Source organism: Oryctolagus cuniculus, chromosome 1 (genome assembly GCF_964237555.1).
Source record: "Oryctolagus cuniculus chromosome 1, mOryCun1.1, whole genome shotgun sequence".
Classification (NCBI taxonomy): Eukaryota; Metazoa; Chordata; class Mammalia; order Lagomorpha; family Leporidae; genus Oryctolagus; species Oryctolagus cuniculus.
The window spans coordinates 116,232,784-116,293,731 of NC_091432.1; the positions used below are offsets into that span (position 1 = coordinate 116,232,784).

Sequence of the window (60,948 nt, forward strand, 5' to 3'; positions counted from 1 at the left end):
AATTCTCAAAATAATTTTATTATCTCTAATAGAAATCTCAATTAAAGCGAACTAGCAGTTTTAACTAAAGATGAAAAGTTGCCTATCAAAGAGTATACTTGAAGGCAGCTTCACAATTTTCTAGACCCAAGCTGAATGAAGCCTTTTCTCTAGGTGACAGCCATGGGCCTTGGCAAAGCTTTAGTTGCCTAAGTGTGCTCTGCTGATGCTTCTAATATCATTTGAGCAACAGGGTTGTACAGTGCCAGAGGGATCAAATGGCTCTTTGAAGCTGTAACACAACCTGATGTTAATTACAGCCCTTTTCAAACTCAGCTATTTCTCTACTAACTTTATAAATAGAAACTAATAAAATTCTCACATGTAGCATGATTTCTCCAGAAACCAAATAACCCTTTGATCTTTTTGCTTCCTGTTTTGATTTTTGAGCAGTTAGAAACAACTACTTATTTAGTAATTATTTGAAAAATATTGCTGTTGGCTTCAGTCTAAGAATTGTATAGCTTTGCTGCATTTTAATTTCACTCAGGTTAACAGGCCACTCATCATATAATTAACTAGCATTGGAATTAAATCTTCACTTGCTCTATAGATTGTGATATCAATGTTAGACTATCAATGTAATGAGATTAAAATACTTTTCAATGAACTCATTTTTAGAAAACTTTCAGAAAATAAAGACAAGCCACATATTGAGAGAAAACAATTGCAAAACAAGTGTCTGATAAGTGACTTTAATCTAAAACATACTTTAAAATCTTTACAACTCAGTAAGACAAGTTAATAGATATTTTTAAAAGTTGATCAAAAGATTTGAACATTTCAAATATACATTTCACTAGATGTTTCAAATTTGATGCTAGACAAACAGGAAGTAAATGCATGTCAAGATCAGTTATGTTATTAGTCATTAGAGAAATGCAAAGTAAATATAAAATTAGATGCTTCTGTTATATATTATGCACCAGAATGGCTAAAATTGATCCACTGACAACACAATGTTGGCAAAGATGTGAAATTACAGGATTCTCACACATCACTGGTAGCAATGAGAAAGCAACAATGATTTTGGAAACCTCCTGAATAATTTTTTGGCGTTAGACCTGTACATATCAAACAATCTAGTAACTGCACACCTATGAATGTATTCAAGAGAAATGAAAACATAAATAGTTCCACAAAAATGTGAATTCTAGGGGCCGGCGCTGTGGTGCAGTAATTTAATCCTCCGCCTGTGGCGCCAGCTTCCCATTTGGACACCAGTTCTAGTCCAGCTGTTCCTCGTCCAATCCAGCTCTCTGCTATGGCCTGGGAAAGCAGTGGAAGATGGCACAAGTGCTTAGGCCCCTGCAGCCACATGGGAGACTGGAAGGAAACTCCTGGCTCCTGGCTTTGGATTGGCACAGCTCCAGCTGTTGTGGCCATTTAGGGAGTGAACCAACAGAAGGAAGACCTTTCTATAACTCTACCTCTCAAATAAATAAATAGAATCTAAAAAAATATGAATTCCAGCATTTATAGGAACTTTATGCATAATAGTAAAAACTTGAAACAACTCAAACAAACTTGAAACAACTCAAATGTCAACTCAAATGAGATAAACTTTGATATATACTTACTATATATATGTAATATATAGCTTTACCTGCTATTTTACAGTGCTGGCCCCAAGTGGTGTTGTATTTTATCAAATACTTTCTCTGCATCTATTGAGATAATCATATGCTTTTTGTTCTGCAGTTTGTTAATGTTTTATATCACATTGACTGATTTAGGAACGTTGGACCATTCCTGCATACCTGGGATAACTCTGGTTCAGATGAATGGTCTTTCTGAATGTTGTTGGATTCAGTTGGCTAGTATTTTGTTGAGGATTTTTGCGTATAAGTTCATCAATGGAAATTGGTCTGTTGTTCTCTGTGTTGTTTCTTTTTCAGGTTTAGCAATTAAGATGATGCTGGCTTCATAAAGGGCTTTGGGAGGATTCCCTCCCTTTTTATTATTTGAATAGCTAGAAAAGAATTGGAGTTAGTCCTTTAAGTGTCTGGTAAAATTCAGCAGTGAAGCCATCTGGTCCTGAGCTTTTCTTTGTTGGAATGGTCTTTATTCCTGATTGAATTTCTGTCTTGGTTATTGGTCTGTTTAGGTTTTCTATGTGTTCATAGCTCACTTTAGGTAGTTTGTATGTGTTGAGGAATCCATCCATTTCTTCTAGGTTTTCTAGTTTGTTGGCATGCAGCTCTTTGTAGTAATTTTTGACAATTCTGTTTATATCTGTGGTGTCTACTGAAGGAAACGAATTTTTGTATAGGTTACCTGTAGCAGAGGGTAGATGTCACAGAACAGACTAATTTCCTTAGTTCTGTGGTTGGGCACAACTAAGACAGGAAGGTTCTCGCCTGGCTTCCCTGAGCCAGCAGGAACACAGCACTGCTCTTCATAATGATGGTGTAGCCCAGAAGCTTACAGATGGACACATAGTGCACAAAGGCTATGACTACCATGAGGGGAAACTCCATTTCCCCCCAAGAGAAGTGATGCAGTCAGCAAGTGATGTGATTGTCCACTCTTTAAGAGATAAGTTAGCAATGTAAAGGTAATGGGAGTTGTGAACAAAATGTTCTAGAATGAAAAACAATGGAAGAAGAAGTCCATTGGGATTTGGAGGCATTTTTTGTTCATATTAAGAGAATGAGAACAGTGCTTCTTGTCACAGTGAGTGTATATGTCAGCAGAATGACAAATGTGAAAACCTAAAGTTTCTGGACAATGAGGAAGGAGGCCAGGGTAAATTCAGGGACTGTGATCTGAGTTCTCATGGTTGTTTCTACTTGAGCAATAAGAAACTAGAACAGTGGATGATAGCTTTCACATTTCCTGTGCCCTTGCTAAATACAGACAGAACATTCCCATAGGGGGTGGGTCCTAGTCCTGCTGGTGACTCCACACAGCCTTGGACAAATCAAATCAACCTTCTTGGCCTCAGTGTTCACTTACATAATTAATGAGCTGGAAAAAGAAGCCTATGTGGCTCCTTTGAATTCTAACTTTTTATTTCCATTAAACTATTCATTCTTTCATTTTTCCTTCTTTAGATCCAAATCCATGTAAGCTAACTGAAATGTATAACTAACTGAAAATTCCTCAAATTTTACGGTTATTTGTATGGATAGCTTAGCTTATAACCTCATATCATTGTTTTTTTTCTTAAAGATTTATTTATTTGCTGTGATCTCAAAAACTACAAAAAATGGAAAGAAAGGAAGAAAGAAAAGGAGAGGGTGTGAAAATGGAAGGAAGGAAGGAAGGGAGGGAGGGAAGGAGGGAAGGGAATATTATTATAATCTTAGAATTGTACCTATGAACTATTGAATCTGTTAAAAACTAATTAAAAAGTTAAAAAATAAAAATATTAAATTGAAATGCAGAGTTAGTGAGAGAGAGAGAGAGAGATCCTCCATCTGCTGGTTCACTCCCCAGATTGCTACAACAGCCAGAGAGCAGCTGTGACTTGAACCATTTCTCATATGGAATGCTGTCATTGCATGGCATCTTCTTCTACTAAACCACAATGCTGGCACCACATATCATCCTTTTTTGAGGGATGATATACAACCAGACATAAATTATATTATCATACATGTACCATGGCTGACTAACAGATCATGACCTGAAGGATTCTATTGACCTACAACTGGATAGGCCATACTCTGCATCATGGGTTACCTGGGTTTACTTCCTAAACAACAAAGACATGGACATGAGTTGAGAGTAGTGGGGGCTGGGCAAGGTGTTAAAGTTTCAGTGGCCAGCGAGCAAAAAGCAGGGTGTCTGGGACCTGAAGCAGCCAAGGCAGAGAGCTGGCAAGGGAATGGTAGAATTGGAGAAGGTGGGAGCCACCAAAGCAGGTTTGAATTCTCCAGTAGGCTTCTGGGAGGAACAGGACTACCACGTGGTTATAATGTTTGGGAACCACTGCCATGGCCACACAATATGGTAACCTCAACAAAGATGGAAGATGAATCTTGAGGCATCCATTTTGTTCTAAGATCTGCGAGAGGGACTTGAGTGGCCCCGGATGAGGCAAGCATTCTGGCAAGTAGCAGGAGAAGAAAATGCCTTGTAGAGGAAAACATCTTGAAATCAGGACCTAAGAACTACCAGATACTAAGAAGAAGCAATGCACATTCAGATAAATATTTCCAAACACATTCACAAGTCCACCACTGTAAATGAGAGTCAGCAGAAAATATAAAATACTGGAACAGATTTGACACAAGGATAATAGACTTGGGGATTTCAGATATAGAACATAGTACACTCACATACAAAATAGTTAAAGAAATAAAGGATACTTTTTTTTTATTTGACAGGTAGAGTTATAGGTAGAATTATAGACAAAGAGAGAGACAGAGAGAAAGGTCTTCCTTCCATTGGTTCACTCCCCAAATGGGCGCCATGGCCAGCGCTGCACCGATCTGAAGCCAGGAGCCAGGTGCTTCTTCCTGGTCTCTCATGTGGGTGCAGGGGCCCAAATACTTGAGCCATCCTCCACTGCCCTCCCGGGCCACAACAGAGAGCTGGACTGGAAGAGAAGCAACCGGGACTAGAACCGGCGCCGGTTAGGTGGAAAGACCCCCTGACAGGAGAATGGAAGGGACCACACCCTCTGCTAACCAAGGGTCGAGGGTATGCTTGTGTCTTTCCAGAGAATGTGGGACAACCCATTTGGGTACTAGCCAGAAACATCAAGCCTGCAACTGACAGCCAACCAGAATCAGCCGAACAAGACTGAGAGTCTGCCTTGTTAGCGGATGCACCTGCCCTGTCATCCTACCCTGAAGAACTGCCCATAGCCACATCCATTACTGTTTTATAGCCTACTAGCTCTGGTCAGCCACTCAAACGGCCCATAGCCTGTGTGCAATCAAGCTATTCCTGATTAACATTGTTCCTCATTCCTACCCCCATCTGAGCAAGCACTCCTGTGGTCTCCTGTTTTGAGTGCTGGTTAGTCAATGACGGGTAAGATCCCCTGGGGGACAACCTAAGACAGGCACAGCCGCGTACGGAGACCACACGGAAACGGGGTCAACAATGGTATGGCCAAGAATCATGCCTCCCGTTGCTCAAAAATATATGAAAAGGGGGAAATGTGGTGGAATGAGAAGGCCATGCCAAGATGGCTGCTGGCAACAGAATCTGCCTGGCAACAGGCTGTGATTGGATGGTTTTGGAAACCACATGACAGTGGAGTCTGCCTGGCAACAGGCTGTGATTGGATGGCTTCAGAAACTGCCTGGCAACAGGGTGTGATTGGTTAGGGTATGGACCACCCCTTGACCGGATTGGCTGCCTTAGCTGTATAAGCTGCTGTACCAACTGAAATAAACGAGTCTGCAGGCTGCTCACCTGTGGCCTGCTTTCACCTGACTCCCGGGGTCTGTGTGGTGACTCCGTGCCTCTTGCCCCCACCATGCTTCTCCTCCCAGAAATTAATCCACAGCAACAGGCACCCATATGGGATGCCGGCGTCGCAGGCAGAGGATTAACCAAGTGAGCCACAGTGCTGGCCCCAGGATAAAAATTTTAATGTAAGAATGCCACACAATTATCAGTTGTTTTTGAAACTGACACTCAAATGGGATATAGGCATTGCAGGCAGCAGCTTAATCTGCTGCACCACAATACTAGCCCCTTACTTATTTATTGTAAAGGTAGAGTGACAAGGAAAGAGAAAGAGACAGAGACAAACTCAGAGACATCTTCCATCTGCTCTTTACTCCTCAGAGGCCCACAACAGTAGGGCTGGTCCAGGCCAAAGCCAGGAGCCTGAAACTTAGTCCACGTCTCCCGCATGAGTGGCAAGGACCCAAGTACTGGAACCATCACCTTAAAAAGACAATGCAAATAAAATATTTCTGAAATTCTGGAAGAATGATTTTTTATTAATATAAAAGAAGTTTAAATATAGAGGTAATATTGACTGGTTAAAATATTTTAAAGATAAGAATTCTTGCTATTCATAATGCACCTGATAGAAAACGAAAACATAAACCTCCAGCTAGGCAAGATATTCACAAGATCTTTGTGTAAGGTAGGGAGTAAATGTCAGTTATCAAAAGCATCCATAATGTTTCAGGGTGTATATTAACAGGAAGCTGGAATCAGAAGTGGAGCTAGGACTTGTATTCAGGCACTCTGATACAGGGATGTGGCGCGTGGGCTCTTCAGGTGGCATCTTAACAGCTGTGCTGCCCTCACATTATCCTTTGAAATCATTTCTCCCAAACTTTTTGAAGTACCCTCTTGTATAATTGATATGAATGGTGAATCCATGGAGAAAGAAGAAATATTCAAAAAATTAACATTGGAAAATGGATATATATGGAAATATTTATTACACTGGCAACAAATATTGTAGAAGAAACTATTTATTCAACATGTCAGGATAAAAAAGAAAGCCATCATCTGGATCTTTTCACAGGTCTCCAAACCATTCACAGTCATTAACACAAAGCCAAATGCGGGCGGAGGGTTGGAGACCACATGGCACACAGTCACAAAGCAGTTGTATAAAGATGGGCATGTACTGAAAGGTACCCACTGTCAAATCATAAAGCCCAGGTCACACGACGCGTCTGGACTTGCGATTTGCTTGGAATATCTTCCTTCGAGCTCATGGAGGAGTGCTTGCGGACAATGCTGCGAGGCATTATGGTGTTTTCTGGTAATGACATCACCTGGACAGAAGTCTTAGGTAGCTGTGTATTCTCACGTTCCTTGGCCGGAGTAGTGAGGTGCAGCCAGGTGCTGCAATTTATGGACTGCTTGCACTGTATGAGAGAGATGATTCCTAGGGAAATGAGAAACCAGGGAGTGGGATGAAGGAACAATGGAGAGTCCTAGGCGTGCTTCCCTCCATGTTGGCAGAAGGCCCTGACCCAAAGCCCAGTGAGTCCCAGCCAACTACCCTATTCCATCTGGGAGGGGAATGGTTTAGTGGAGGAGACTGGAATTATATGCACAGTAGCTTAAACACTTTTTTTGAGGGAAGAGATGTCTCTTTCCGGGTTAGGAAGTGCAATTGCAAATGAAAATTTAAAGACTTATTAAGAATGAAGGTTTCTGGTTTTGGTAGGTGCCCCTTTAGCATCAGCTGTTGCTTTTCCCTGTCCTCAAGCAGGCTTGGCACTTCACTCTGCTTCCGCAGTCCCTTGCCCCTCTCTATAATTGAGCATTCTGTCCCAGCCGTGCTCTTTGACTGCGACCGTGGTGGTCATCTCTGCCTAAAGGTGGAAAAGGTGTGAAAGACAGAAGACACTCTTCACACAGGCCCGATCTCCAGCTCTCTCCCTATAGGAACTGTCCTACAGAATGGATCAAGGTGAGCTTTAGCCTGTCAAAATGCAGGGGTAGAATTTTTTTTTTTTTCATTTCCCTGTCCCACCCTTTCACCTTCTTCTCTATCTTGGCTGCATTGGTTCTTATCACCCTTCATAGACCCTGCAGACACTCACCAGTGACAAAAAAGAAGAAAACGTTTAAGTAGGCAATGAAAGTGGCCAGGGAGATCTTGTATCTAGTGAAGTACACGGATTCACCTTGACTTAGCTTTTGGTGATATAGTAGGAGTGCACAGACCAGAAGGATACCTAATGTCCAGACAGGAGGAAAAAAAGAGTCCTTTTTCAGGAACTTTCTTTTGCTCAGTTCATTCCCCCAAGATACACGTGACCTCCCAGGTTTCACTCTGATTGGCTGTGTCTTTGACCTGGCTTTAGTGATAGACCTAATTCAGAAGCTGTATGTAGGTCTGACCGAGAGAACTGGGAAGGTCAGTTAGCTAGAGGCTGCAGCGTGGACCCATAAACCCGACACACCTCCCACCTGTGTTAGAGGAGCTCGGAAGTTACCTGAGAGGAGACCTTCGGTGGCAGTGAGGAGGTGTATATATATATGTTCTGAGGAATCACATAGGTGAATTCCAGACCCAGGATCAAGTTAAGGGAGAAGGAAATGCCGAGGACTGCAACCATCATCATCCGGATTCTTTCCAGCTCACCTGTTGGGAAGCAGAGCTGTAGTGAGGCAAGGGGCTGGGAAATCACTAGGTGGAAATGGGAACAGAGTGAAGATTTGACTAAGTAACAAATAAAGCAAGAGGGGCAGCATAAAGGGGCAGGGCCCTTCAGCTGAATGAGAGGAACCCAGAAACTGCTTCCTGTCTTGGTATCTCTGTAAGCCTCTTTCTCTCCTATTATTTTCTCAGAACTCATTTCTTGTTAAATACTCCAATTCACCCTGCCTTCTTTCAGAGGCAACGCGACCTATTTTTCCTCCTTGCCAGTTCCCTTCCTTTCATACTCCTCACACTCAAGTTGTGCTTTACGCTGCCCTCACACCCACTCCTACTGCCAACGTTTCTCAGTTGCCTAGCAGATAAATAGGTAAGCTTCTGAACTTTTCTCTCAAACATGCAAATGGTGGATTGTGGAGTTCGCCTTGCCTGTGTTGTTTCTGGAAATGGACACACTGCCGCTTGAGAAAGTTGTGCCATAGAAGAATGGAAAAGCTGGTGAGGTGCAGGAAACTAAAGCAATGATGAACCCTTCCTCACCACTCATTTCTTCCCAGAGAATAGTTCTGACCTTCTGGCCAAGTAGTAATGCAGCATGTCATCCATGGACTGTGGTTCACCTTGATCTTTTGTCTTTTGGGGATCAGCTCCACCCATTCATCCACGATGATTCCTATTGTCAACAAGACTGTGGCCCAGGAGGAGGAGAGCATGTTGATGGCCTGCATATTTCTGCTTGATATATACACCATTGTGAGTGGGATTTCTAGCTGAGACTGCGCGGTTATTTCATAGACTTCTCTGATTTGATTAGTCACAGGAGGAAGGGCAAAATCTGGGGTTTTGGTGACTGCTGAGGCATTGGCAATGGCAGAAGCTGAAGTATCTTGTGGAACAGAGAAGATAACTTCCACCCTGCAGCACTGCAGTGAGACCAGCCTGCTCTCAAGGCTGCTAACTGTCATGGAATTATTTATGTTTGACCCTTGACCCTTGACCCTTGGGCCTAGAGTACTGGAACAACCAGGTATACCTTCCATCTAACCAGTTACTTCCAGTAACTGTGAGGCTCATTTTGAAAAGGGATTGACCAGTGTTTTCGAATGCTGCAGAGAAATCAAATTAGGTGCAAAATGAACATAGGTTGCTGAGTTTGGCAATCTGGTAGAATGATGGGAGAAGTGGATGTAGAAGTAGAGGCAGTTTCTTTTGAAACAGGTACTTTTATTCAAATAACAACAAAAAAAAGGTGGAATGGTAGCTTCAAGGGAAATTGTGTAATTGGAAAAAGCTGAGAATAGTATAATGAATATTCATGAATCTTTCATCTCGCTTCAGTGACTGTACCCTGAATTATTCTGAAACAAATACCAGACATAATTTCATATTTTAATATCCTTAAAGATAAAGATTGATTTTTTTGCGGGAGTAGGGGGACAATATATCATTTGCTTTCTCTCTCTTTTTCTTCTTATTCTAGTTATTAGAGGGTTAGTAGTTTTATCAGTCTTTTCAAAAATCTCTTTACTTACATGTTTACCATTTGGAAATAAGATTTTTAATACAATATTTTGCTATTTTATAGACTTTAAAAAAAGGTTTGTTTATTTATTTGAAAGGCAGAGTGACATAGAGAGAGGGAGCAGCAGAGGCAGTTTATCCATCTGTTGATTCGCTACCCACATGGACATAATTGGTAGGGCTGGGCCAGGCTCAATCAAGAAGCCAGGAACTCCATTTGGATCCCCTCCATAGGTAGTAGAGGCCCAAATATCTGGTGATTTTCCACTGCTTTCCTAGGTGCATTAGCAGGGAACTGGATCCAAAGTGGAGCAGCTGGGCTGTAAGTGTTAAAAGCCAGGGCTTAACCCACTGAACCACAATGCCAGCCCCTACTTCAAGCTTTTGTATTGATTATTTTTTTTCTCTTCTAGAATTTTTTTTTTTTTTTTTGCTTTTATCTTCTGAACTGTTTAAAATAATTTTATTCTTTAACATATCAGATGAACTGGTCAAATTTTCATCATTGTCACAAAATATTGGAGGCAGTTAATGTCACAAGAGAAAAGGTTTATTTAGCTCATGGTTTGGAGGTTCAATGTACAGATGAGTTGAGTCCCATTGGCCTGGTCTCTAGTGAGAGTGTGGTGGCAGTACATTACAATAGAAGTGCACGTGTGTGGAAGAGTTGGTATCACCAGAGATTCAGAGTGAGAGAGAGAGAGGGGCCTACAGTCCCCTCCCAGGGCATCCTGCTTATCACCAAAGGACCTCCTACTATGTCCTCTCTCTCAGAAGTTCCACCACTTCTCAGGAACACCATCCTGGGACCAAACCTTTCATCATCAGCCTCTGGGAAGCACTCAAACCCATATCCAGACCACAGCACCAGCACTTAGACTAGATTTATCTATTGTTCTTTAGGCAGGAAGTTTGCTTGTGTCTCATATGCATCCCCCCTTTTGTTTCATATTAGATCATTTAAAATTTTAGCTTTTATTTCACCATGGATTCTTCATTACCAGCAGCTATGGGTTTCAGCTTGCTATTTTTTCTAATTCTTTTCCTTTGTTAAAATGGATTGTAATAAGAATGTACCCTGAAACAATGTACTGTTTGAATGTTAAAGCTTCCTTGGTAGCCAAACACATGACAAATTTTGAGTATTTCATGGATTAAAAAAAGTAAAATGTTTATGCAAATAATGGTCTTTATAATGCAACATTTTACAAAGCACTTTGTTTATTGATTTTCTCCATTTATGTCATTGCTTATGTTTAAATCTGCTGGAAAACGACTGTGAAGTAATGTTTCGATCTCTCTTTATGGGTGTCATTTGAATAGATCTTCACATCCACTGTGTTTTTGTATTCTCTATTATTTGTGTATAAAAGTCTATTGAATTGAGATGTTCATTTTTATACCATTCTCCTATTGTGTGCCCTTATTATTGTTCTTTTATTGTATTATCTTATCGATTATCTTTGGGTTTCAAGTTTTATTTTCATAAGTTCTCAGAAATGACACCATTTACCTCATTCTTTATAATTCTTAGATCTCTGATTGTTTTCACTTGTTTCTTTTTTTGTTAGACATTTGCATTACAAGGCCAAATGAGTGGCAAGACTAGTTTTTTTTCCCCTTTTCCTCACTTAATTAGAACAATATTCCCCCCCCCCCCCCTTTTTTTTTGACAGGCAGAGTGGACAGTGAGAGAGACAGAGAGAAAGGTCCTCCTTTTCCGTTGGTTCACTCTCCAATGACTGCTGCAGCCGGCGCACCGCGCTGATCTGAAGGCAGGAGCCAGGTGCTTCTCCTGGTCTCCCATGGGGGTGCAGGGCCCAAGCACTTGGGCCATCCTCCACTGCTTTCCTGGGCTACAGCAGAGGGCTGGACTGGAAGAGGAGCAACCGGGACAGAATCCGGTGCCCCGACCGGGACTAGAACCCGGGGTGCTGGTGCCGCAGGCGGAGGATTAGCCTATTGAGCCGCGGCGCTGGCTCCCATTATTTTTTTAAAGGTTTTTTTTTTTTTTTTTTATTTTTAATTTGAGAGGTGGAGTTATAGACAGTGAGAGGGAGAGACAGAGAGAAAGGTCTTCCGTTGTTTCACTCCCCAGATGGCCGCAATGGCCAGAGCTGCGCTGATCGAAGCCAGGAGCCAGGAGATGCAAGGAGCTTCTTCTGGGTTTCTGGTTTGGGTACAGGGGCCCAAGCACTTAGGCCGTCTTCTACTGCTTTCCCAGGTCATAGCAGAGATCTGGATTGGAAGAGGGGCAGTCGGGACTTAAACCCAGCACCCATATGGGATGCTGGCGCTGCAGGTGGAGGATTAACTTACTGAGCCGGAATGCCAGCACCTCCCCCATTATTTAATACATACTTTATCTTGTTAAGGAAGTCGCCATTGATTCCTATCTCATTGATTAAAAAAAATTAAATAGATGTTGAAAATTTTTAAATAACTTTTTGGTATCTATGGAGAAAAACATGTAATTTCAACTTAGGTCCACCAGTATCATGAACTATGTCAATGGATTCACTGTTACTGTGTAATTTTTCCATTCCTTCAATTGTTTGGTAATGATAAAACATTATTCTTTAATGTTCAATTGGATTTTGTTTTGGTAGGTTTAAGTGAAGTAATTTTGGGGGAGGGGCAGTTAAAATTAGTTTTTAAGTCAATGTTATTTTATCTCAGCAAAGGGATATAGGAATTTGCTTTCATTTCCTCTGTGCAGGTGTATCTGTGTAGCATTGTGATCAGGTCTTAAGGTTGCAATAGAACTTTGCAAATCACCTGTACCTATTGCTTTTATGTGTAGTATCTTACTACCAGTTTTCCCTATTTCTTTTATGGTAATTTATCTGCTTAAACTCTCCATATTGATAGAGACTATTACTGATTAAGAAGTATTTTCCTGGAAATTTATCCATTAATAATACACCATCAGCCTGTTAAATGTAGTGCAAAGTACTTTGTTGTGATTTCAAAAATTTCCACTGCTTTAATATTTATTTTCCCTTAGCTGTATTTTTAAGTGTCTTTTGTATTTTGTCCTTTTTTCTTGATTAGGTGAATTAGTGATATGTCTTTTTGTTGAGTTTTTTCAAAGATAATTTTTTAAAGTTATTCATTATTTTGCCCACTTTCTAATTCTTGCTTTTTGCTTTTTCAATTTACATTACGGTTACGGTTAATACTTTGAATTATATATTTAAATAAATTCATTTAATTCTGTTATTTATTAATATGAATATTTATGATTTTTCTGTAAACATGTCTTTAGGTATACAGTTGATGGATTCTGGTACATATTTATAAAGATTTATATTTTATAGATGTTTTGCAATTTTATTTCCCTTTAGGTTTTATTTTGAGCAAGTATATACTTTAATATATATATATATGTATTTAATGATTGATTTATTTGAAAGAGCATGAGAAGTGGTGGAGGAAGGGAGAGAATTTTTCCTCCTATTGGCTCACTCCACAAATGGCCATAACAGGTCTGGGCTAGGCTGAAGCCCGCAATCTGGAATTCCATCATGGTTTCCTACATGGGTGGCAAGGGTCCATGTTCTTGGGCCATCTACTGCCTTGGAAGTAGAGTTGGTGGGACTCTGATATGGGATGCAAGCTTTGCAAGCAATGGCTTAACCCATTGTGCCACAACACTGGCCCCTAAAGTAGATATTTTTAATTTGCACTAGGAAGGAATTTTTTGCTATTAATTTCTACTGTTATTGTTTTGTATTTTAAGAATGTTATTTGCATTGTAGATACTTTTAAAAAATTCTGAGAACTTCTTTTATACTAGGAGTGACAGTTATGTTTTAGGAGCATTCTACACACTTAAAAAGAAGGTGTTCTCTGATACTGAGATTTAAATTTGATGTACATTCATAATATCTTTTTTTCATCCAATTTAGTTAGGTCTTTTATATCATAATTTTACTTCTTAATTATTATTTTTACTGCATATATTTCCAGAGTATAAAGTGATAATTTAAAAATATATTCAATGTGTAAAGATCATATCAGATGGGTTAACATTTCTGTCTCTTTAAATATTAAAAAGAATTTAAAAAATTAGGAATAGTTTTACAGATTTTTGAGATATACTGTGACATTGCCAAACATACAATGTGGGGTGATCAAGTCAGGATAAATTATTTTAGGTCCACTTTGTTTTGAGCTCAGAAAGTTGCATTAATGATATCTTTTAATATTATGGCTATGATCTTTACACAATAGTCTCTGCTATACAAAAATTACTGCCATGTTGTTAGTTGTTAAATAGTATTTGTAAACGTTTCATATGTTTATTGTGAATTAAAGCTTTCATCATTATTTGTTATTGTCTCTTTAGTAATTCTTGGGACTGATTCTATTTGATTTGGCATTAACATTGTGACTGTTGATTTCTTTTTCTTGCATTTTCTTGAACATCTAGTTTATTCTTATTTTTAGCTTTTCTACGTGAGCATATTTTCTTGTGTGCAGTGTAAAATTGAATTTTGCTTCATGTGTGGATGAAAAGAATGTGTATTCTGTAGCTGTTGGAAAAAATGTTTTGTAAGATCCTTTATAATTCTCAAACATTTTTAAAGATATGCAACTTAGGCCCATATGCATTCAATGTTCAGAGTCAGTTCATTAGGCCATTTTGTATATTCATTTTATGAGGTGTATATATTTGATTAATGCATATAGTATTAGTTATGTGATATTTGTGCTTTTTTATAAAATGTTTTTGGTGTTTAGGGAGATATAGCTTTAATCTCGGCTTTCCATTATCCTACTTTTATTTAGCTTTTTAAATTTCTGTTTATTTATTTTTAATTATTAACTACAATAAAAGAGAATTTTAATATTCATCCAAACTATTTTCATCAGATTTAATGTCTATTTAATTGCTAATTGCTTATCTTTGTACCCTTAACTACACTTAATAGTTATTTTTTTGGTATTTTACTGGAAAGCTTTAAGTGATTTCCTTTGATCTTACAAAGTAATAAGTGAGATTCAATTTTACTTACTCTTTTCCCATATTAAAGATTCTGTTGTGTTCAGTTTGTGTGAATATGAATTTCATTTCTGCCTTTCCACTGACCTTTTGTTTCAGTTGTAGAGCCACCCAAGAATGTCTTCAGTCCTTACAACTTATTTTCTTACTGAAGTTTCCAATACATTGAGTTGTGATTCATAGCATGACATTTATCCTCCAATAGATATTTTAGAAAAGGGAAACGGGTACAGTTTTGTGAGAGCTTATATGCTTAATACTGTTTTTCAATCATAAATAATTGCTTAGCTATATATAAAATTCATGGCTCATACTTTCTTTTCCTGAGTATCTTTTATGTGTTTCTCTAGTTTTTTACTTATTTAAATGTCTTTTTCATGAATTTTGTTGCCTATATATAAATTTTTTCACTTGTTGAACTCTATTTAGTGGGACATTAAGTCTTTGACCATAATGTGTATTAAAATATGTTATCTCAAAAATGACATCTTGGTTTTTTATTCATTCAGCTAACCTAAATCTTTCAGCTGGAGAATTTAATCCAGTTACATTTGAGGTTAGTATTGATAAGAACTAACATCTATCATATTGTTAATCAGTTACTGATTATATTTGTTCTGTTAGTGAATTTGGTAGTGTCATGTGTTTTCATGGTGTTTACTTCTAAAGCAGGACTCCCTTCAGAATTTCTGGTAAGGCTGATCTGGTGTGGTGAATTCTCTCTTTTTGCTCATCTGGGAAATGCTTTATTTCTCCTTCACTTCTAAGGATAGCTTCACTGAATATAATATTCTTGGTTGGAAGTGCTTTTCTTTTAAGATCTTGAATACATCATCCTGCTCTTTCTAGCCTGTAGGGTTTCTGCTGACAAGTCTGTTGTTAGTCTAATTGGGTTTCCTTTTTAGGTAACTTGATGCTTTTCTCTCACTGTCTTTAGGATGCGATCCTTGTCCTTAACTTCTGACAATTTTAGTATAATATGCCATGGAGAAAATTGATTTTGGTTGAGTCTGCTTGGGATCCTTTAAGCTTCCTATATCTGGACGTCTCTTTCAAGACCTGAGGAATATTCAGCTATTTCATTTAGCGGGTTCTCAATGCCTTTTTCCTTTTCTTCTGCATCAGTAATCCTTATAATATGAATATTTGTTTTAATGGTAGCCCTGTTTCATATAGACTTTCCTCATTCTGTTTAATTCTTTTTTCTTTATTTTTGCCTGGTTGGGTTATTTCAAAAGTCTTGTCTTTGAGGTCAGAAATTCTTTCCTCCACTTGGCCTATTCTGCTGTTAAAGCTCTCAATCATATTTTTCTAAAATTTCTATGTGATTCCTCTTAGTGATTTCTGTTTCTTTAACAAACTTTTCTTTCATGTCAATCATTGATTTCCTCATTTCTTTAAACTGTCTATATGTATTCTCTTGCGTGACATTGAGTTTCCTTTCAAACATTGTTTTGAATTCCATTTCTGGCAATTCATACATTTCCTTCAGAAGAGGATCAAATAATGGGGAACTATTGTGTTCTTTTGATTTTTGAAATCATTTCTATCTATTTAATTGAAAATTAGAGTTACAGTGAGAGAAGGAGAGAGAAAGAGAGATATCTTTCATCTGCTAGTTCACTCCCTAGATGTCCACAACAGGCAGGTTTGGGCCAGGCCAAAGCCAAGAGCCAGGAATTTCATGTGGATCTCCCACATGGGGGGCAGGGGCTCTAACACTTGGCCATCCTCCATTGCTTTTTCCAGTTATCAGCAGGGAGCTGGATCAGAAGTGGAGTGTCTGGGACATGAACAGCAGCCTTATCTGTTTCGCTATAATACGTGTTCCAGCCCTGTTGTGTTCTTTTGGAGGTGCCACATTACCCTGCTTCTTTAAGCTTCCTATGTTTATCTCCCTGTGTTAACATCTGTGCATCTAGTGTAGTGGTCTCTTCTTTATGGAGTAGATTTTACTGGAGAAGAGTTTGTGGTTTAGATGGAATGTGAGGTATCTTTTTGCTTTGGCTTTTGTTCCAGGTAAGCCTAGAAGTATAGCCTCTGAGCGATTTTATTTTATTTTGCTAAATCTTGTCATTTGTGTCTATAAGTGATACAGTGGTCTTGTCTACAGTGGTTTGCATTGGGAGAACTGTGACTTTGAGGTGAACTTGTGCTTCCTAGGATGTGTATCTTCAGTCCCCGAGAATCTGGTCTCAGTTACACTGCAGGTTGTGAGAGCAGGTCCTTAACCTCATCTTTGTCAGATGGCTATTATCCACAAGACAGAAACTACAGACTTTGGTGAGGATATGGAGAAAGAGGAACTCTTACATACTGTTGGTGGGACTATAAATTAGTGTAACCACTGTGGGAAACAGTACAGAGCTTTCTTTAAAAAGTAGAAATAGACTTTCCATATGATCCAGCAATCCCACTACTGACTATATACCCAAAGACATGAGCATGGTGTGGCTCACTAGGCTAATCCTCCGCCTTGCGGCGCCGGCACACTGGGTTCTAGTCCCGGTCGGGGTGCCGGATTCTGTCCCGGTTGCCCCTCTTCCAGGCCAGCTCTCTGCTGTGGCCAGGGAGTGCAGTGGAGGATGGCCCAAGTGTTTGGGCCCTGCACCCCATGGGAGACCAGGATAAGTACCTGGCTCCTGCCATCGGATCAGCGCGGTGCGCCGGCTGCAGTGCGCCGGCTGCAGTGCGCCGGCTGCGGCGGCCATTGGAGGGTGAACCAACGGCAAAGGAAGACCTTTCTCTCTGTCTCTCTCTCTCACTGTCCACTCTGCCTGTCAAAAAAAAAAAAAAAAAAAAAAAAAAAAAAGAGATACCTGCACCACCATGTTATAGTAGCACTGTTCACAATAGCCAAAATGGAATCATCCAAGGTGTACATCAGCAGGTGAGTAGATAATGTGGTACACACACACACACACACACAGGGATATTATTCAGCAATATGAAAGTATGAAACTCTACCATTTGTATCAAAATTGATGCTACTGGAGGAAATCATGTTGAGTGAGTGAATGAAGACAGACAGAAAGAGAAATACCGCCTATTCTCCCTTCAATGTGGAAGCTAAAGTTGAAAAAAAACCAAAAAACCCTGAAACCAAACAAAAAATAATAGAAATAAATCCCTGTGTTTATCAGTACTGAGGCAAATATAATTCTGTTAAGCTTTGTTTTATATCTTTATCAAACCAGTGGTTAAAAAATGCTATCTTATTATAGTTTTAGTGATTTGTGATTATTTTAAAATTTATTGTATATGAGTATAATGATCATATAATTCATTTGATTATTGTTTATAGCCCTTGCCTATATTCCTGCTGAACTAGAGTCTAGTGGAACATTAAGTCTTTGACCATAATGTGTATTAAAATATGTTATCTCAAAAATTAAAAAAGTAAGGAAGGAAGAGAGGAAAGAAGTAGAAGGGTGAGGGAGGGAAGGAGGGAGTAAGTATCTTTATTAGATTGTATCTACTAACTACATTGAATCTGTTCTCTTTGTATTGATAGCACATTAACAGAATTGATGAAAATTGTGTTGTAATGATTATTATGCATTTGCTGTGATGCTCAGAATCTAATGTAGTAATAAATTCCTTAAATAAAAAAATAAAAAAGAAAACCTAGGCCAGTCTTTTTTTTTTTTTCTTTTTCTGTGGTTGTTCGCTTTGTAAGAGACCTTCTTATAGGTTTGTCTTTTCTACAGTATCATATAAATTAAAATCATGCAGAATGTAGCCTTTAGTGTCTATTTTCACGTAGTACAATGCTTTCTGGATGCAGTCTTGTAATGAGGTATCTTAGTAGTTAACTTCTTTCATTTATGAAAAGAATTACGTTGGATGATTTTTACCAAAATTTTTCTTCATGGATTTTAGTGGACATTTTGACCTTTTCTAGTTTTTGGCTATCTTAAGTGAAAGACCACCACAAATCACACCAAACACTGGAGTTAAAGAAAAAGTTTATTGTCTGGGGGATGGAAGGGATCTGATAGGTTGGAGAGAGAGGGCAAGAGAGAGAGCCTGTGTGGAAAAATAGGTCTTATTTATAGCTTTGCAGAGGTAAGCAAGTGGGAGCAGCGAATCCCGTTAGGGTGCAGGTGGAGCTGATGCTTCTGGTTGGGCCATTTTGTCACCTGACTTCTAGTAAGCCAGGCTGGGCTTGGGACAGAAGTTTATTGTACAAGATGGCTATGGGGCCAGAGCATAAAACAGCATCTGAGGTTTAAGGTGGTGCATCAGATAAGACAGCACTGGTTTTACTAGCATTACTGCTTCATTTTGTAGGCCTTTGTTTGAGCCTAAATCCTCATTTCACTTGGGTAAGTAATTGGAAGTGAGAGTACATGGTATTTATATGCTTGACTTGTTTACAAAGAGTGCTGACCTGTGTTATAAAGAGCCTGTGCCATGTGATATTCCCCACAGCAATGTTTCAGTGGTCCAGTTGTTCTATCCTTATTCATACTTATCAATAGTCTATTTAAATTTAAGCTCTTCTAATAGATGTCTTGTAGTAACTCATTTTGATGTTAATTTACATTTTCATGCTAATGCCATAGAGTCTTATGTTATTTATATGTTTTTTAATAAAGTATATGTTAAAATATTCTGCTCAACTTTTGAGATATTTGCCATGTTTATTGTTCTACTCTGAGTTTTAATGTTCTGATGTGTAGATTTTTTTTTAAATAATTTCATTTATTTCAGAGGGAATCATCCACTGGTTACCTCCCAAATGGCTGCAATGTATAATGCTGGGCCAGGGTCAGAGCCAAAGCTGAGACCCAGGAACTCAATCCAGGTCTCCAGTGTGAATGGTAGGGACCCAATTACTTGAGTCATCTCTGCTGCTTCCCAGAGTATGCATAAACAGGAAGTTAGAATCAGAAGCTGGATCCAGGGATTGAATCCTGGAGTTCTGTTGTGGGATTCAGACATTTTAACTGCTAGGCTAACCACCTGCTTCTCTGTTGTGTTCTTTTCTGTTTGTAATTATTTAATTTTTAAAAAATTTTTAAGTTATACAAGTTTCATATATTTAATTTATGTTGGTTTTGTGATTCAGTTTTCCTTTGCTTCAGTTGTGCGTATAGGCATGGAAGTTTTTCAATTTGGCAGAATTTTGAAATCCAGGCACAGATTGTTTAAAATGAACATTTCCCATGAACTATTAGAAGATTCCTTATATGCATGAATTTCAAAAAATCCCTTTTTCAGGTTTCAGATGTGGATGGCAGGAACCCAAAGGCCAGATTCCTTGCTTGCTGCTTCCCTGGGTAGCAGAAAGCTGAAATTGAGAGGGAAGTCAGGTACTCTGATGCGGGGTGCAGGTGTCTTAACCAGCAGGTTAACCATTAGACCAAATACCCGTCCTGGTAAAAGATCTTAATAGACCTTGAAAATGAGAATCTCAGAAAAGTATATTCATTTTCTCTCTTTATCTGTATATCTACTCCATTCAGATATTGAACTATCAGATTTGCAGGGTTTGCAAATGAAAAGTACACCATGACTCATGAATCATGTTATCCTTATGAAAGATAAGCATGAAAGGCTAAGGGATCATTTCTTTTTAAAGATTCATTTATTTATTTGAAACTCAGAGTTACACAGAGAGAGAAGGAGAGGCAGAGAGAGAGAGAGAGAGAGGTCTTCCATCTGCTGGTTCACTCCCCAGATGGCCTCAACGGCCAGAGCTGTGCCAATCTGCAGCCAGGAGCCAGAAGTTTCCTCCAGGTCTCCCTCGTGGGTGCAGGGGCCTAAAGACTTGGGCCCTCCTCTATTGCTGGATTGGAAGTGGATCACCTGGGACTCAAACCCGTGCCCATATGGGATGCCAGCACTGTAGGCAGTGGCTTTACCTGCTACGCCACAGCTCCGGCTCCCAGAGAGATCATTTTAAAAAGTGGAATCCATTTGAGTTAGTATGCATGTGAAAAAAATGTTTCCCACCTGTAGGTATCTAGAAATAGTAATGTAGCATTACTATATAATAGTATAATATTATAGCATTCACCTGTAAATAATTGAACATAGTCCCATCTGGGGCAATTAAACCTTTTTCTAAATAGCATGAGCTCTGGAGACCATGAAGAATTAGAATTGTTATAAATCTAAATCAGAGTGTAGTCTCCTTAGCATTCTGATTAGGTGCCTCTGTGATCCAAACAATAATTGCAAACCAGAAAGCTTAATAAGTTACAAAGAACTCCTGAGGTTCTGTCTCCCAGAGCTGAGATTTTATAGACAAGTCTTTAATTGTGTGGTTTCTGGGACTTTCAATTGAATACTTTTTTTTTTTTCTTTAAGGTGAAAAGATGGTATCCAGGACCTCCCTATATGCCACCATAAATATTTGTTTTTTTTTTTTTAATTATTATTTATTTGAAATGCAGAGTTACAGAGACAGAGAGAGATAGATGTATCCCATCCACTGGTTCACTCCTCAAGTGAGTGCAACAGCCAGGACTGGGCCAGGCTGATTCCAGGCACCTGGAATTCCATCTGGTTCTTTCATGTGAGTGGCAGGGGCCCAAGTAGTAGGGCCATCTTCTGTTACCTTCCCAGGCTCATTAGCAGGGAGCTAGACTGGAAGTGGAATAGTTGGAACTCGAAGTGGCACTCATATTAGTGGTTTAACCTGCTATGCCACAATACTGGCCCCCAGATGATGGAGCCACAGCTGGAAACAGCCTACTACCCTACAACACTGGCAACCAGAAATTTGCTTTTAATATAAATCTTGGTAAGACATTGATGTACCATTAGTATTTCCTGAATAAAATATCCAGCAATAGACAACCAAGTTCACTTGTCCTTGACTCTGTTAGGGCAAAGGTAACAGTGGAGATATCCTTTACTGGTGGAGCCTGCAGCATTCAAGATGGTGATAGAGTGATTGAGGAGGCAAATGGGTTATGTGATTCTTCCCAAACCTAACACCCCAATTAAAACCCCCCAAAGGCCCTAGCTGAGGATTAAAAGGTTGAAAAATACAAAACAAAGATAGCAACAACAACAACAATAGTAAAGTCACCTCTCCATCCTCCCTGACTTTATGATTTTCTTATTTCTGGCCTAAGGGTTCTCTTTATACTTTGGGAGGAATTTCTGGCCTAAGTGTAAAGACATTACTTTAGCCAACTTTGATGTATCAGTTTTAGCAAAGAAGAATAATGATAATTGGAACATTCCTCTTTGCCTTTGGATTATATTTGCTCATTTGGCTTTTTGTAGTCAACTATATTTTATATGATATTTGTGTAGGAAATTATAAATAAATTTTAGTTCCATAATAAGCTCCTTGAATGGTGAGATAGTAATGGACATAATCATGACAGGCTGATAAAATAATTATTTTACCAAAGGTCATTCATTATATAATAAGCTAGTAAGTAGTATCCTGACTATGCCTGACATTTTGTACTTGACTCCAGTAGCTTTCTATGCAATGAACCTTCAAGGATAAGTATAACATGTGATTATGCATGATATTTGATTTTAAGGATAAACAAGAATGTTGTGCCATATTCTTTACTCTTCTAATATCACAGACCTCATCATTTATGATTTGTTTCATTTAGTTATAGAATTCATCTCATTTTGTGAGTTATCTGCTAAATGAAAATCTTCCCCATGAGCCCATTTTCTTTAGCTTTTCAGATCATGAGTTTTTTAGACAGGCAAGAATGAAGCATTCTGATAGAAATAGATGCCTGATGAAGGTGAGGATGCTAAAAGAATTAAAGCAACTGTATGCCAACCATTGTTCTAAGCCATAGGAAAACAGTCATAGATGAGAAATTGTTCCTTGTCTCAACAAGCTCCCAAATAGTTGAATGAATAAAGTATGAACTGCCATTACTCTGTCTCCAAAACACTGTCTTTAGCAGTGCAAGTGCATAATTATTTTTGAGGTAATATGAAATAATGTCATAATTTTTCTCAAACTCACATCTGGACCTACTTGTTTGTCCCTGAAAATTTGGAACTTTCAAGTGAATGTAGTGTTTCAAGAGCATCACAAACAGATCATCCAAAGCTCACCAGGTATATTCCACCAGGTGTCCAAGAGAAGCCTCCCTGCAGACTGGATTCTGGGCTCCGAATCATCACTGACACAATTTGCTTCCATAATTAGTCAATACTGAATTGAATCCACTGCCTTTATGCCACTATCAAAGTTTTTTACATAATTATTTCTACTTCTTTGTTCCTCTGTTTATATCTGAATCTAAATCTTGAATATGCCTGTATATCTTCTCAGTTTAAGTGAATTATCCTCAACTTCGAAAGCAAAGTTCAAAATCTGCCCTTTCATGAAGATCCTCTTGACTGTTGAAGATGATAGTGATTGAGATGTTTGATCTATGAGCCCAAACCTTATTGTGCCACACACGGTATATGTTTCTTCATTCATTCAGCAGTAAATACATTTGCTTGACTAACTAATGAGGCTCCAAAGAGGCTTATTTTTCTATCAGTCTACTTAATCTATTGTAGAAGCCCCAAATGATAGGCTAGCTTGGGAACAGTTCTTACAAATACACAAACTTGCAAACCTCAGGTGATAAGAAATTCTTGGGACTACTGGTCTTTATATTTCTAGATATTAAATACTGAGACTGGGAATGAAAGTCACAGTTCCTTGTTATCTGTTCAGGAAGAAGTTATAGTTCATCCATCTTAATTCCTACAGTGAGGAGGGTAAGAAGAAAGAAGAGAAACTCATCTGCAATTTTCAGGAGGAAGAAAGTGTTTTGGAATTACGGTGTTCATCTTGTGTGGCCATTAAAACGTATTCTGAAATTGACTGCTGATTGTCCACATGAGCCCAAAAGTTTCTGCATGTTTTCAGGTCACCAAGACATAGGAGTAGACAAAAGAGGCCATGGGCAACCATTTAAGCCTCATTTGTTCTTTGACCACTGATCTCATTTAGTAGACTAGAGCTGATGTTGTGAATTAATATGTGAAATCACCAGCTTTAAACATATTTACACAGACATGACAATGCACAAAGTGTGTTAATGCCATTGTCTTACTTGATTTGCATGATATTTTGAAGCAAGTATTATTTTTTTATGGGTGAAAGCATGACACACAGACTCTAATGAGTTACATATTGCACTGTAAGCCTTAAAGCTGGAATTGGAACTAAATCTCGTGACTCATGATTAGGGCTCTTTTTGCCTCCTCTGTACTAATGGTTTCTTTCTTGAAAGGGAGGCAATTAAGATTTGCCAAGTCAGATTCAGAAAACAGTATGTATTCTAGACTTGTGCTGTCTAATATATAACTACCTGGCACAGGTGGCTACTGAGCATTTGAAATGTGGCTACTTTGACTTTTGTATTGTTAGGTGTAAAATACACTACAGACTTAAAAAAGAACATAAACTTCATTAAGATTTTTATATGGATTACATATTGAAATGATAGTATTTTGTCCACACCAAGTCGAACAGTCTACATCATTAAAATTGATTTTATCAGTTGTTTTTGCTTTTATAAAAATAGGTTTCTAGGAAACCTTAAATTTTCCATGTGGCCATGTTATATTTCTAATGTGCAATGCAAAGCACATTCTACTTTTGAAAACATCTTCAATTGTCATACGTTTAATAATATTGTGTCATATACCGAAATGTTTAAAAACCATCTTACTATACATTCTATTTTTTTTTTTTTGACAGGCAGAGTGGACAGAGAGAGAGAGACACAGAGAAAGGTCTTCCTTTTGCCGTTGGTTCACCCTCCAGTGGCCGCCACGGCTGGCGCATCTCGCTGATCCGAAGCCAGGAGCCAGGTGCTTCTCCTGGTCTTCCATGCGGGTGCAGGGCCCAAACACTTGGGCCATCCTCCACTGCACTCCCTGGCCACAGCAGAGAGCTGGCCTGGAAGAGGGGCAACCGGGACAGAACCCGGTGCCCCGACCGGGACTAGAACCCAGTGTGCCGGCGCCGCAAAGTGGAGGATTAGCCTGTTGAGCCACGGTGCCAGCTACTGTGCATTCTAAATTACATTTTAAAATGTATTAATATATAGAGAACAGATTTCATGAATTTTATAGATATGACTCCAAGAATACAACAATATTTCCTCTCTCCTTCCCTTACTGCCTCCTCCCTTCTTTCTCTTAATTTTTTTTTTTTTTTGATAATTGCTAACAACACATGAGTCCCATGAATAAGGGTAGTGCTTTATTTTAGAAGGTACTCAGACATGCCATCTAACAAAATTTCATCTCTGTTATTAGTAGTTGATTAGATATAGTAGATGCTGGTTACCATTTCTAATTTTAATGTGTATTAAGACATATTTGTATAACATTTCTTCCTACAAGCACAACAGCATAATAGAATTTTTTGTAACAAGCTGTTAAATGTGACAAGCTGTTTATTACACTGCTGTAGAACTGCAGCATTCAAATACAGGTGGAAAAATATTGATATATAAAATTGTGCAGTTTCTATGTTTTATTCAAGAGAGCTTTTCTTGAGAAGATGCTTACAGAGACGAGCTTAATGTGATCATATAATGTTTTTGGTACAGAGATAAAATAGGGAGAGGTTTAGAGGAGGGAAAAAAACAAGAAAGAAAATTTCAGCTTCAAGAGGGAATAATCTAACATACTACCTCTCAAACTTTGATGTATACACAAGCCCTGTCGGGATCTTGTTAAAATGCAGATCCTGATTCAGTAGGGGATGAGGGTAGGACCTGGAGCTGCACATATCTAGCAAGTTCCCCAGGAGTACTGTTGCTGCTGGCCTCTGAATCACACTGATAACAAGGACATGAGCCAAAAATGTTTGTGGGAAGTGCAATACTGGAAAGAGAGATCTAACCAAGAAGAGCAGAAAACAGGACACTGGAATAAAACAAAGACCACAGGCAACATGGAAGACATGTTTCTTTGATGGCATGCCCAGTTGGATTAGGGGAATGTGGGAAAATTAAATACATTCTGGGAGTGGTCAGTGTATTTGTGATATTTGGGATAGATTAAAGGAATGCATGGGAAAACCCATGAGATAAAAGCAGAAAACTGTACATGAGTGCCCTCGAACACTCTTGATATTTTTGTGTAGTCTCTGTGACTACACTGTACCTGTGCATGCTAATTGATGCGAGAGGGCAGGAAAGGAAGACTCTGATGTTTTGGTAATGGGCACAGGGCAACAGGACACTGTTTTGCAGATGATTGCCCATCTCCATCCCTGAGGATGGCAGAAGAGCAGATCCAAAAAAATATATATTCTGTGGAATTTGAAACCTGCTCAGAGCTCAAGTTGCCAAAGAAGATGTCCTTGTCCTAATAAAGCAATAATGATTGTGATCAAAATGACTCAAGTGACCTCTTGAAAAGCCAAGGAGTAACGCAGATCCTGAGCTCAGCAACAAGAGAAAATGCTGACTCAGATGTCTGAGCAGATTCCCATACAATCTCTGGACACATGTGAGGAGGTGGAGGGGGTTTTGTGAGCTGCTCAACATTCAGAGAACCATGGTTAGATTTCTCAGAGTTAAGGACATGGTAGATCCCAGATCAGGCAAGTCAAAGAAGTGCAACATCTTTGCCCTCTCCTGAAGAGAGGTGTGTTTGTAGACAGGAAGTGCTGTTTGGGTGCCTCCATGAGGAACACAGATATCTGGGTGTTTGGCGTTTCAATATGGCAGCAGTTGAGCATCATGAAATTCTCAGTGGCTTGGTGAGAGGTAGGCTTATCCCATAGGACGGCCAAAAATTCAGAAGATGGAAACACTTCAGGGAGGTCTGCTGTTAACCAACACCTACATGTGCTGAAGTATAAGAAGAATAAACCTGCCACTTGGGCATCAACTTACAGTTGGATGAAAAATAAAGTGATGTAAATACCCATATTTTCCTGAAATGTGTTCTGAGCCACACTAGTGTACAGTATGACTTGAAAATAAGTATGGGGAAGATCTATTATCACATAAGTTTGGAAAAGACTGTCTTGTGGAGTCCTCTAGGAAGACTGAGCCATCCTTTGGTTAAGTTAACTCTGTGTAAATCATACAGTGTTTGGTCACTTATTTCATATGCCTATTAGCAACTCCTCAGGACTAAAATTCTGTGGAACACTCTTGGAAACCTTGACATAACTGACCTGTTCACAGGAAGTTCTGGAGATGGGGTCAGCCTAGGTAACTGTGTCATCAACAAAAGTATCTTCACCCCCAGCCTCCTCTTTATACACCTCTTGAACTGATTTGCTTTAGACCCCAGCATGGTCTGGGTCTTGTCTTCAGCATTAATCTTGCCTCTCACTCTGGAGTGAAAGGACTTAGTCATTTTCTGAAGGAACTGGAGAGACTGGTGGGCATAGGAACATGTGTTGATTGTTCATATAATCTACAAGCAAGGTAGATGTTCTTAATGACTGTTTTTTTTCTGGGTGCTTATTTTTTGGTTTTCATCATACAAAGTCAGTGTTTTCATAATTAGAAATATTTTGGCTCTGGGGAGTTGGAGATAAGTGGGATTCTCTCTGTCTAATGTGACTCTTTCCCTCTCATCTTCACAGAATTATCAAAGGAGGCTGACTATGAGAAACCATTCCACAGTGACTGTCTTTCTCCTTTCAGGCCTCACTGAACAACCAGAGCTTCAGCTGCCCTTTTTCTACCTCTTCCTAGGGATTTATGTAGTTACCACTGTGGGAAACCTTGGCATGGTCACCATTATTAGGTTGCACTCCCAACTTCACACTCCCATGTGCTATTTCCTCAGCAGTTTATCTTTTTTCGATTTCTGCTATTCTTCTGTCATCACTCCCAAAATGCTGGCTGGGTTTTTATATGGAGATAAAGCCATCTCCTTTTCTGGATGCATGGCTCAGCTGTTTTTCTTCTGCATTTTTGTCATTTCTGAATGCTACATGCTGGCAGCCATGGCCTGTGATCGCTATGTTGCCATCTGTCGCTCACTGCTCTGCAACAGCATCATGTCCCTGTTGGTCTGTTCTCTGCTGGTGGCTGCTGTCTTCTCAGTAGGTTTCACTGATGCTATGATTCATGGTGGCTGTATATTAAGGTTGTCTTTCTGTGGACCAAACATCATTAAACATTACTTCTGTGACAAAGTCCCCCTCATTAAACTCTCTTGTTCGAGCACTTACATAGATGAACTTCTGATTTTCATCATTGGGGGATTTAACATGGTAACCACCAGCCTGACAATCATCATTTTCTATGCTTTTATCCTCACCAGCATCCTCTGTATTCATTCAAAAGATGGCAGGTCCAAAGCCTTTAGCACCTGCAGTTCCCACCTGCTGGCTGTTCTTATGTTTTATGGGTCTCTCATGTCCATGGATCTCAAACCTGCTTCTAGCAGTTCACTAGTCCAGGAGAAGGTGTCCTCAGTATTTTACACCACGGTAATTCCCGTATTGAACCCCCTGATTTATAGTCTGAGGAACCAGGAAGTGAAAAATGCACTGACAAAACTTTTAAGAAGAAAAATATCTTCATAAGGAATGTGTTCTTTATTAATATTCATTGATATATTCATACCCATGTTTATATGTATGTGGACATAAATATATACAATATATGAGGATATTTCAATAAATTTATGGAAAATGGAATTGAACATTTATTTTGGTTAAAAAATTGAAATTCATGCATAGAGCAGCTTTCAAAAAGTTGATGGGTGTTAATATGAAAAAAACTATATATTTCCAAGATTATTTGCACTAAACTAAACTTATAATTCTATCCACACCCTTGTGTGTATTTTGAGATAACAAAATATATGCACAAGATACAACCAAGATGCTGGAACAGGGAGGGAGCTTACTGGTCTTATCCAAGGGAAGATAGTTAAAACTTGGAGAGAGTCCAATCTCAGGGAAGAGTTAGGTAGAAAATGGCAGAGGTAATTCCATGCAAATTAGTGGAACACTGTGGACCTACAGGGAGGGTGTGGAAGTGCACTACTCAGGACCCTAGCAGCAAAGAGCCTAAGCACCAGCTTTGGGGAGTGAGGTGAGACCAGACTTCAGCAGCCCATGTCAGTGGTGATGAAGCTGTGGGAAGAGCCTGGCATGAGTTGGGCTTGGAGCCTTGTGCAGGGCAGTGTACCTGCCAACCCAGAGGGAAAAAAAGTAGGAACATGTTTCTCTCTCTATGACAACTGAGCACCAACATCCTGTAACTATCTGAGACAGAGCAGGCACCATTTTGGACATACGTAAATGTACACCAGCTAATGTCCATGAGCCCAGCATCCAGCTGAGCAGAAACACCTGAGTATGGCTGGGAGGAATGACAGGGCTGGGCGCTCGGGACTGTGGGAGCCTTGTGTGTTGGGACTGCGAAAACACTGTGGTTTTGTGTGAGGGCCCTGGGAGTGCCTGGGCCTTTGGGCAGTCACTGTGGCTGGCTCCACACATTCTGGGCTCCCTGATTCCTTGGTGAGGGTCCTTGCTGTGGGAGCTGTGCTCACACCAAGGACTGCATGGATCCTTTGTGTGGTTCTTGTGGCCGTGCGAATGAATACTGTACACACTGGGGCTAGCGGTCAGGCATCGGTCTCCTTGGAGGAGAGGAGGTGAGCATGAGACTTTGCCAACAGAGCAGATTAATCCTTCCCTCTGATGAAAAAGAAGAAAATATTTACCAACCCAATTTGCATGTCACCTTGAACAATCTCCTCACCCTGAAGCACTGAACAGAGCTCCCTGGCCACACCCAGAACTGAAAAAGCAGATACTCCACTAATCCACAGAGGCATAGTCCAGAGATAAAAAGCCATCACAGGGGAAAAAAACAAAAAAACAAAAAAACAAAAAAAAAAACCAACCACCAAGTATCTCCACGAATGCCCAAAAATAAATGCAGCAGCTCAAGAGACAGGAATATGGAAGACAACAGGATGCCTCCAAAGGAACACAGCAATCCTTTAATACTAGAATGAGAAATGAAGAGATTGAAGAAATTCTGGAAATGGAATTCAAAAAATTGATCATAGGATTACTTAGAAGTAATCAGAAGCAAATTTACAAATTAAAGAAATCCATACATGGCATGAATGAATATTTTTCCCATGAAATTGAGATTTCAAAAAGAAGTCAAAATGAAATATTGGACATGAAGAATTCAATAGAACAAATAAAAAATGTGGTGGAAAGCCTAAGGAACAGACTTGTTGAGGCAGAAGAAAGAACATTCGAGTTAGAAGGGAAATCTATGGAAATTTTATAGTCAGACCAAAAAAGTAGAAGAAATTAGAAAACTAAAAACTAGTGATGGAGATTTATGGGACACTATCAGCTGCGGGTCTTAGGAGTTCCTGAAGGCTTGGAAAGAGAAAATGGATTACAAGGCCTACACAATGATATAATTACAGAAAACTTACCTAATTTGGAGAAAGAAAGGAATGTCCAAGTACAAGAAGCACATAGAACACCTAATAGACATGACCAGAAAAGATCTTCACCACGACACATTGTAGTCAAACTCTTCACAATAAAACATAAATAAAAGATGCTAAAATGTGTACGAGAGAAACACCAGGTTTCTTCCACAGGATCTCCGATTAGACTCACAGCTGACTTCTCATCAGAAACCCTACAGGCTAGGAGAGAATGGTGAGATATATTCCAAGTCTTAAGAGAAAAAAACTGTCAACCCAGAATACTGTACCCTTCAAAGCTCTCATTTATGAATGAAGGTAGAATAAAGACCTTCCATAACTAAAACTGAAAGAATTTGTCACCACTTATCCAGCCTCATAAAAGATGCTTAGGGATGTGCTACAAACAGAAGCCTGGTCATCAGTATGAAAGGTGAAGGCAGAAAATCTCCCAGTAAAAGTACCAAGGAAATATAAGGTAAACAATAGAAACATTTATGGAAAAATGGCAGAGAAATTGAACGTACTCTGATTTTTTTTTGTAGTTCCTTAGATTTCAGAATATCCTGTTACTGGGAATCTAGCCACGTATTAAGGCAATCTGTTTTTGAATCTTGAAAAAGAAGACATTGATTACATTGCACTGTCTTTTTTTTTTCCTTCTCTTATTACATATTATTTTTGCGATTACAGTGTTAAGTCTTGGTTCTTATGTCTTTGAGCAGAAGAGTGTATTAGTTATTTTATATGAATTTTTCCTTGTCTTTAATACTCTGTAAGTGTTTTCCTGGCACAAAATAAAATACTTGGGGTCATATTATCTGAATACTTGAAAACTGAAATTGATAAGATGCATTATGTAATGAATTAGTTTTTATTTCTGGGTAAAATTAGAAATGAAATAAAGATTTGCACTACCTAAAGGATGACAATAATGATAGTGCTTAAAAGCACTATGAGCCTTTTTGTGTTTGAGGCATCCAAAATTCAAATGCTTACTAGATTTTTCTCTGGAAATCCCGCTCTTCTTTTCTGTGCTTCATGAATTTCCTCTTGTTATTGATGTTGTAGAACAGCAGGGTTAAAGTGGCATATATATATATCTGTGCTCATTATGAATCCCATAGTCTTTCTAGTTAGGAAAAAATAGTCTCAAAAATACTCAGTGTCATTTTTATTAATATTTTACCCACTAATGTTATTTTTAGAAATCTTTAATCATTTTAATAAGGAGTCTATAAAAATTTAAAGCATTACATATTGCATTGGACTAGTTAGTTAAGAGTAAAAAAAAAAACCTAGCTTACTGGGACTTTAGATGCTCCATTAGTTAAATTTCAAATTTTTTTTAAAAAAATTGTATTTAAGTTATACAAGTTTCAAATATTTCATATATACAGATTTAGGAACATGGTGGGATTCCGCCTCCCCCTCCCCCACCACCTCCCCACACTTCAACCCGTCCTCACAGCCAGAGGGTACCTCAGATAAAACAGAGAGCCCTCACCAGGCTCTCAATCTGCTGGCACCTCAATCTTGGACTTCTTGGCCTCGAACACTGTAATATATAAATTTCTGTTATTTGTGTAGAAAATTTTAGAATTGTATATATGAACTACATGAAATTTGTTTTTTTGTATTAATATTGCATTAGCTTGAGCATTGATAAGAATTGTGTTGTAGTAATTATCATGCATTTGCTGTGACTCTGGAAGTCTAATGTGTTAGTAAATAAATTCCTTTCCAAAAAGAAAAAAACAGGAAACTATTATAATATCAATAGGCATCTTATAGTTTTCTAATTTGTGGTTTGAAATGGAGCAGCAACCAGAAAAAAATCCTCCTCAAAATCTTCAATAATTTAGAAATACAATGGTCTTAGTTCAACAACAACAATAAAAATGTGTGTGTGTGTGTGTGTGTGTGTGTATGTAATTAAAGTGGCAAGAAGACAGACAGAGCTTCCATCCACTGGTTTACTTCCAAATATCCAAAATGGCTGAAGTTGGGCCCGCTGAAGCCTGGAGCTGGGAGCCATGGAGCGAGGAGCCAGGAGCCAGGAGCCAGGAGCCAGGAGCTCTATCTGGGTCTCCTATTTGATAGCGAGGACACACTTAGCAATCACCTACTGCCTCCCTGAGTTTGCATTAACAGGAGTTAGAATTAAGAGTTGAGCTGAAGGGCTGGCTCTGTGGTGCAGTTGGTTAAAACCCTGTCTGTAGTGCTGGCATCCCATATGGGTGCTAGTTCAAGTCCTGGCTGCTCCATTGCCTATCCAGCTCCCCGCTAATGAGTCTGGTAAAGCAGCGGAAGATGGCCCCAGGGCTTGGGCCCCTGCACCAACATGGGTGATCCAGAAGAAGCTCTTGGCTCCTGGCTTCAGCTTGACCCAGCCCTGGCATATACAGCCATTTGGAGAGTGAGCCAGTAGACAGAAGATCTCTCCCTCTCTGTCTTTTCTTCTCCCTCCATCTCTGTAACTCTGCCTTTCAAATAAATAAATAGATCTGGGGCCAGCGCTGTGGGTAGCAGGTTGGGGCCCTGGTCTGAAGTGCCGGCATCATATATGGACACTGGTTCTAGTCCCTGCTGCTCCTCTTCCAATCCAGCTCTCTGCTATGGCCTGGAACAGCAGTAGAAGATGGCCCAGTCCTTGGGCCTCTGCACGCACATGGGAGACCAGAAGAACCTCCTGGCTCCTGGCTTTGGATCGGCGCAGCTCCGGCCATTGCAGCCATTGTGGCCATCTGGGGAGTGAACCAGCAGATGGAAGACCTCTCTCTCTGTCTCTACCTCTCTCTGTAACTGTCTTAAAAGAAATCTTTAAAAATCAGTCAGTCAATCTTTAAAAAAGTAAGTTGAAGCCGGCGCCGTGGCTCAATAGGCTAATCCTCCACCTTGCGGCGCCGGCACACCGGGTTCTAGTCCCGGTTGGGGCGCCGGATTCTGTCCCGGTTGCCCCTCTTCCAGGCCAGCTCTCTGCTATGGCCAGGGAGTGCAGTGGAGGATGGCCCAGGTGCTTGGGCCCTGCACCCCATGGGAGACCAGGAAAAGCACCTGGCTCCTGGCTCCTGCCAGGATCAGCGCGGTGCGCCGGCTGCAGCGGCGGCCATTGGAGGGTGAACCAACGGCAAAGGAAGACCTTTCTCTCTGTCTCTCTCTCTCACTGTCCACTCTGCCTGTCAAAAAAAAAAAAAAAAAAAAAAAAAAAGTAAGTTGAGCTGAGATCCCAGTGACATTGTAAGCACTTGTCCCTGGAAGCCATGGTTAGTACTAGAATGGTAGATGAGAAACAAAGATTATTATTTAGCGTTTTCTTGGATTTATAGCTAATTTCCAAAAGGTAAAATATGTGTAGGTATATTATTTCAAAAACAATAAGGATGAAGTTGTACTTGTAAAAGAGTTGACAGAATCTTCAAAGGACTGATATTATTCTTGCAGCAAATCTTTGCATACATTGAAAAACTTAGTTTGTGATTTTTAAAGAAATCACAAACCAGGGTAAAGGTCCAAGACACAAAAAAGCCCATTTTATAAATTCATCTTTTTAGAAAAAAGATTAGCTCTTTAATCAAGAAAATGCCAGACTCTGTAGATTTAAAGGAAAAAAAAAACAAAGGAAAGCAGCAGAATAAAATTTAGGAGATATAGGATGAGGATTGGAATTGGTGATGCCTTTCTAAACACAAAACATAAACTATTAGGTAACATTTAAAAGACAAAAATGTGGCTCTTGACTACTAAAAAAAATCAAAGTGGTATCAAATTTTGGTGCAAAAGATTTTCAGATCTAGGTGAAGATTTATAATAAATGCATTTTCCATGAACTTTTTCAAGCCCCCTTGTATAACAAGCATCAATAGAAGACATTGGTAATTTGAGAATTTGTACAGCAAATAATTTACCTTATTAGTCATACAACATTATCAATTACTTAAATAACTTTTTTTTTTTAAAAAAGGATTTATTTATTTATTTGAAAGGCAGTGTTACAGAGAGGCAGAGGTAGAGAGAGTCTTTCACCCATTGGTTCACTCCCCATGTGGCCGCAACAGCTGGAGTTGAGCTGATCTGAAACTGGGAACCTGGAGCCTCTTCTGAGTCTCCCAGGCAGGTGCAGGGGCCCAAGCACTTGGGCCATCTTCTACTGCTTTCCCAGGCCAGAGCAGAGAGCTGGATTGGAAGTGAAGCAGCCAGGACTGGAACCAGCACCCATATGGGATGCTGGCACTACAGGCAGCAGCTTTACTGCTACGCCACAGCACTAGCCCCTTAAATGACTCTTCAAAAAACATGACAATAGGTCTGATCTGATTTCATCATCATTTAAAAATTCATCTATTATTTTTCACTTTATGTTTCTGTGTGGGAGCAAACTGTTGAAATCTTTACTTAATGTATGCTAAACTGATCTTCTCTATATAAAGAGAATCGAAAATGAATCTTGATGTGAATGGAAGGGGAGAGGGAGTGGGAGAGGGGAGGGTTGCGGGTGGGAGAGACGTTATGGGGGGGAAGCCATTGTAATCCATAAGCCGTACTTTGGAAATTTATATTCATTAAATAAAAGTTAAAAAAAAAAGAATAATTGCACAAAAAGTGATTTGAGAATCAAAAAAAAAATCAGATTGAGGAGTAATTTTGAGGTAATTGGCTGGAGTTTTACTCTCGCAGTAAATCTTTGGCATGGCTATAAAATATGATATATGTGAAATATATGAATTTTGAGACAAGTAATTAAAAATGGGATGCTTGAACTACAGCGCTGTGATGTGATGACAAGGGAGAGCAGTTAATTTATTCTACAGAGATGACCGACTTGGGTCACTGCCCTTCCAGGCCCTGGTTCCAGGTGTGGTCCCCAGGGCATCCGGGCTGGGTGAGCACCAGAGGTTTGCCTGCCCCATGCTTGGCACTCGCCTCCTGCTCTGTCAGTAATCCCTTTGCATGAGAAAGTGCCAACCTCAGTTCCTGAAGCCCTCTCAAGGGCTTTGCAGTTTTAAATATTTCAGCCCGAATCTACCTATTCATGATTGCTACAGGGCTGTCTTAAAAGGAAAGCTCCAGGTGAGTGAACCACAGCTATTCCATGCATTTAAGCTTTCTCTTATTCATCTGGAAGCATCTGAGCCTGAAAGGGTCCACTGGAGGAGGGCTGTGGCATTTAATTGACCTTGAGAGATTGGGGTGCCCTTTCACTTCCCTGAGCCTCCTTTCCAAGGGAGTGACTTGGGAATCCAGCCAAAGACCCTCTCCTGGATTAGCTGTCTCCCTTTTTAGCATAAGATTTAAAACTAAACTAAGGGTTTCCTCTCTAAGTAGAAATAGAGTAATTAATGCTCACTTGAATAGAGTAATTAAGCAGAAGCATAAAACATCTGTGCATTAAAGGAAAAGTCCCCAGTTTAAAAACATTCCTTAAACCGAAAGTTCAAATGCTATAGCCTGGATTTTTCTAGATTTTATATCTTTGCTTCCCTGCTCATTAACCCTACCCAAAGTAGCAATTCATTACTCCGACATTTAAAGTTGAGGCCAAAATCTTCCCTTCATCTACTTTTCTACTACTACTTCTTACCATAGTTTCTCTTTTAAACTGGACATTTTCAACTTTACCCAGACATTCCCTCCACACATCTACATATATATATATATTTTTAAAAGATGCATTTATTTGAAAGAGTAACACAGAGAGAGAAAGAGAGGCAGAGAGACAGGGAGAGAGAGGTCTTCCATCTGCTGGTTCACTCCCCAGCTGGCCACAATGGCAGGAGCTGTGCTGATCTGAAGCCTGGAGCCAGGAGCTTGCTCCAAGTCTCCCATGTGGGTGCAGGGATTCCAACTACTTGGGGCATCTTCCACTGCTTTCCCAGGCCATAGCAGAGAGCTAGACTGGAAGTGGAGCAGCCGAGACTTGAACCAGTGCCCATATGGGATGCTGGCACTGCATGTGGTGGCCTTACCCACTACTCCACAGCACTGGCTCCCGTATATTTTCTTAATCCAGCCTGACACTCTGATATGCATAATTTCTGTCCCACCGTATTTTTGTCAATTAAAATACCTTTAACATGTCAAGATAATAGCCCTAATTATATTTTTGTTAGATATTTTATTAGATATTGTACCAGCCGAAATGATTTTCATGCATTATCTGATTTCATGCTTAAACCAGTCCTATAGGGTACATGTTAATATCTTCATTTTACAATTTAGAAAACTGCAAGTTAAGCATCGTTGCCTACATTTTACAGATTAGATTCAGAGCAGTTATACCCATCGCTTCCAGCGAATGGATGCCGAGCCAAGGCCTGCACAGATGATAACTCCAAAGCACGCGAAAGTGCTTCAGCACCCACTGGCTGCCTGCAGAGTGACCCTAAGGTGAAGGAAACATATGGGTTTCCATCCTCCAAACAGGAAGACTTTTTTCCCTTTCAATAGTACTATATATACCGCCCCTTGGTGACATTTACTGTGTTTAAATTTATTCTGAAATTTTATTTTATTCTTAATTTATCAAGGTGATCATTTTCTTATCATTTCATCTAAAATAAGAAACAATAGATCTTAAATAACTTACCCAGTATTACTATAGTTGTTAATATTCTCCATTTCACACATAATAGTCTGAAAATAAATGACCACTGAATTTGGTAGAATAGAAAATTCACACATAGGAGTACGGATTTATACCTAAAATTACAGGTTGAAGAAAATATAAAATGTATATTTACATTTCTTATGACAAGACACATGACTGTGAAGCTGCATTGAATCTAAGGAGAGTGTCGGATATAAGGACCCAGAGCTTAAACTAGATGCTGGAAAAGCAGGCCTTATCTGAGAGCACTTTAAAAAGTTTGTGGTTGGAACCGGCGCCATGGCTCACATGGCTAATCCTCTGCCTGCAGCACCGGCATCCCATATGGGCACCATGTTCTAGTCCCGGTTGCTCCTGTTCCAGTCCAGCTCTCTGCTGTGGCCAGGGAGTGCAGTGGAGGATGGTCCAAGTGCTTGGGTGCCTGCACCCACATGGGAGACCAGGAGGAGGCACCTGGCTCCTGGCTTTGGATCAGTGTAGTTCCAGCCGTAGCGGCCATTTGGGGGGTGAACCAATGGAAAAGGAAGACCTTTCTCTCTTCCTCTCTATCTCATTGTCTGTAACTCTACCTTTAAAAAAAAAGTTTGTGGTTAAGTTCATTTTGGTACAATAAATTGGAATCCATGCATACAAGGGTTTTCAGACTATTCATGGAAAATTCACATTCTGCAAAAAACTATGCATGGATTTAAAAATTTTGAGCATCAAAATAAGTTTATCTTTTAATTTCATTTTCCACAAACTTCTTGAAGTAATCTTGTATTTCTACTATTGGGTGTCTTGCATTATTTGATACTTAAAATATCAAAGTGCAACTTACCCCAAATGGTGGAGTTAGAAATGTGCCAGGGGATTCCAATACAATCCCATCAAGGTTGCATGTACCAATACCATCTCACTAGTCCCAGTGATCAATTTCAGTTCACAATTGATCATACTGCTAGGTCTAAGAGTCAAAGGAATCACACAAACAAGACTAGTGTCTGCTAATACTAACCGATGGAATAGAAAAGGGAGAGAACGATCCAACATGGCAAGAGGGATACACAGCTGACTCATAGAATGGCAGATGTCCTAAACAGCACTCTGGCCTTAAGGTACTCAGATCTGGCTGAAGAGCCCATGAGAGTATTTTAGTCATGGAAAGCCAAGAAACTCTGGCAAAAAACAAAACAAAACAAAACAAAACAAAAAAACCCACCACCACCACCAACAAAAAAACAAAAAACCTAAATGAAAGATCTCTGGGAATGAGATCCCAGTAGAAAGAACGGGCCACCAAAGAAGGAGGTACCTTTCTCTGAAGGGAGGAGAGAACTTCCACTTTGACTATGACCTTGTCTAAATAAGATCGAAGTCGGCAAACTCAAAAGGCTTCCATAGCCTTGGCAACTCATGACTAGAGCCTAGGGAGATTACTGACGCCATAAACAAGAGTGTCAAATTGCTAAGTCAACAACAGGAGTCACTGTGTACTTGCTTCTCATGTGGGATTTCTGTCCTTAATGTGTTGTCCAGTGTGAATTAATGCTATAACTAGTACTCAAACAGTACTTTACACTTTATGTTCTGTGTGGGTGCAAACTGTTGAAATCTTTACATAATATATACTAAATTGATCTTCTGTATATAAAAACAATTGAAAATGAATCTTGATGTGAATGGAATGGGAGAGGGAGTGGGAGATGGGAGGGATATGGGTAGGAGGGAAGTTATGGGGGGGAAAAAGCCATTGTAATCCATAAACTGTACTTTGGAAATTTATATTTACTAAATAAAAGTAAAAAAAAATCAAAGTGCAGAAAATTGGAAGCATTGTTATCAGTTCAATTTTACAGAGAGCAAAACTAGAATTAAGAGAAATTAAGTAAATATAAAGGTTACACAGATTTTTAAAGGAAAACCAAAACTGGAATCCAGGGTTTTTTTTTTTAATGTATTTATGCAACTCTATGTTTTTATGAATCTGTTCAAAGGAGCTTGAATCCAGACTAGTAGCCTAGGCAGGACATCTTGCCCAGTACTTCCAAGTTTTGGGGTTGCTCTTACAAAATGTTTCATATTGCACACAAGATTAGTTGAAGCTGTTACCCATATTTTGATTTTCTAAATAGTTGTCTAGTGTCAGGGACATATTGATAGAGAATCGAAAGTGGACCCAGATCATAGTGTCACAACCAACCTTGAAGGCCATTGAAATGAAGCTCGATTTTTTGTTTTTTAGTACTGTTCAGAAGAGCTTTCCGTGATGATGGAAATGTCCTCTGTCTGCTGTGCAGCAGAGTAACCCCTTGCCACCTGGGGCTATTGAGAGCACATAAATATAAGGCCAGTGCAAGTTAAAGAAGTAATCTCTATGTTTTCAAATATTTATTTATTTGTTTGAGAGACAGAGTTAGAGAGACAGACAGACAGACAGAGAGAAAGGTCTTCCATTCGCTGGTTTGCTCCCCAAATGGCTGCAATAGCCTTGGACTGATCAAAAGCCACGAGCTTCTTCTGGGTCTCCCAGGCAGGTTTAGGGACCCAAGCAGTTGGGCCATTTCTACCGTTTTCCCAGGCCATAGCAGAGAGCTGGATCAGAAGAGGAGCAGCTCGGACATGAACAGGTGCCCAAATGGGATGCCAGCACTGAGGTGGGGGCTTAACCTAGTGCACCACAGCATAGTCCCAATCTTTATGTTTAATTCATTAAAATGTATTATAAATTGAAAAATAATAATTGTACATATTTGTGGGGCACAAAGTGGTATTATGACATACGTGTACAAGGTAGTGTGTGTTTTTTTTTTTTTTTTTTTGACAGGCAGAGTTAGAGAGAAAGGTCTTCCTTTTCCGTTGGTTCACCCCCCAAATGGCTGCTATGGCTGGTGCACTGTGCCAATCCGAAGCCAGGAGCCAGATGCTTCCTCCTGGTCTCTGATGCGGGTGCAGGGCCCAAGCACTTGGACCATCCTCCACTGCCTTCCCGGGCCACAGCAGAGAGCTGGACTGGAACAGGAGCAACCGGGACAGAATCCGGCGCCCCAACCGGGACTAGAACCTGGGGTGCCTTCGCCGCAGGTGGAGGATTAGTCATGTAAGCCGCGGCGCTGGCCCAAGGTACTGTTTTTAATTATAGTTGCAATGCTGTGCAAGAAATCTCACAAACTTCATTCCTCCTGTCTAATGGAACTTTTTAAAACTTTTTTCATCATCTCTCCTTTCTCTCCATTCTCCCAGACTCTGGAAACTATATTTTAACTCTGTGGTTCTATTTGCTTAATAGCTTTAGATTTTACATCTAAGTGAAAAAATGGGATATTTGTCTTTCTGGGTCTGGCTTATTTCACTTAGCCTATTGTCCTCCAGATTCATCTATGTTGTCCCAAATGACAGGGTTATCTTTCTGTGAAAGTGTGAATGGTGTTTCTTTGTGTCCATATCCTATATTTCCTTTATTCATCCATTGGTCCTTGCATAACTGGGCTATTATGAATAGCAGTGTAGTTAGCATGGGGATGCAGGTAGCTCTTCAAAATTCTGATTTTATATCCTCAGATATATGCCCAGAAGTGGGATTACTGGATCACTTGGTAACAACAGTTTTATTTTATTTTTTGAATTATTTGACAGGTAGATTTAGACAATGAGAGAGAAAGAGATAAAGGTCTTCCTTCCGTTGGTTCACCCCCCAAATGGCCACTACGGCTGGCGCTGCGCCGATCCGAAGCCAGGAACCAGGTACTTCCTCCTGGTCTCCCATGTGGGTGGAGGCACCCAAGCACTTGGGCCATCCTCCACTGCACTCCCTGGCCACAGCAGAGAGCTGGACTGGAACAGGAGCAACCAGGACTAGAACCTGGCACCCATGTGGGATGCCAGCGCCTCAGGCGGAGGATTAGCCAAGTGAGCCATGGCGCCGACCCAACAGTTTTAGTATATTGAGGAAACTCAATAGAGAGCAATTTTTGCATGTATCTGTTGGCTATTTGTACATCTTCCTTTGAAAAATTTTTATTCAGATACTTTGTTTTTTATTTTTAAAAAATATTTGAAAACATTTGTTTTTCTTTGAAAAGTCAGAGAGAGAGATTGCTGTAGTTTGCTTCATTCTCTGGTTCACTACCCAGGTGCCCACAGAACTGGCCCAGGAGCTCAGAACTGAATCCAGATCTCCCATGTCGGTGTCAGGGATCCAAATACTTGTGTCATCATTGCTGCCTCCCAGGGTGCACATTGGCAGGAAGCTGGAATTGTAAACAGAACTGGAATTCAAACTCAGATATGAGATGTAGGCATTCCTAGTGGCATCTTACTGTTACAGATGCCCAACTCCTGCCCATTATTTTTTTCTTGGCTACTGACTTGCATGCATTTTTATATATTTTGGATATTAACTCCTTATCAGATATATGATCTGCCGATATTTTCTTCCTACCTGTAGCTGGTCTCTTCATGCCGTAAATTGCTTCTTTCATTGCTCAGTTTTTTAGTTTGATGTGATCCAATTTGTCTATTTTTTCTTTTGTTGCCTTTGCTTTTGGGAGCAAATCAGAAATCATCGTCCAGATCACTTTTATGTGGTGTTTCCTTTAACTTTTCTATATTATTTAGTCTTATTTTTAAGCCTTAAATGCATCTTCAATTGATTTTTATATGTCAGGGACCCAATTCCATTTTTCTATATGTGAACATCTAATTTTCCGAACACCCTTTATTGAAGGAATTGCCTCTTTTCCACTGTGTGTTCTCAGACTTGGCTAGCAGTTACTATACTGGACTGCACAGCTTCTGTTTTCACGTTAATCTCCTTGGAACTAAATTGTTTCATAAAGGTGAATTTAAACAAATAATGAATACTTCCCACCTAGGTCTTCCCAGGATTTTTCTTCTCTTTAATTTCCTGGTGTTTCTTTTTTTCCTTTTGTTGGTTTGGTTTGTCCTCGGATGTCATTGAAATACACATGCTGTAAATACTGTATGGAAAACATAGCTTGATGAGTAGGCACTCAGTTTGTTGGGTGCATTATTGGCTTCAGACCCTAATCAAGAGAACTTCTGTCTCCGCCCCTCTTCTAAGGCTTCCTGTCATGAGGCAAAGCATCAGAGGTGGCATGATAAAGTGTCTATGTTGAACTCCCCACTCCAGCTACCCTCTCCAAGTCTCTAAGTCATGTTTCTGCATTCAGAACTTTGCACAAACAATCCTGAACACATTTGCAGGTGCTTTTCTAGGACTTCTCTGCTTCTCTAGGACATACTTCTCACCATTCCCAAGGGTGGATGGTGGCAAAAGTATGTGCTCTCCTATAGCCAAGGAGTGATTGCTGTTTTCTGGGTGGTGAGGTTGGAGACAGCTGGGGCTACATCCACATACATAAAAAGGAGGCCCATCATGAGCAGCATGGAGACAGGGGTGAGGAGATAGCAAGAAAGATAGAATTGTTTATTCGCATCCTGTTACATGCCAGAGAAGACCTTCTCAGTGATTAATCATACCTGACATTTTGAATCACTTGCCAAGCATATTCATCACATGAGGAGGAATTTATTGCATTTCAAAGTTTATTTGCTTGAATTATAACTCTAAATACATATGCAGGTATATCAGTATCCATTGTACTCTTTCCATGGACCCTGCAACTATTAGGGATGAGCCTAGTTAGGTGACTGAATGGATTGATGGATTAAATCCTGAACTATCTTTGAGGGAAACTTTAATTCATTAACAAGTCCAGTTGATTTATGTGGCACAGTTCATCAGTAGAGAAGTGAGATCTACTGCCTACATGTGTGGCGTGTGGTTAAGGGTTACAGGAAACTCATATAGCTCATGTGTGGCCAGACACTGGTGCCGGAATTGTACCATTCACTCATCCATTCATTAAAAAATTATTGATTTCCTGTTATGTGTCACAAGCATTTAAGATTCTATATCAGAAAATGAGTAACACACAACCCTTATCTATAAGATCTTAGAGGCAAGTGAGAGAAGCCAATGCTCAATTAGTGATTTTTAAAAAGATTTTATTTATTTATTCATTCGAGAGGTAGAGTTACAGACAGAGAGAGGGGGAAGAGAGAGAAGCCTTCCATTCACTAGTTCACTCCCTAAAGGGCCACAACAGCAGGATCTGGGCTGATCCAAAGCCAGGAGCCAGGAGCTTCTTCTGGGTCTCTCAAACCAGTGCAGGGACCCAAGCACTTGGGCCATCTTCCACTGCTTTCCCAGGCCATGAGCAGAGAGCTGAATCAGAAGAAGAGCAGCTGGGACACAAACTGCTGCCCATATGGGATGCCGATACTGCAGACGGAGGCTTAACCTACTATGCCACAGCACCGGCCCCTCAATGATTTGATGAAGGATGAAGCTCCAAGGAGATATTATATTTAGAGGTATCTATCATTTGTCCACCAATTTGAAATAGCAGCTATTGTAAATTTGATAGGAAGTTGAGGAGGTGATTTAGAGCATGCAAAATACACTATTTTTCTTACTTGACATTTATTCTAATTCGACTGTGTTAAATAAGCATTTGGACTGCGTACTTAGCCAAGGATGGGTTGGCTTTCTTCAGTCAGGAAACTGGTCATGAGAAAACCATAAGTCATCTCATGTTGGGGAAGACCTTTCTACAATATCCTCTCATAGGAGGCAGAGAATACTTCGATTAAGTATCTGAGATTGAACACAAACAAGCAATAATTCAGAGTTGAGAAGAAGTAAGACTGGGCACAGAAGAGTCTGAGGCAGAGAGCCCAGGGAATCTGCTGATGCCGTTAGCAGAGAATTCCTCCTGGGCTGGTGAGAGACAGGAAGCAAACCCAGTGAACAGAACATTGATAATTTTTAAAGTTTTATACTTGGCAATCTCTTCCATGCAAGTAGCAGCATTCCACTGGCATAAATCTGTTTTCAAATATATCATAGTAAAAAAAATGAGGATTAATTATTTCAGCACAAATCATGACTTAAGAAACTCCTCAGGGCTGGTGCTGTGGCGAAGCTGTTGCCTGTAGTGCCGGCATCCCATATGGGTGCCAGTTCGAGTGCCGGCTGCTCCATTTCCTATCCAGCTCTCTGCTATGACCTGAGAAAGTAGTAAAAGATGGCCCAAGTCCTTGAGCCACTGCACCTGTGTGTGTGTGTGTGGGGGGGGGGGCGGGATCTCTCATCCTCTGGTTCATTCCTAGTGTAGTAGCAATGGCCAGCACTGGACCAGGCTGAAGCCAGGAGCCAGGAGCTTCAACTTTTCCCAGGCCATTAGCAGGGAGCTGGATTGGAACTGGAGCAGCCAAGACACAAACTAGCACCCATATTCAGTGTTGGCATCAAAGGTGGTGGCTTTACCTGCTACGCCACAATGCCAGCTTCCCAAAATACAATTTTTAAAAACAGGATATTAAAAATTATGTGCTTCATTTTATAAAATGTCCATAATTTATTATATTTTTGTAGAAAATAAGATTGCAATTTCCTCAGTACATTTATCTTTGTATTTCTTATGATTTCCATATGTTAGTTACCTAGAAGTGGCATTGCTGAGTCAAAATGTGTGCTTATTGGCATTTTAGACAGAAAATGCCAAATTAATTTCCAAAAGGAAGTACCAGTTGATATTCAGTGATGTGGATGAATGACTGTTTCTTCTGCCCCTTTTATAACAACAGGAATTTTCAGCTTTCAAAAAGTTTTGTCTTAATAATGTACCTAAGTTGAATCATGTGTTCTGGACCGCTTTTGCAGCTGAACATCTTTTCATACCTTCACTGTACTTCTGTGGATTATCTTTACATATACCCTGTGGGTATTGCTATTGAGTTTCCAGTCATTGACTTATAGGGGGTGGTCTTTGTATTTGGAAGGTATTGCTCCTATGTTAATCATACGGCTTGGTAGCCTGTGTATTCCATGCTTTCTCACAAATTTGTAGTTTCTTTTTATACTTTGCGACGTGTATGAATTACCAAAGTTTTAAATTGTGTAACACATTTTCCTGTCATTTCATTTATGGTTTACTGTGGGCGATCCCCTGAGACTGCCTGCCTAGCCCATGCAGCTAGCCTGACTGCTGCCAGGCGGCAGGAGCTCCAGGCACATTTCCCCCACCCCCACCTTCTGCCAATCAGGTAAACTGCTCCTGGGTGTGGCCCAGGCCACCTGGAAAGCTACTAGTCTATTCCATCTTCAAGCTAATTGGCAGAAGGCAGGGGTGAAATGTGCCTGGGGCCCCCAGCACCTGCCAGCAGTCAGGCTAACTGCATGGGCTAGTCAGGTAATCTCAAGGGATCACCCACAATTTATGACTTCTGGCTTTTGTGTCTTGCTTGGAAAGGGTTATCCACTTTAAGATTATAAAAAGTCTAAAAAGCCTTTTTTAAAGGTTTATTTCTTTATTTAACAGGAAGAGGGTTCACTCCTCAAAGGGCCATAACAGCCAGGTCTGGACCAGGCCAAAGCCAAGAATGAGGAATTCCGTTTAGGTCTCCCACATGGGTGGCAGGAGTCCAAGAACTTGAACCATTGTTCTCTGCCTTCCTAGACACACTAGCAGGGAGATGAATCAGAAGCAGAGCTGAGCATTCAGGACTGAAACCAGTGCTCCAGTTTAGGATGCCAGTGTTGCCAGAGGCTTAGCCTGCTCTTCTGATATGCTGGCCCCCAACTTTTAAAGAAAAGCTTCATTCTGGGGCCAGTGCTGTGGCTCCCTTGGTTAATCCTCCGCCTGCGGTGCCGGCATCCCATATGGGCACCGGTATCCCATATGGGCACCGGTTCTAGTCCTGGCTACTCCACTTCCAGTCCAGCTCTCTCCTGTGGCATGGGAAAGCAGTAGAAATGGCCCAGGTGCTGGGGCCCCTGCACCCGTGTGGGAGACCGGGAAGAAGCACCTGGCTCCTGGCTTCGGTTCGGTGCAGCTCTGGCCATTGCAGCCATATGGGGAGTGAACCAATGGAAGGAGGACCTCTCTCTCTGTCTCTCCTTCTCACTGTCTGTAACTCTACCTCTCAAATAAATAAACAAAAAACCTAAAAAAAAAAAAGCTTCATTTATTTATTTGACATTTTGAACGACAGAGACAGAGAAGGAGAAATGAGGAGGGGGAAGAGCAGGATGGGGCCTGAGAGAGTGAGACAGAGGGATTTTCCATTTGCTCATTCACTCTTCAAATCAGCACAATGGCCTGGGCTGTTTTTTTTTTTTTTTCTAGAACATTTGTTTTAAATGTTATTTAAATTGAATTTTTATTTACATGGAATTTGCTTTTTATATACAGTGTGTACAAGTCAAACATTTGTTTATCCCTAAAGAAAATAGATTTTTAGAAACACTTTACTCAGTAGTTGATATCATCTATTAATTTGAGATACTACCTTCATCATATCTTAAATTCCTGCACGCAGTATGAGTGTATAGTGTCTGTATATTTATGTGTGTGTGAGTTTATGGGTGTATGCACATCATTTATTCTGTCTCATTTGTCACTTTGTACAATAACAGTGCATCCTTTTAATTATTGTAAATGCACGAGCTTTGTTCTTTTAAATATCTGGTAATGAAAGGTTTTTTAAAATATTTCCCACTTTTAGCATGTTCCTTTTTTGATGAACTTATGAATGTCCTATCCGACTTCTTAAAAAATTACTGTTAGCATTTTTGGCTAACATTGTGTTGAATTGTAAGTTTATTTTTATTGAGTTGAACATTGCTAAAGCTTTTTTCTGCATCTATTGAGAGGTTCATGTTTTTTCTCTTCCATTTTGTTAAGGATGAGTTGTAGCACTTTGATTTGTGTATATTGACTCTCCTTGCACCACAGGGATAAACCCTGCTTGGTCATAGTGTGTGGTCCTTTCAATGTGCTATTGAACTTTGCTTGCTAATTTTTTTTGAGAATTTTTGCATCAGTTTTAATCAGGGATGTTGGCTTGTACTTTTCTTTTCCTGCAGTATCATTGTTTGGTTCTGGTATCAGGGTAATGTTGGCCCCACAAAATGAGTTTAGAAGTGTTCCCTCCCCTATTGTTTTGAACAGTTTAGAATTCAACAGAGAAGCCATCTGGTCCTGAAATTTTCTTTGTTGTGAGGTTTTTCGATTACTGATTCATCCTCCTGTTGTTACTGGTCTGTTCAGGCCTTATCTTTCTTGATACAGTTTTGTTAGGTTGCACGTTTCTAGGAATCTATTAATTTTTTTCAGATTATCATGTTTGTCACCATATAATAGCTTATAATTGTCTTGTGATTCTTAATACTCCTGGAGAATTCAATGTAAAATTTTCTCTTTCACTTCGGATTTTATTTATGTAAGTCTTCTTTCTTTTCTCTTAGTTCAGCTAATGGTTTGTTAATCTCATCTTCTCAAAAAAGACATGTTTTTTTTCATGTTTCTATTAACTTCATTCACAAATAGCCAATATGTGGAGGCAACCTAAATGTCAATGGATAAATACATTAAAAAATAACTTGTCCCATATGTGTGCATGCTCACTCTCTCTCACATACACAACATAACCATATTTTCAGCCTTGAAGCAAAAAGAAATTCTGCCAATTGCAACAACATAGAGGAACTTAGAGGGCATTCTACTAAGTGAAATAATCCAGATGCAGAAAGACAAATACTGCAAGATTTTCCTTGTATGTGAATTCCAAACATGTCATAGTCACAGAATCAGGAAGAGTAATCATTACCAAGGTTTTGCAGCAGGAGGATGTGGGAAGATAGGCAAGGAGTTCAATTTCAGAAATGCAGGATGGGCTGGTGTCTGTGCAGTGTTTAAGGTAACACAGGGAAGGCCCACATCCCATGTCAGAGGACTTGGATTTGAGTCCCAGCTCCACTTCCAGTAAAGCTTCCAGCCGGTGTACATCTTGGTGAGCAGCAGTGATGGCTTAAGTGCCTGAGTCCCTGACATCCACATGGGAGACCTGCATTGGGTTCCAGATTCTGACTTTCTGGGATTCTGTTTAGAAGTTCACATCTATATTCTGGTATTTTATTCAGAACTTCACAACTATATTCGTGTTGAGATTAATTAATATTTTTTTCTAATTGGGTATGTATTTGTCTCATTATAGTGGTAAAAATATATTAGCCTTATTGAAAAGAATAGGGGTGGTCACCACATTTTTACAAAAGCATGTATTTAAGAGGCAAGGAGGGGGAGTGAAGAGATACAGGGACACACACACACACACACCCATACACCCACCCACACACACACACATGTAACAGAGAGTCCTCATGGGTTGGTTCACTCCCCAAATAGGCACAGTGGGTAGCACTAGGCTGAACAGAAGTTGGGATCTGGGAATTCAATCCATGCTCCCACATAGGTGACAGGAATCTAACAATTGAGCCATCTTAGCCATCTCTCAGATCTGCATTAGCAGGAAGCTGGAGTCAAGGCCTGGAGCCAGGGATTGGAACTGGGCACTCCAGTGTGGGATGTGGGCATCTTAATTGTAGGCCAAATGCCTGCCCCATAGCTGCCATCATTATCTCTGTTAATTAGTGGTTAGTGAATTTTATTCTTCCTATAAGTAAATATTGAGTTACTGAAATATTGTGTGCTAGATATCTGTTAGGTTCTGGTAATACAGCAGTTCAGGACTCAAGTGTATCTTGATGGATTAGTGTATTTTCCCCATCGAGTATTTTACTGTTTAAGGGGCACTCTTTTACAAACTCTTGAATTTATATTGTTATTATTTGCACTGTCATGTTTTCCACATTCAAAACAGTAGCTGGCTTGTTTATATTTTCCTAAAACATCCATGTAACTAGATCTTAAAATTTATTTGTGTGTATTTCACACAATTTTCTAAAAAAAAAAAACAAACTCTTGTGATTTGTTCTTTTGATAGCTCCCAGTGCTGTGCCTCTGTATTTGCATTTCTTTTTCTATCTTGCTTAAGTTTGCCATATATTTGTATATAGGTTGTTAATTTAGGCAAAGAATGAGCTTTTTCTTATGTCCATTTTTTATTTTGGGATTGTGGGAGATGGGAGAGAGGTATGCTATTCTTGACTCTATATTTTTCCTTCATAGTGCCTTTTTTAAAAAAAGATTTATTTTATTTATTTGAAAGACAGAGTTACAGAGAGAGTTAGAGTCACAGAGAGAGGTCTTCCATCTGCTGGTTCACTCCCCAGTTGGCAACAATGGCCAGAGCTGCGCTGATACGAAGCCAGGAGGCAGGAGCTTCTTCCAGGTCTCCCATGTGGGTGCAAGGGCCTAAGGACTTGGGCCATCTATCCAGCCGAGAGCTGGATAGGAAGAGGAGCATTGAACTGATGCCATTATGGGATGCTGGTGCTTCAGGCCAAGGTTTTAACCTGCTGCTCCATAGTACCTTCATAGTACCTTTAAAAAAAAGATTCTTTTATGTATTTAAAAGACAGATTTTCAGAGAGAGAGAGAGAGAGAGAGAGAGAGAGAGAGAGAGAGAGATTGATTTTCCATCTGCTGGTTCACTCCCCAAATGGCTGCAGTGGCTGGACCAGGCTGAAGTCAGAAGTCAGGAGCTTCATCTGGGTCTCCAACTTGGGTGCAGGGGCCCAGATACTTGGACAGTCTTCTGCTTCTTTCACAGGCACATTAGCAAGGAGCAGGATTGGACGTAGAACATCAAGGCCTCATATGGGATGCCAGCATGGCAGGTGGTGGCTTAACCTATTGTGCCACAGTGCCAGCCCCTTCATAGTGTCTTTTGTTGGATTCTAATTTATCTATTTTCCTTCTTTTTATCTTCAAATACATGAAATTATAATTTTATTCTTACTAATTTGCCTAATGCCTGTAAAGTTTGATATATAGAATGCTCAACTGTATTTTCTAAATATATTTTAAGTTTAAATGTGACTTTTCCTTTTTTAAAAAAATATTGAGAGAAAGAAAGAGAGAGGGAGAGGGAGAGAGAGAGAGAAATATGAACCATTGGTTCACTACCTAAATGGTTGCAAAAGCCGGGTCTGGACCAGGCTGAAGCCAGGATCCTGAAACTCCATCCATGTCTCCTATATGAGTGACAGGGACCCAAGTAGTTGGGTCATCATTTGCTGCCTTCCCAGACACATTAGCGAAAAGCTTAATTGGAAGAGGAGCAAGTAGGATTTGACTGGTGTTCTTTTTTTCTTTTTAAGATTTTATTTGAAAATCAGAGTTATACAGAGAGAGGAGAGGCAGAAAGAGAGGTCTTCCATCTGCTGGTTCACTCCCCAGTTGGCAACAATGGCTGGAGCTGTGCTGATCCAAAGCCAGGAGCCAGGAGTTTCTTCCAGGTCTCCCACGTGGGTGCAGGGGCCCAAAGACTTGGACCATCTTCTACTGGTATCCCAGGCCAAAGCAGAGAGCTGGATTGGAAGTGGAGAAGGCAGGACTCGAACTGGTGCCCATACGGAGTGCTGGCTACAATGCCGGGCTCCCAAACCACTTTTGTGTGTGTGTGTGTGTGTGTGTGTGTGTGTGTATACTTCTGCATATGGGAAAATGTAATGTTTTTTCTTTTCTCTCCTATCCTAGATGTAAATTATATTAGTGATAAAACTCTTTTTTCTTTTCTAATAAATGCAATAGTTGTGTGTTTGTGGTGATGCTAGTGTTAATAAAGCTACTACAGTGTAGCCAATTGTATAAAAGCATAACATATAATTATGTACTGTACATAATGCTTGGCAATGGTAATAAGTGGCGTGTTACTGGTTTATGTATTTACTTTAGGTTTTATAATTATTTCAACCTCTACTCCTTGTATTTCTAAAAAAGCCTACTTTTTTTTTTAACTTTTATTTAATGAATATAAATTTCCAAGTACGGCTTATGGATTACAATGGCTTCCCCCCATAACGTCCCTCCCACCCGCAACCCTCCCCTTTCCCACTCCCTCTCCCCTTCCATTCACATCAAGATTCATTTTCGATTATCTTAATATACAGAAGATCAGTTTAGCATACATTAAGGATTTCAACAGTTTGCTCCCACACAGAAACATAAAGTGAAAAATAATAGATGATTTTTTAAATAATGATGAAATCAGATCAAACCTATTGTCATGTTTAATCCCAGTGAGAGTCAGGTTGGGAATTGATAATTTCTTCTTCTTCTTTTTTTTTTTTTTTTAACAGAAGATCAGTTTAGTATACATTAAGTAAAGCTTTCAACAGTTTGCACCCCCATAAGAACACAAAGTGAAATATACTGTTTGAGTACTCGTTATAGCATTAAGTCTCAATGTACAGCACATTAAGGACAGAGATCCTACATGAGGAGTAAGTGCACAGTGACTCCTGTTGTTGACTTTACAAATTGACACTCCTGTTTATGGCATCAGTAATCTCCCTATGCACCAGTCATGAGTTTCCAAGGCTATGGAAGCCCCTTGAGTTCTCCGACTCTTATCTTGTTTAGACAAGGTCATAGTCAAAGTGGAGGTTCTCTCCTCCCTTCAGAGAAAGGTACCTCCTTCTTTGAAGACCTGTTCTTTCCACTGGGATCTCACTCACAGAGATCTTTCATTTAGGGTCCCCCCCCCTTCCCCACTAGAGTGTCTTGGCTTTCCATGCCTGAAATACTCTCATGGGCTTTTCAGCCAGATCCACATGCCTTTAGGGCTGATTCTGAGGCCAGAGTGCTGTTTAGGACATCTGCCATTCTATGAGTCTGCTGAGTATCTGCTTCCCATGTTGGATCACTCTCCCCTTTATTTATTCTATCAGTTAGTATTAGCAGGTACTAGACTTGTTTATGTGCTCCCTTTGACTCTTAATCCTTTCATTATGATCAATTGTGAACTGAAATTGATCACTTGGACTAGTGAGATGGCATTGGTACATGCCACCTTGATGGGATTAAATTGGAGTCCCCTGGTATGTTTCTAACTCTACCATTTGGGGCAAGTCAGCTTGAGCATGTCCCAAATTGTACATCTCATCCCTCTCTTATTCCCACTCTTTTGTTTAACAGGGATCACATTTCAGTTAAATTTCAACACTTAAGAATAACTGTGTATTAATTACAGAATTAAACCAGTCATATTAAGTAGAACAGACAAAAAAAACTACTAAGAGGGATAATGTATTAAGTTGTTCATTAACAGTCAGGGCTATGCTGATCAAGTCACCATTTCTCCTACTTTTGAATACTATGCTGTGTCATACCTTGTGTTTTTGTGCCCACTGATGCAATTAGGAGGCCACATGGACTGACTGACCTCTACCATGTAGGTTTGAGTGTGTACGCTTTATGGTGTTCACTCCATGATGAAATTGCCTAATGACAAAGCTCAGAATGAAGTCTTGGCTTTACATGCTGGGAGATTTTACACTTTTTATTAGATTTCTTTCCAGGTTTTCAGCTGGAGGTTTGCTTGATTGGTCAAAGAAAAATCATTGCTTCTCAGTTTTCTTAACTTTTTCCTATCTTAAAGATAGGAGCATTGGCCTCTGGCTCTTCACATGTTGCCGCTGAAGCTGGATATACCAAATTATTTGCATATTTTTGAAATGTTTCATAAAAATCAAAACAAAATAGTGACAGGTACTGCGGCAGAAGCAGATTAAGAAATCGCTTGGCACACCAGCATCCTGTGTCAGAGTGATGGTTTGAGTCCTGACTCCTGTGCTTTCCATCCAACTTCCTGCTAAAGCTCCCGGGAAGGCAGTGTGTGGTTTAAGTCCTTGTGTCCACTCCACCCACAAAGGGAAGGAGTTCCTGGTTCCTGGCTTCAGCTTAGCTCAGCACTGGCCTGGCCCAGCCCTGGTTGTTTTATGCATTTAGGGTGTGAACCAGTGGATAGAAGATATTCTCTCTTTCTCTGTCTGCCTTTTAAATAAGTAAAGCTTTAAGAAAATAAAATTAAAATAAAATTAATACATAGAGCATGGGTTGAGTGTGACAATTTTTTAAAGATTTATTTATTTGAAAGGCAGAATTATAGCAAGAGAGGGAGGGAGGGAGGGAGGGAGAGAGAGAGAGAGAGAGAATCTTATATCCACTGGTCCACACCCTGGATGGCTGCAACAGCCACTGCTGTGCCAGGTAGAAACTGGGAGCCAGCAGCACCTTTTGAATGTCCCACATGGGTGCAGGGGCCCAAGGACTTAGACCATTTTCCACTACTTTCCCAGGCTCATTAGCGGGGAGCTGGGTCAGAAGTGGAGCAACTGTGATAAGAACCTTCACCTGGGGCCAGTGCTGTGGCACAGTGGGTTAAAGCCCTGGCCTGGGGTGCAGGCATCCCATATGAGCACTGGTTCTGGTCCCGGCTGCTCCTCTTCTGATCCAGCTCTCTGTTATGGCCTGGAAAGGCAGTGGAGGATGGGCCAAATCCTTGGGCCCCTGCACCCACGTGGGAGACCTGGAAGAAGCTTCTGGCTCCTGGCTTCGGATTGGTGCAGCTCTGGCCATTGTGGGCATCTGAGGAGTGAACCAGCAGATGGAAGACTCTCTCTGTCTCTACGTTTCTCTGTAACTCTGACTTTCAAATAAATGAAATAAATCTTAAAAAAAAGAAACAAAAAATAAAAACAAAAAACAATAAAAACAAAAACAAAAGAACCTGCATCCATATGGGTTGTTGGCATCTCAGGCCTTGGCTTGACCCACTTCCCCACAATGCTGCATAACCCCACCCTGCCCCGTCCCCACCCCTCACCTTGCAGCTTGACAGGTTTTGAGAACTTTGAATTGTTTGGTGTCTTCCAGATCATGAGGTTTGTGTGAGAGAAGCTTTGTGCTGTGCAGAATGATGAAACTAAAGACATGGGCAGGAAGTCCGGAGGGGAAGGCCCTCTGCAGAGTGTTACACACCTGGAGTTGCCCTAAGTCATTTATGCTCTTGTTCTCTTTAAATCCTTGGTGGTGAACATAGTACCCAGTAAGGGAGAAGGTACTTAGCAAATGCTTAATGAGTGAATAGAGACAAGAAAGGAACATATTATTAAAACATCTATTTAAAATTAAATTCAAGTGATAGTTAACATTTCTGTTAAGGAATGTGAAGGGATTTGTTCCGGAGTTCATTTTGTCAGATTTCCTAACATCTTTATAAAATACTGAAATGCATTTTAAAAACCTTTCTTTTCAGTATTTTGAAATGTTGAGGTTATTCTGCATTTAGATGATGAGTTTTTAAATTTCAATTGATCTTTATAGTCTCCTTTGTTGTTCTTCACCTGACTGAGCAGGTAGTCTGGGTATTGTTCCTGAAACTAACAAAGATACTCAAACTCTTCAGAGGTGGGTAAGTATTGTAGTTACCCTTCCCTCTATTTCTCCACAGACTGGTTTCTTTGAGTTTCCCAGAGCCACAAGACAGGAAGCTTTTTCTTTCATGTTTTCTTACTTAATTTAGTGGAAAGAGTTATTTTTTAATATCCTTGAAAAGGGTAAACCGTGTTTTCTATTTTTCTCTCTTTCCCATAATATCAACTTCCTTCACTTGAGCTTAGCCAAAAGGCTGAGAAGCATCCTTCTAGGACTGATAATATACATCCTAGGTAGAGCTCTCTCAGAAGGCCATGGTATTTATCCATGGATATTATGGGTATCTTTCAGATGTTTTTTATTTGGGGATATAAATGAGAACTATGTCAGGGGATCCCTCTGCATGCCTGGCATGTGGAGATCCATCAGGTTTTCTAAATCAAGGCCACATATACTATAAGACATTAAACTATAGAAGACTCTGAGGGTATTTTGGTTAATCTATCATAGATGAGAGAAGTGAGGCATAGAGAACTTCAGAGGGTTCTTAACAATGATACAACTAGTTAATGACGGAATTCATGTTCCTTTTCAGTCTAGAGATTTTTCCTTTATACCTTACTTCTCAGTTTTTGAGGGTTGATCACTGTTTATTTTTAAAAATCAAAAATAGCACCAGCACAGTCCTGAGCTTTATGCCCTTAAGTTTCATTACATCAACATATGATGTTCAGCTGCTTGGTGTCCTGTAGAACCGCTTATAACCCCCTGCTTGTGGTAACTGAAGTAGTGGAGAATGGGGGAGATTGTGTCAGGGCACTTTGCAGATCCTCGATGAATGTGTGTTTTTTCCTTACCAGATGCATTTCACTGGTCACAGCCAGCAGGTGAATCCAGCAAATCATTCGCAGGTCACAGCATTTGTCCTCCTGGGGCTCTCTCAGGTATGGGAGCTGCGGTGCTTCTTCTTCATTGTCTTCTGTGCTGTATATCTTGTGACTGTAACTGGAAATCTTCTTATTGTGGCCATCGTGACCTCTGACCCACGTCTGCACACAACCATGTATTTTCTCTTAGGTAATCTTTCTTTCCTGGACTTTTGCTACTCTTCCACCATGGTGCCCAGGATGCTGGTTGACTTGCTCTCGGGCAGCCCCAGCATTTCCTTTGATGCCTGCCTGACTCAGCTCTTTTTCTTCCACTTCATTGGTGGTATCAAGATCTTCCTGCTGACCGTCATGGCATATGACCGCTATGTTGCCATTTCCCTACCACTGCGCTACACATTCATTATGAATCAGTCTGTGGGCTCCTCATGGCAGCCTCCTGGGTGGGAGGCTTCATCCACTCCATTGTACAGGTTGTATTGACTATTCAGCTGCCATTCTGTGGGCCCGACAAGCTGGACAACTTTTATTGTGATGTGCCTCAGTTAATCAAATTGGCCTGCACAGATACTTTCATCTTAGAGCTTCTAATGGTGTCTAACAATGGCTTGGTGACCCTGATGTGTTTCCTGGTGTTGCTGGGATCCTACACAGCACTGCTGGTCATGCTCCGAAGCCACTCACGGGAGGATCGTAGCAAGGCGCTGTCAACCTGCGCCTCTCACATTGCCGTGGTCACCTTAATCTTTGTGCCCTGCATATACATCTATGCAAGGCCTTTTCGGACATTCTCCATGGACAAAGCAATCTCTGTGCTGTATACAATGGTTACCCCCATGCTGAATCCTGCCATCTACACCCTGAGAAACAAGGAAGTGATCATGGCCATGAAGAAGCTGTGGAGGAGGCAGAAGGACTTTCTCGGTCCCCTAGAGCATTGACCCCAAGCTGGAATGTGGGACGAGTGTCCAGAACTGCTCCCAAGTGCCTGCTGGAGAAAAAGTTTTGAGTGCGGCATAAAAGTAGTCTTTGGCTCACAGAGCACCTTCCCAGGTGAGTATTCTGTTGGCCAAGCTGAGAAAGTTCCAACTGCAGAATGCATAAAGGTGGTAAACTTAGGGTTTCTTTTCTGATATCACTTCTTGGACACAAAATACATTTGAAGAGCTCAACACATTTTTTAAATTTCCCAGAAAGAGGAGGGATCCAAATGTTACAATAAGTGTAGGATGCTGATTGAATGTTTGTCAGTGAAGAAAAACAAAATTACGTTGTGCTAATAACTTATTTTTGTCAGTTTCTTAATGATTACCACTGTTGCTATCGTTAGTGTCAGCACCACCTTCATTGCCATGATTATATAAGTAGCATTTGGTAAGAGTTTACTATGTTCCAGGCATTGTACCAATTATTTTATATTTACTATTTATTTTAATTGTATCATTATTTTTATAAGGCATATATCACCCTCATTTTGGAATGAGTCATTTGTAAGTTTCATACATTAAATTACCTACTAATGCAACCCAGGTGTATACAAGTTTGGAACTCAAGTTACAGATGATATAAAAACTTGCTCTTGCTTCTAGGGTTTAACGTGTCTTTGTGAGTTTATGTCAGTTTAGAGTGACGTCATGGATAGGGTTGGCATGCTCAGTTGGGCCAGACCGAGTGCTGAGTCAGGAAGTCTGCTTACTGGAGTAAGAGGGATGGAGTAGAAGATTCATGGAGAACTGAACAAAGAATGAGGAATTAGGAAAGGTGGGATAGAGAGTCCAGGGGGAGTGTTCTTGAGGGAACGGATGCTTGGAAGATTTGTATGTGGGATTTTTTTTTAAACTACATACTTGCTTAGAAACTCTAAAGATTTCATTATTATTATTATTTTAGAGATAGAATTAGACAGTGAGAGAGAGAGACAAAAAGGTCTTCCTTCCGTTGGTTCACCCCCCAAATGGCTGCTGTGGCTGGAGCTACGCCGATCCGAAGCCAGGAGCCAGGTGCCTCTTCCCTTGTCTTCCATGCTGATGTAGGCACCCAAGCACTTGGGCCATCCTCCACTGCCCTCCCGTGCCACAGCAGAGAGATGAACTGGAAGAGGAGCGGCCAGGACTAGAACCTGGTGCCCATATGGGATGCTGGTGCCACAGGCGGAGGATTAATCTAGTGAGCCACGGTGCTGGCTCCCAGAAAACTCTATTTTTTAAATTCAGCTATCTTTTATTCTGTTCAGAGCGAGTTTACCGCTTTGAAGGCCGCAACTGCCAGGGCTGGGCCAGGCCGAGGTTAGGAGCTAGGAACTTTATTTGTGTTTCCTCGTGGGTGGCAGGGACTCAAATACTTGGGCCATCCTCTACTGCATTCCCAGGCACATCAACAGAGAGATGAAGCAGCCCTCCTATATGGAATGCCAACAGAGCAGTATGTTTTGGTTTATACATCAAAAACAGCTTATATATGAATCAATAAATATGAAGTTTAATACCTAGTGATACTTTATATATATGCATATGTGTGTGTGACTGCGTGTTGAACACGTAAAACAAAATATAGCTGTGTGTGAACTAAAAAATAAATATGAAGTTTAATATATAATGATACTAGAGTTTGTGTTGTGGCATAGTGGGTAAAGCCATCCTATATGGACACTGGTTTGAGACCTGGCTGCTCCACTTCCAGTCCAGCTCCCTGCTAATGCAGCTAGGAAAGCATCAGAAAACTGCCCAAGTCCTTGGGCCCCTGCACCCATGTAGGAGACCTGGAAGAAGCTCCTGGCTCCTGGCTTCCAGTTGGCCCAGCTCCAGCCATTGTGGCCATTTGGGGAGTGAACCAGCAGATGGAAGACCACTCTTTGTGTCTATCCCTCTCTTACTCTCTCTGTAAGTCTACCTTTCAAATAAATAAATAATCCTCTAAAAAAATCTGATGATACTATACATATATGCATTTATGTATATAGATATAGATACATACAGTATTGAACATGTAGAAACCAAAAACATAACTGTGTGGGGTACAGAAAAAACAAGAATACCTAATCCAATCTCAATCATTGAGAAGAATTTTAATGTGCCTTTCTTGGAAATTTATAAGCTAAGCAGACAAAAGAGATACATGCATACCTGTAATTACAAAATTGTTTTTATCACTCATTATATGTTTTGTTTTTACCTCTGTGGGAGTAATAAATTAATTTTTAGAAATTAATAAATATTGAATATTTTAAAATGGAGACCAACTGTAGATAGTTTATAGAGAATTAGAAATGATAAATATAACAATCCAGGAATTCCCACAATTGAAAGATCTGACTTCTAATATTTTAAGTGTGCTAGCTTGTTAACAAAATATAATTGTTCCTCACACATTTTTTCTGTGAAAATATCCCCTTAATCAAGATGAATTTTGCAATAAATCTAATTTTTTGCATAATCTTGGTTTAAGACTCTTTTTTTAATGATTTATTTATTTGAAAGTCAGAGTTACAGAGAGAAAGAAAGAGAGGCAGAAGAGAAGTCTTCCATCTGCTGGTTCACTCCCCAATTTGCTGTAATGGCTGGAGCTGCGCCAATCCGAAGTCAGGAGCCAGGAGCCAGGGGCTTCCTCCAGGTCTTCCCACGTAGGTGCAGGTGCCCAAGGACTTGGGTCATCTTCTACTGCTTTCCCAGGCAATAGCAGAGAGCTGGATTGGAAGTGGAGCATTTGGGACTCGAACCAGTGCCCATAGGGATGCTGTCACTGCAGGCAGTAGCTTTACCCACTGTGCCACAGTGCCGGCCCCTGGTTTAAGAAGTCTTACAAGGATTTCCCCAGGTGTTGTGAATGTGGAGTTCAATACAAATATACAATTTAAAAATAAGATTTAGGTTTCTCATGAAGTGACCAGATAGTATGAATTGTTTAAATTTTTCATAACAGTCTACTGATCAAGTAGGCTGACATTACATGAAAATATTATTGAAGATTATGAAAAATATAAAATTGTGTTAAGCTAATTTGAAATTAATTTTGAAAAACCTTTTATAATGGTAGTGACTATGTTCAGAGGTATGTCTGCTTAAACATAACTTATATAGTGTTATTTGACTTTAGGACCCCAGAATAATACTGAATTAGATTAATTTATGGATTATTTCTATGTAAGATACAATACTAAAATTTTGGTGAGCCGTTTTTGCTTATTGTTTTCATATTATGAGATTCCATTTCTTTTAATTGTATTGCTGGACACGTTCATTTGGCACTTTAAGAAGGTACAAAAATGGTACATGGTTATTTTGGTAATGGTATTATGGTAACAGTATGTGGTCATTTTAAAGTGTGCCAATTCCTTACCTCTCAGTTTTGTTTGTGAGAGGGAAGTTAGATATTTGGTTAGATATGAATGTTAAAGCTCTCCTGAGAGCAGTGATTTCAGAAAGACTAAAGGTGAGTGCAAAGAATTGGGATGTGTTTTTTCACTGGAAAAAGGGAATAGTTTTTTCTTAAAGCCAAGAGTATGATTATCCAGAAAAATTTTTTTTAATCAAGATATAAGTGGATGTGCTATTTGTGTAACTGAGACCCTACCTGGGATATCATATTTGGAAACTACTCTTACTAAATCAGACATCAGAAGCCCACCATGAAGAGACAGTGTTGTATATCTTGTATGGAATGGATGTATTGAAAGCCTTCCTAGGAAACTGGACTGACTATGCTCCATGGCTTACAGTCTCTGCCTCACAGGTGGTAAGGAATATCACCTCCTTGAGGCCAAGCACTTTGACAGATATTGAGGAACTCGGGGATGGAGGAATTCATTCACATCTGTGGGTGCACAGAAAAATCTAGAGGAAAGAAACTTTTGTGCTTGGTTTCCTAGACTCAGATTAGAAGAGAAAATTTAGCAGCATTCCAAAATGTTCTACAGATAGATCAGTAGAAATACTATGGGGAGGGTGAAAATGGTTATAATCCTTTTGGGGACACATTTGGCAACTCCTAGGAAAGTTCCTATGGTCTGATCTTCAGGCTCAGTAATTCCACTTATATGAGTTTACCATGAAGACAACCTCCAACATGGGAAAATACGTATGTACAAATACATTCACTGAAGTGCTATTTCTTTTTTTTTTTTTTTTTTTTTGACAGAGTGGACAGTGAGAGAGAGAAAGGTCTTCCTTTTTGCCCTTGGTTCACCCTCCAATGGCCTCCGCAGCCAGCGCGCTGCAGCCGGCGCATCGCGCTGATCCGATGGCAGGAGCCAGGTACTTATCCTGGTCTCCCATGGGGTGCAGGGCCGAAGGACTTGGGCCATCCTCCACTGCACTCCCTGGCCACAGCAGAGAGCTGGCCTGGAAGAGGGGCAACCGGGACAGAATCCGGCGCCCCGACCGGGACTAGAACCCGGTGTGCTGGCGCCGCAAGGTGGAGGATTAGCCTAGTGAGCTGTGGCGCCGGCCCTGAAGTGCTATTTCTAACTGCACGATTTAAAACAATATAAATAAGGCAGTCCCCTCAAGACAAATATCATATGTTTTCCCTGATTTGTGGTAAGTAACACACAGAAGACAGAAAATGTAATATATATGAATGAAATTGACGATTTGAGACTTGGTTATTATTTATAGCCCTCATCTATATTCTTGAGGAACAGTGGTTTTTCTACTAACTACTTATTGGATTCTTTATTTATTGGAGGGTTAAGCCTGTGATTATAAAGTAAATTGAAAGCATGGCATTGTAAAAATTAAAAGAAAAATAAGAAAGAAAAGTAGAGGAAAAGTGGGATTAAGGTAGGAGGGAGGGTAGGGTGGGAAGTAACATTATACTCTTAAAACTGTATATATGAAATACATGAAATTTTCTCCCTTTATACAAATTTATTAAACAATTCCCAAATAGGGGAAATGTTAACCATGATGCATTCACACACAGGATTCCTCCTCAGTTTTATATCATAACCTGGAAATCTCTATATACCCTGAGTTCTTTCCAGCATGTATTCATAAGGGAAACCAAGAATGTAAAAGAGATTCCATAGCATAGTACCTTACATGTGAATGAGGATGAAAAATTAGAAAATACACATGTTGGCAAAATTCTCACAAAAGAAAACCAAAGAGGATAACATATAAACCAGTGGTATTGGTTACCTATAGGCAGTGGACGTGGAAGAGTGGAATGAATGAGAGAATGAGACAAGAGTAGAAGGAATGAGAGAGAAGAACTGCCTCTCTCAGTAGATTTCCGTGTAGGATTTTGGATGGTTCTGA

The 60,948-nt window shown here is 40.1% G+C and overlaps 3 protein-coding genes across 8 annotated transcripts in view; 2 read left to right on the forward strand and 1 right to left on the reverse strand.

Moving 5' to 3' along the window:
- TMEM225 (transmembrane protein 225) overlaps window positions 1-9,051 on the reverse strand; it is a 13,758-nt gene extending 4,707 nt beyond the window's left edge. Inside the window, exons 1-4 of one of the 6 annotated variants that reach the window (XR_011378308.1) lie at window positions 8,621-9,051; window positions 7,917-8,065; window positions 7,521-7,655; window positions 6,399-6,856 (exon numbers count right to left, since the gene is read on the reverse strand). Coding sequence is in view for 3 of the 6 variants with exons in the window: in XM_070047736.1 (XP_069903837.1) it covers window positions 7,197-7,289; window positions 7,917-8,065; window positions 8,652-9,045 (636 nt within the window). In the remaining 3 variants the exon portion in view is untranslated. The other 5 variants (XR_007908990.2, XR_011378305.1, XM_051819230.2 and 2 more) reach the window with 5 other exon arrangements.
- Window positions 9,052-12,872: 3,821 nt separating this feature from the next.
- Window positions 12,873-29,486, forward strand: OR8D4 (olfactory receptor family 8 subfamily D member 4). Its single transcript, XM_051819138.2, has one exon. It carries the CDS (start codon window positions 27,193-27,195, stop codon window positions 28,120-28,122), a length of 930 nt encoding a protein of 309 aa, XP_051675098.2. The 5' UTR covers window positions 12,873-27,192; the 3' UTR covers window positions 28,123-29,486.
- Window positions 29,487-31,756: 2,270 nt separating this feature from the next.
- OR4D5 (olfactory receptor family 4 subfamily D member 5) lies at window positions 31,757-60,456 on the forward strand. The gene is given in 2 exon segments (XM_070047772.1): window positions 31,757-55,112; window positions 55,115-60,456. Coding segments are annotated over 2 exon segments (966 nt in total). The 5' UTR covers window positions 31,757-54,664; the 3' UTR covers window positions 55,633-60,456.
- The last annotated feature ends 492 nt before the right edge of the window (window positions 60,457-60,948 follow it).

Excerpts from the sequence above, each read along its gene's own strand:
- OR8D4 (XM_051819138.2), top strand. The coding sequence starts at position 27,193 with ATGAGAAACCATTCCACAGTGACTGTCTTTCTCCTTTCAGGCCTCACT.